At 43.0% G+C, this 72,089-nt stretch overlaps 1 protein-coding gene across 1 annotated transcript; it reads right to left on the bottom strand.

Annotated features, from left to right (window-relative positions):
- Positions 1-38,247: 38,247 nt before the first annotated feature.
- On the bottom strand, positions 38,248-64,622 carry GABRR3 (gamma-aminobutyric acid type A receptor subunit rho3; the record flags this gene model as incomplete). The annotated part of the gene is made up of 9 exons (XM_080613878.1): positions 38,248-38,550; positions 39,341-39,537; positions 41,930-42,082; positions 44,827-44,967; positions 45,853-45,935; positions 48,460-48,683; positions 50,158-50,225; positions 57,951-58,063; positions 64,495-64,622. The coding sequence occupies 9 exons, from the start codon at positions 64,620-64,622 to the stop codon at positions 38,248-38,250; spliced, it is 1,410 nt and encodes a 469-aa protein (XP_080470004.1).
- Between the last annotated feature and the right edge of the window lie 7,467 nt (positions 64,623-72,089).

The raw sequence follows: 72,089 nt of genomic DNA, 5'->3' as shown, positions 1-72,089 counted from the left end.
CTGGACACGGACCACCGAAGAATCCCTCTAGGTAGAGGCACTATACACGAGAAAGGCCGAGCACATGGCCATGTTGCTGATACAGAGGCACAGCTCAGTCTGTGCAGGTGATTCCGAGCACCAGCTTTCTGCCCTGCCACCTCCGCTGTTTCAAGAGGAGAGAAAGCATTTACTAGAATGCCCAGCAGCATATTTCTGCTCTGGCTCTTCCATGGGCCAAGGCGAAGCTCTATGTTGGCACTCGGAGAGCCTTGTGCCTACCGTTTTCTGTATTTAAGCTGGGATGCCATGAGGTGCTGTTGACACTGCTGCAGAGACCCCTGGCTGCTCCTCAAGACCAGCAACAGCTTTCTGCTGGGGCTGCACTGGAGAAGCAGAAGCTGTATTTTCGCACTTTGAGAGCCTTGCTCCTTCACGTTAAGGCAGGTAAGCTGGGGTGCCGTGACATGCTGGTGACACCGCCGCCAAGTTTCCTGGTTGCTTGTGGTGACCTGCATCAGCTTTCTGCTCGGTCTCTTCGGCACGTTCTTCTTTGGTTCGGAGTATGGAAGCGCTGCGCCTGGATCTGGAGGCGGAACATGGAAGAATCACGGCACTAAGAGGGGCTACACAAGGTAAAGGCAGTGCGCATTGCAGTGTTGCTGACACTGGAGCACAAGTCACTCTGTGCAGGTGATTCGCAGCACCAGCTTTCTGCCCTGCCAGCTCCGCCCTGGAAGGATGGGATGATGCCTGCCGTTGAATGCCTAGCAGCAGCTCTCTGCTGCGGATCCTAGACTCTATGTGCACTAGCTGGACGTTCGGAGTCTCTGAGCACGGCGCCTTTACCTGGAGCCAGAACATCAAGGACTCCCTTTAGGAAGATGGGCTCTACATGACAAAGGCAGAGCACATTGCCATCTTGCTGTCACTGGAGAAGAGCTAGCTCCGTGAAGGTTATTCCTAGCACCAGCTTTCTGCCCTGCAATCCCCACTGAGGGACGAGGGGATGAAGCCTTCAGTTGAAAGCTCACCAGCAGCTCTCTGCTTTGACTTCTCCCCGGGAGAAGCAGAAGACGTATGGTCGCACTTTGCGGCGCTTGCCTCTCCTTTCTACGGCAGGTAAGTTTGGGTGCGTGGCCACGCTGGTGACACTGCTGCAAAGCTGCCTGCTTGCTTCTGGTGGTCAGCATGAGATTTCTGCTGGGGCTGCTGGGCTCAGTATTCTTCAGCTGGACGTTCGGAGACTGAAAGCCCTGCGCCTGGTTCTGGAGACGAAACATCAAAGAATCACGGTGTTTAGATGCACTATAGACGTTAAAGGCAGTGCAAACTCCACGTTGCTGACAGCGCTCAGAGATGACACACGGTAGGTAAATCCCAGCACGAGCTGTCTGCCCTCTTCGATGCACTTCGGGAGGAGGGGACGGTGCCTTTAGTTGAATGCCCGGCAGCAGATTTCTCCTCCGGCTCTTCGGCTCGTTATTCTGTAGCTGGACGCTCGGAGTACCTAAGCACTGCGCCCGGAGCAGCAGAAGGAACATCGAAGAATCGCGGTAAGTGGATGGACTACGCATGAGAAAGGCAGTGCACATTGCCTTCTTGCTGACCCTGGAGCATAGCTCTGTGCACTTGATTCCCAGGACCAGCTTCATGCAATGCCCGCTCCACTGATGGGAGCAGGGAAAGGCGACTTCAGTTGAAGGCCCAGCACCAGCGTTCCGCTCTGGCTCCTCCACTGGAGAAGCAGGCGCTGTACAGCTTTGACCAAGGCACTTTGAGTGCCTTGTTCCTGCCGTTTACGGCAGTTAAGCTCGGCTGCCATGAGATGCTGCTGTCACTGCCGCAGAGAGCCCTGGCTTCTGATTCGGAAGATCACAACAGCCTTCTGCTCTGGCTCCACTGACGGAAGATGTGTGTTAGCACCACTTGGCGAGCCTTGCTTTGTAAGTTTTAGGCAGGTAAGCTGGGGTGCGGTGACATGCCGGTGACACTGCTGCTAAGCTCTCTGGTTGCTTCTGGTGATCAGCATGAACTTTCTGCTCGGGCTCCTCTGCTCCTTCTTCTTCAGAAGGGCGCTCAAAGTGGGCAAGGTTGCGCCTGGAGCTGCATTCGGAACATCAAAGAATCACGTTATTTAAGCGCACTCTTCATGTTAAAGGCAGTGCACGCTGCCACGTTGCTGACTGCGCTCGGAAATCATACCCTGTAGGTAATTCCCAGCAGAAGCTTTCTGCCCTCCCGGATGCACTGTGGGAGGAAGGGATGGTGCTTTTAGTTGAACGCCCAGCAGCAGCTTTCTCCTCCGGCTCCTCAGCTCCTTATTCTTTAGCTGGACGTTCGGAGTGGGTAAACACTGCGCCTGGATCTGGAGGAGGAATACCGAAGAATGTCTGTGTGAAGAGGGGCTATAGGTGACAAAAGCAGTGCGCCTTGCCATGCTGCTGACACCGGAGCACGTCTCACTTTGTGCAGGTGATGAACAGCACCACCTTACTGCAACGCCAGCTCCACTGTTGGGGGAAGGGGCTGGCGCCTTCCGTTGAACACCCAGCAGCAGCAGCTTTCTGCTCTGGCTCCGCCACTGAAGAAGCAGCGTCTGTATGTTCCCGCTTTGAGACTCCTGCTCCTTATGTTTGCAGCACATAAGCTGGCGTGCCGTGTAAATTGGTCACACGGCTTCAAAGCTTCCTGGTTGCTTCTCGTGATCAGCAGCAGCTTTGTACTCGGGCTCCTCGGCTCATTAATCTTCAGATGGACGTTCGGAGTGTGTAAGCACTGCGCCTGGGTCTTTAGACGGAACATCACGCTGTTAAGATTGGCTATACAAGTTGAAGGCAACGCACGCTGCTATGTTGCTGCCGCTGCTCCGAGATCACACTCTGTAGGAAATTCCCAGCACAAGCTTTCTTCCGTCCCAGAACCCCTGTGGGAGAAGGGGATGGTGCCTTTAGTTGAATGTCCAGCAGCAGCTTTCTCCTCCGGCTCCTCGCCTCTCTATTCAGTAGCTGGACTTGCGGAGTATGGAAGCACTGCGCCTGGCTTTGAAGACAGAACTTCCAAGAATCATGCTATTAAGACGGGCTACGCCAGTTAAAGGCAGTGCACGTCGGCTTCTTGCTGACACTGGAGAGCAGCTCGCTCTGTGAAGGTCATTCCTAGAAGAGGCTTCCTGCCCTGCCATCTCCAATGCGGGAACAGGGGATGAAGCCTTCAGTTGAATGCCCACCAGCAGCTTTCTGCTCCGACTTCTCCACGGGGGAAGCAGCAGGCGCATGATCGCACTTTGCGGCACGTGCTTCTCCTTTCTAAAGCTGGTAAGTTTGGGTGCGTGGCCACGCTGGGGACGCTGCTGCTCTAAGCTCCCTGGTTGCTTCTGGTGAAGAGAAGCAGCTTTGCCCTCGGCCTCTTCTGCTCATTATTCTTTAGTCGGACGTTCGCAGTAGGTAAGCTCTACGCCTGGTTCTGGACACGGACCACCGAAGAATCCCTCTAGGTAGAGGCACTATACACGAGAAAGGCCGAGCACATGGCCATGTTGCTGATACAGAGGCACAGCTCAGTCTGTGCAGGTGATTCCGAGCACCAGCTTTCTGCCCTGCCACCTCCGCTGTTTCAAGAGGAGAGAAAGCATTTACTAGAATGCCCAGCAGCATATTTCTGCTCTGGCTCTTCCATGGGCCAAGGCGAAGCTCTATGTTGGCACTCGGAGAGCCTTGTGCCTACCGTTTTCTGTATTTAAGCTGGGATGCCATGAGGTGCTGTTGACACTGCTGCAGAGACCCCTGGCTGCTCCTCAAGACCAGCAACAGCTTTCTGCTGGGGCTGCACTGGAGAAGCAGAAGCTGTATTTTCGCACTTTGAGAGCCTTGCTCCTTCACGTTAAGGCAGGTAAGCTGGGGTGCCGTGACATGCTGGTGACACCGCCGCCAAGTTTCCTGGTTGCTTGTGGTGACCTGCATCAGCTTTCTGCTCGGTCTCTTCGGCACGTTCTTCTTTGGTTCGGAGTATGGAAGCGCTGCGCCTGGATCTGGAGGCGGAACATGGAAGAATCACGGCACTAAGAGGGGCTACACAAGGTAAAGGCAGTGCGCATTGCAGTGTTGCTGACACTGGAGCACAAGTCACTCTGTGCAGGTGATTCGCAGCACCAGCTTTCTGCCCTGCCAGCTCCGCCCTGGAAGGATGGGATGATGCCTGCCGTTGAATGCCTAGCAGCAGCTCTCTGCTGCGGATCCTAGACTCTATGTGCACTAGCTGGACGTTCGGAGTCTCTGAGCACGGCGCCTTTACCTGGAGCCAGAACATCAAGGACTCCCTTTAGGAAGATGGGCTCTACATGACAAAGGCAGAGCACATTGCCATCTTGCTGTCACTGGAGAAGAGCTAGCTCCGTGAAGGTTATTCCTAGCACCAGCTTTCTGCCCTGCAATCCCCACTGAGGGACGAGGGGATGAAGCCTTCAGTTGAAAGCTCACCAGCAGCTCTCTGCTTTGACTTCTCCCCGGGAGAAGCAGAAGACGTATGGTCGCACTTTGCGGCGCTTGCCTCTCCTTTCTACAGCAGGTAAGTTTGGGTGCGTGGCCACGCTGGTGACACTGCTGCAAAGCTGCCTGCTTGCTTCTGGTGATCAGCATGAGATTTCTGCTGGGGCTGCTGGGCTCAGTATTCTTCAGCTGGACGTTCGGAGACTGAAAGCCCTGCGCCTGGTTCTGGAGACGAAACATCAAAGAATCACGGTGTTTAGATGCACTATAGACGTTAAAGGCAGTGCAAACTCCACGTTGCTGACAGCGCTCAGAGATGACACACGGTAGGTAAATCCCAGCACGAGCTGTCTGCCCTCTTCGATGCACTTCGGGAGGAGGGGACGGTGCCTTTAGTTGAATGCCCGGCAGCAGATTTCTCCTCCGGCTCTTCGGCTCGTTATTCTGTAGCTGGACGCTCGGAGTACCTAAGCACTGCGCCCGGAGCAGCAGAAGGAACATCGAAGAATCGCGGTAGGTGGATGGACTACGCATGAGAAAGGCAGTGCACATTGCCTTCTTGCTGACCCTGGAGCATAGCTCTGTGCACTTGATTCCCAGGACCAGCTTCATGCAATGCCCGCTCCACTGATGAGAGCAGGGAAAGGCGACTTCAGTTGAAGGCCCAGCACCAGCGTTCCGCTCTGGCTCCTCCACTGGAGAAGCAGGAGCTGTACAGCTTTGACCAAGGCACTTTGAGTGCCTTGTTCCTGCCGTTTACGGCAGTTAAGCTGGGCTGCCATGAGATGCTGCTGTCACTGCCGCAGAGAGCCCTGGCTTCTGATTCGGAAGATCACAACAGCCTTCTGCTCTGGCTCCACTGACAGAAGATGTGTGTTAGCACCACTTGGCGAGCCTTGCTTTGTAAGTTTTAGGCAGGTAAGCTGGGGTTCGTTGACATGCCGGTGACACTGCTGCTAAGCTCCCTGGTTGCTTCTGGTGATCAGCATGAACTTTCTGCTCGGGCTCCTCTGCTCGTTCTTCTTCAGAAGGGCGCTCAAAGTGGGCAAGGTTGCGCCTGGAGCTGCATTCGGAACATCAAAGAATCACGTTATTTAAGCGCACTCTTCATGTTAAAGGCAGTGCACGCTGCCACGTTGCTGACTGCGCTCGGAAATCACACCCTCTAGGTAATTCCCAGCAGAAGCTTTCTGCCCTCCCGGATGCACTGTGGGAGGAAGGGATGGTGCTTTTAGTTGAACGCCCAGCAGCAGCTTTCTCCTCCGGCTCCTCAGCTCCTTATTCTTTAGCTGGACGTTCGGAGTGGGTAAACACTGCGCCTGGATCTGGAGGAGGAATACCGAAGAATGTCTGTGTGAAGAGGGGCTATAGGTGACAAAAGCAGTGCGCCTTGCCATGCTGCTGACACCGGAGCACGTCTCACTTTGTGCAGGTGATGAACAGCACCACCTTACTGCAACGCCAGCTCCACTGTTGGGGGAAGGGGCTGGCGCCTTCCGTTGAACACCCAGCAGCAGCAGCTTTCTGCTCTGGCTCCGCCACTGAAGAAGCAGCGTCTGTATGTTCCCGCTTTGAGACTCCTGCTCCTTATGTTTGCAGCACATAAGCTGGCGTGCCGTGTAAATTGGTCACACGGCTTCAAAGCTTCCTGGTTGCTTCTCGTGATCAGCAGCAGCTTTGTACTCGGGCTCCTCGGCTCATTAATCTTCAGATGGACGTTCGGAGTGTGTAAGCACTGCGCCTGGGTCTTTAGACGGAACATCACGCTGTTAAGATTGGCTATACAAGTTGAAGGCAACGCACGCTGCTATGTTGCTGCCGCTGTTCCGAGATCACACTCTGTAGGAAATTCCCAGCACAAGCTTTCTTCCGTCCCAGAACCCCTGTGGGAGAAGGGGATGGTGCCTTTAGTTGAATGTCCAGCAGCAGCTTTCTCCTCCGGCTCCTCGCCTCTCTGTTCAGTAGCTGGACTTGCGGAGTATGGAAGCACTGCGCCTGGCTTTGAAGACAGAATTTCCAAGAATCATGCTATTAAGACGGGCTACGCCAGTTAAAGGCAGTGCACGTCGGCTTCTTGCTGACACTGGAGAGCAGCTCGCTCTGTGAAGGTCATTCCTAGAAGAGGCTTCCTGCCCTGCCATCTCCAATGCGGGAACAGGGGATGAAGCCTTCAGTTGAATGCCCACCAGCAGCTTTCTGCTCCGACTTCTCCACGGGGGAAGCAGCAGGCGCATGATCGCACTTTGCGGCACGTGCTTCTCCTTTCTAAAGCTGGTAAGTTTGGGTGCGTGGCCACGCTGGGGACGCTGCTGCTCTAAGCTCCCTGGTTGCTTCTGGTGAAGAGAAGCAGCTTTGCCCTCGGCCTCTTCTGCTCATTATTCTTTAGTCGGACGTTCGCAGTAGGTAAGCTCTGCGCCTGGTTCTGGACACGGACCACCGAAGAATCCCTCTAGGTAGAGGCACTATACACGAGAAAGGCCGTGCACATGGCCATGTTGCTGATACAGAGGCACAGCTCAGTCTGTGCAGGTGATTCCGAGCACCAGCTTTCTGCCCTGCCACCTCCGCTGTTTCAACAGGAGAGAAAGCATTTACTAGAATGCCCAGCAGCATATTTCTGCTCTGGCTCTTCCATGGGCCAAGGCGAAGCTCTATGTTGGCACTCGGAGAACCTTGTGCCTACCGTTTTCTGTATTTAAGCTGGGATGCCATGAGGTGCTGTTGACACTGCTGCAGAGACCCCTGGCTGCTCCTCAAGACCAGCAACAGCTTTCTGCTGGGGCTGCACTGGAGAAGCAGAAGCTGTATTTTCGCACTTTGAGAGCCTTGCTCCTTCACGTTAAGGCAGGTAAGCTGGGGTGCCGTGACATGCTGGTGACACCGCCGCCAAGTTTCCTGGTTGCTTGTGGTGACCTGCATCAGCTTTCTGCTCGGTCTCTTCGGCACGTTCTTCTTTGGTTCGGAGTATGGAAGCGCTGCGCCTGGATCTGGAGGCGGAACATGGAAGAATCACGGCACTAAGAGGGGCTACACAAGGTAAAGGCAGTGCGCATTGCAGTGTTGCTGACACTGGAGCACAAGTCACTCTGTGCAGGTGATTCGCAGCACCAGCTTTCTGCCCTGCCAGCTCCGCCCTGGAAGGATGGGATGATGCCTGCCGTTGAATGCCTAGCAGCAGCTCTCTGCTGCGGATCCTAGACTCTATGTGCACTAGCTGGACGTTCGGAGTCTCTGAGCACGGCGCCTTTACCTGGAGCCAGAACATCAAGGACTCCCTTTAGGAAGATGGGCTCTACATGACAAAGGCAGAGCACATTGCCATCTTGCTGACACTGGAGTGTGGGTAGCCAGGGTCTGACGGTCGGAAGATATCGCGCTGTACGGAAAGATAGGGCCCCTCTCCTAATAGCCAATAACACTTAGTTTATGATGTAAGCAGACGTATGTGACGTTGTAAACCAAAGCTATATAACGCCGTGCCATTAAGCAATAAAACGCCATTTGCCGTCCACCACATTGGTGTCAGTGAGCTGATGGTCCGAGCGGCACGGGATTGGTCGCCGTGACGTTCCTGAACCAGGTCGCTACGCCTACGCGAAGGCAACAAGTGGTGCCGAAACCCGGGAAATCGCCTGTACGGGTGAACGTCGGCCGGAGCAGCGAGAGCAGCCCGGCGGGGAGGACGCTCCCGGACCCACAAGGAGGATGGAATCCATTGTGAAGGTCGTATCCGAAATATATAGACAATGGGGTATTGATTGTAAGCCCAAAGATTTTACTCTCGCAGTAGCGAGGCTTTTACAACTCGGGGTCGTCGAGCAGCCGGTGGATATTCTCCACCCGGAGGTGTGGGATAAATGCACCAAAGCCTTAGCCAAGGAGACTATATCCTCGGGCTCTGGCAAGAGCCTTAAATCGTGGGGGAAATTTATGCAAGCCCTGCGGAAAGCCATACACGAGCAGGAAACCTGGCAGGCTGCGAAATCCTGCCTCCAAGACACCCCAAAACTGGGGATCAGGGCAGCCACGCAGACTCCACACCCCCCAACATTCCCGGCTCTCCTGAGCCTGTTGTATCTCGGGAGGGCGACACGCTCCCCCAACTCTCGAACCCCGACACATTTTCTAACCAACGGACAACTGCAGAATCTTTTTGGGGTGGGCTGGCCGAGGAAGCAAGAAATGCTGCAAGGAATGCTGAGGCCACAGCAGGCTGGGTCGAGCTATCGCCCTATGCGCCCCAAGATGGCGCCGAGCACAAAGGCGGGGGGCGGGGCGAGGACACCCTTGGCGGGAATGGGGAGGAAAAGCCAGCTTTAACAAGGACGCAGGAACGGGAGGGGGAGGAGAACGCGAACGAGCACAAAGGCGAAGGGCGGAGGGCGAGCAAAGGGCAGGCAGCCAATCAGAGCGGCCGCCTGCAAAAATACCCTGGTAGGGCCGGTACCCCCCCGATTGGTGAGCGGGACGAACTAAGAGGGAGGAGCGGACCAGGAAGGAGGGGCGGGCACAAGGGGAAGGAACGGCCCGCCCGCAAGGGGAAGGCACAGCCCGCCCGCAAGGGGAAGGACCAGCCCGCCCACAAGGGAAGCGGGCGCGGCCAGAGCCCGACAAAAAGATACCGGACACCAGATACAACCAGTCAATCGAGTTCCGATTCTGAATCAGGCACCAACTGGGGATCAGACAATAGTCGGGAGGAGCGGCTCTCGACAGGTTCAACTTTAGAGTGGCCAAACCCAGAAATAAACAGAATTAAGGGCTCAAATATCCCTGTCCAAATTAAAAAGGAATCGCGGGGGGAAGAGGACCCTCTCACAGACTGGAGGAAAATAATGATTGAGTGTGCCGACTGGACCCCATCGATCCCATTGGCGTTTCCGGTCCGAGTAACGGATGGGGGACAGAGGGTCCACTCGCCAATAAACCCTAAGGATATACAAACAATTGTTAAAGCAATTGCAGATAAAGGCCTTAATTCTGCCATGGTTTCTACCCTTATAGATGGTATCTTTGGGGCAGACGATATGCTCCCATTCGATATAAAACAAACTTGTAGATTGATTTTTGATGGAGCGGGGATGATTGTTTTTAAACAGGAATGGGAGGAAAACTGTGCGAGACAGTTAGCTCAAGCAGTCGGGGCAGATCATCCGCTGCACGGCTCCAGTCTGCAGCCGCTGATGGGCACAGACCCAACAATGATTACCCCCCAGGCACAGGCCCAGGGCCTGTAATGTACAATGTACATTGTACATTACATGTAATGACAACCACTCGCGCAGCTAGAGAAGCCATTCGCACAGCTTCTAGAGTTGTTGCTAAGCCATCGCCATGAGCCACAATAAAACAAAATGAAAGTGAAAGCTTTACACAGTTTGTGGATCGTCTCCAGGCCGCGGTCGACTCTTCGAACCTGCCTGTGGAAGCGAAGGGCCCGGTCGTGGCAGAATGTTTACGCCAGCAGTGTAATTCGATAACCAAAGAGATTCTGCGATCACTCCCGGTGGGGTCGAGCATCGCAGACATGATCAAGCACATCGCAAAGGAAGAGCATTTAACACCAATCCAAGCGGCCGTTCGCACCGCAGTCACCAACATGATGGTATGTTTTAAATGCGGCCAGACAGGCCACGTTGTAACTACTTGCCCATGGCCCCCTCCACGCCAGAACAGGCCCAGGAGACTGTGTTGGGCCTGTGGAAAGAAAGGACATTTTGCTAAAGACTGTAGATCTAAACAGGGAAACAGGAAGGGGAGGGGGCACTCGGGCCGCACACAGCCCTCTCCCACTTCGAACGTGAGGCGGCCCCATCATGCCAACTTCAGGTTGGGCGAAGTACTCCCGAACCCGTTACCCCCTCAAGACGTAACCAACTTTACAGTTCAATCGACAGCCCTGCCGAACCCGCCCCTATTTCAGGGACAACAAGGACCACCCTCTGGGAGCGGGACCCCAGGGTGGCCCTAGCACTAAAGTGCGGTAATCCACCAGTGATATGGGGGATCTGCTCCCTCCTCAATGCCAACGACAATACCACTATTAGTGTCCCCTTTTTGATCGATACTGGAGCGGATGTTACAGTCATTCCTGAGACGAACTGGCCCCCGCATTGGATACTGGAAAACGCCCCCGTGGTGTGTGGAGTTGGAGGACTATCTCAAGCTGGAAGGAGCACTCAATTAATAGCAATCACACTCCATACCGAAAAAGGGCCGGAAAAAACTATCACCCTCTCTCCATATGTTATGTCAGGAGTCCCACCCCTACTGGGAAGAGACGCCCTAACCCTATTGAATGCCAGGGTGACAAATTTACCGTAAGGGCCACTGCCATGCACCCGCTTCCACCAATTAAATTAACCTGGAAGTCATCTGATCCAGTATGGGTCGAGCAGTGGCCCTTGTCAAAGCCTCGAATGGATGCTCTCCTCCAATTACTTGACCGTGAACTACAACGAGGACATATAGAGCCATCTACTAGCCCATGGAACACACCAGTTTGTGTCATACCTAAACGAAAGGGCGAGGGATTTCGCCTCCTCCATGACCTGCGTGAGGTAAATAAGACAATCCAGCCAATGGGCCCCGTTCAAACGCTGTTACCCATGAACTCTATGATACCAAAAGGACAACCTTGTGCCGTTCTTGATATTAAGGACTGTTTTTTCTCAATACCCCTACATGAAGAGGACAAAGAACGGTTTGTTTTTTCTGTCGTATTCCCAAACAGCCAACGCCCTAATTTACGTTTCCAGTGGAAAGTACTGCCTCAAGGGATGGTCAATTCACCCACCATCTGCCAGATTACAGTGGACCGAGCCTTGGCACCAATCCGGCACAGCGACCCAACTGCGACCATCATTCAATATATGGACAATATTTTAATCTCCGCGCCATCAGGAAGGCAGGTGGACCAGTTAATATCACTAATTTCAGAAACTTTAAAAACAAATGGGTTGGAAATCGCGAGTGCGAAAATTAAAAGGGGACCATGCGTGAGCTTCTTGGGAGTAGAAATCACAAGTTCCTGTATAACTCCAGCCCAAGTAAAAATTCACCGACACATCAAAACACTCCATGATATGCAACAGTTAGTGGGGTCCCTACTATGGCTCCGCAACATTGTCTTGATCCCTCCAAATATCATGGCCCCGCTGTATGACCTTCTGAAAGGAAAACACCCATGGGAACAGAAAGCACTAACACCAGAAGCAATGGACGCTCTTAACTTTATCGAAAAACAGCCGTCATCAAGCACACTCGCCAGGTGGGACCCAGATGTGTCGCTTGACCTGTATGCACATTTCACTAAGGGAGGGGGCGTGGGAGCACTGGCCCAGGGACCCCCTGACAAAGCACACCCAATACAGTGGGTAGTCCTCGGAAAACCGTCACGTGCATTTTCCCCCGGAGTCGAGTGTCTTGGTAACCTTATCATGAAAGGTAGAAAACTAGCCCTAAGACACCTAGGCATCGAACCTGCCAGGATATTCCTACCCTTCCGTAAACAGCTCCCAACGCAATCGGTGGCGATGTCAGAGCATCTAGCTATAGCCCTCGTCGGATTCGGCGGCGAAGTCTGATATGCTGCAAAGCCCCCCTGGACTCAAATGCTGGCGATCATCGACATCGACCTTCCACAAAAAATCCTGGATCGGCCTCAACAGGGACCTACGGTTTTTACAGATGCATCCTCAGCAACTTCAACCGCAGCGGCGGTATGGCAATCAAAAGAAAAATGACCGACCACACACTTTCGGTTCAACAGTTAGAAGCGGCGGCCGTAGTGCTGGCGTGCGGACTGTTCCCAACGGAACATCTCAACATAGTCACTGATTCAATGTTTGTAGCCAAACTCTGCCTAGCCATGTCGGGGCCCGGTGTGTCAACATCTTCAACAGCTCTTATGCTGGAAGAAGCGCTTGCCTCCCGAAAAGTCACCATATCGGTTGTTCACGTCACTAGTCATGACCCAGTTAAGGGATTTTTCCAACTCGGCAATGACAAAGCAGATGCTGCCGCGAAAGGCCTGTGGACACTAAGAGAAGCCCGTCAGTTACGTGAATCCCTCCATAACGGAGCCAAAGCGTTGGCAAAGAAATGCGGACTTTCAGTCACCGACGCAAAATACATAGTGGCGACGTGCCCTCATTGTCAAAAAGCGCCACTGTGGCCCTGCGGAGTCAACCCCAGAGGCCTTAAGGCCTCCGAAATATGGCAAACAGATTTTACACTTTGCCAGTTACTGAAACATCGAGCTTGGCTAGCAGTGACCTTGGACACATATAGCGGAGTAATTGCCGCCACCCAACATCTTAAAACCAGCTCTAAAGCAACTATTCAACACTGGCTGACGGTCATGGCATGGCTTGGCATTCCAAAACAAATCAAAACAGACAATGGCCCGAATTTTATCTCTAAATCAGTTCAGGCATTTGCTTTAAAATGGGGCATCGCTCTAACACACGGCATTCCATATAACAGCACAGGACAGGCCATAGCTGAGCGAGCAAACCAAACCTTGAAATCCAAATTAGAGGTATTAGCAAAGACAGAAGGGTTTACCAATACCATCCCCACAGGAGACCAAGCCCGCCTACTAGCAACCGCTCTCTTAGCATTGAAGCAATTCCCCAGGGGTGAGGAAGCAAATAGCCCTGCCCAAAAACATTGGTCCACTCGAGCATTGGATGATGGCCCATTGGTCATAGTCAGAAATGAATTGGGAGAATGGGAACATGGGTGGAGATTAGTCCTAACAGGACGAGGGTATGCTGCAGTCAAAAAAGATGACCGAATTAAATGGTGCCCGATTAAGTCAATCAAACCAGACCTGAAGGACAAAACTGATTAAAATTGTGAGTTTTTGTTTACAGGACCGGTTCATTGGGCACCCTCGTGACCGGTACTTCCTACTACCAGAAGGGGACGATGAGCCAGCCAAATCCTTACCCACCCCAAAGAGCCCTACAGCAACTGGATACCCCGCGTCGTCAGAACACCAGCATCGTCAAAAGGCCCCTCGCAGGGGGGGGCTACGGTACCTTTGTGCGATCATGTTTTTGGGGCTTCTCACTGTGGGGAGGGCAGAATCAAATTCTCATCATCCCCACCAACCTTTCAACTTTACATTGTATCAATTTGACTCTGACACGGTTATACAAACCATAACAATGTCGGGGGCTCCTAGTTTTATGACCACCCTGTGCCAGCTGATACCTACAATGTCCTGCTTAGAACGAGGGGCATACTATTTTTGCCCTAGCTCCAATCCAGGAAAGGGTTATTGCAACTACCCCGGGCACTATTATTGCGCATATTGTGGCTGTGAGACGATTGCAAATGCGTGGATTCCAGAGCCAGGGAAAGACCCCTTCTTACAGGTATCCTGGGCCCCTTATGGGTGCAAACCCCCACCAATAAACAGAGGTGAAGAACTCACACTACCCCCCCCCCCAAATCGACATCTTATGATATAGAATTTTGTAAGCACCTCTATTTGAATGTGAGTAATCCCCAGCATCCGAGTTGGCTCTTGGGAAAGATGTGGGGAGTTCGATATTATCAGAGAGGAAAAGATAGAGGCGGCCACATTCGTATTCAAAAAACATTGATTCCGGCTGATCCGTTGCCAGTACGCCCTAAACTAGTATTTGCTAGTAAAACACTCCTACCAACCCCCGGTCAAAATCATATAACCAGAAAACTAACGGAACCTGATATACTAATAGCAAAGTATACAACCGCACCCACAATGATACGTACCACAGTGAGGACACACACCAATAGAATCTCTTATGAAGATCCTCTCTGGGGAATAATGCAGGCCAGCTTTCGAGTATTAAAGAAGACCCATCCGAACTTTACAGAGCATTGCTGGCTATGCTATGGAATAAGACCACCTTTTTATGAGGCCGTAGGAGTAAGTGACATACCTATTCTGGCAAATGGTACAAATCCGCGCCAATGTACATGGGACATGGAAAAACAAAGCATAACACTAGCACACGTGGTAGGAAGCGGTGTATGTCTGGGTGCTGTCCCAAACAACAAACAACAGTTATGCGTCAGTAAGATACAGGATAATATCTCAGCAAAATGGTTAATACCAGTGAACAATGCTAAATGGATCTGTTCTATTATTGGGGTCACACCTTGTTTATCCTTGGACAACTTTAACAAATCGGCGGAATACTGTGTCCAGGTGTCTCTAATACCCAAGATAATTTACCATCCTGAAGAGTTTGTTTATCGCTCACATCTTACCCCAGAGCACCATCTGTCAAAGCGAGAACCCCTTACAACTATAACGATAGCCACCCTACTATTAGTGGGAAGTACAGGACTAGGTACAGGCGTAGCATCCTTAGTGCAACAGAGTACAGAATTTAACACCTTAAGAATTGCCGTCGATGAAGATTTAGCCAGAATCGAACAATCGATAACTGCATTGGAGCAATCAGTTAGATCATTATCCGAGGTAGTGCTACAGAACCGTAGAGGTCCGGATTTGATGTTTCTACAACAGGGAGGAGTGTGTAAGCACTGCGCCTGGGTCTTTAGACGGAACATCACGCTGTTAAGATTGGCTATACAAGTTGAAGGCAATGCACGCTGCCATGTTGCTGCCGCTGCTCCGAGATCACACTCTGTAGGAAATTCCCAGCACAAGCTTTCTTCCGCCCCAGAACCCCTGCGGGAGAAGGGGATGGTGCCTTTAGTTGAATGTCCAGCAGCAGCTTTCTCCTCCGGCTCCTCGCCTCTCTGTTCAGTAGCTGGACTTGCGGAGTATGGAAGCACTGCGCCTGGCTTTGAAGACAGAACTTCCAAGAATCATGCTATTAAGACGGGCTACGCCAGTTAAAGGCAGTGCACGTCGGCTTCTTGCTGACACTGGAGAGCAGCTCGCTCTGTGAAGGTCATTCCTAGAAGAGGCTTCCTGCCCTGCCATCTCCAATGCGGGAACAGGGGATGAAGCCTTCAGTTGAATGCCCACCAGCAGCTTTCTGCTCCGACTTCTCCACGGGGGAAGCAGCAGGCACATGATCGCACTTTGCGGCACGTGCTTCTCCTTTCTAAAGCTGGTAAGTTTGGGTGCGTGGCCACGCTGGGGACGCTGCTGCTCTAAGCTCCCTGGTTGCTTCTGGTGAAGAGAAGCAGCTTTGCCCTCGGCCTCTTCTGCTCATTATTCTTTAGCCGGACGTTCGCAGTAGGTAAGCTCTGCGCCTGGTTCTGGACACGGACCACCGAAGAATCCCTCTAGGTAGAGGCACTATACACGAGAAAGGCCGTGCACATGGCCATGTTGCTGATACAGAGGCACAGCTCAGTCTGTGCAGGTGATTCCGAGCACCAGCTTTCTGCCCTGCCACCTCTGCTGTTTCAAGAGGAGAGAAAGCATTTACTAGAATGCCCAGCAGCATATTTCTGCTCTGGCTCTTCCATGGGCCAAGGCGAAGCTCTATGTTGGCACTCGGAGAGCCTTGTGCCTACCGTTTTCTGTATTTAAGCTGGGATGCCATGAGGTGCTGTTGACACTGCTGCAGAGACCCCTGGCTGCTCCTCAAGACCAGCAACAGCTTTCTGCTGGGGCTGCACTGGAGAAGCAGAAGCTGTATTTTCACACTTTGAGAGCCTTGCTCCTTCACGTTAAGGCAGGTAAGCTGGGGTGCCGTGACATGCTGGTGACACCGCCGCCAAGTTTCCTGGTTGCTTGTGGTGACCTGCATCAGCTTTCTGCTCGGTCTCTTCGGCACGTTCTTCCTTAGTTCGGAGTATATAAGCACTGCGCCTGGATCTGGAGGCGGAACATGGAAGAATCACGGCACTAAGACGGGCCCAGCACCAGCTTTCTCCTCCGTATCCTCGGCTCATTTTTCTTTAGGTGGACTTTCGGAGTATGTAAACACTGTGCTCGGATCTGGATTCGGAATATCGAAGAATCACATTATTTAAATTCACTGTACATGCGCTTGGATCTGCTAAATTTTCCATGGAAACAGTGAGTTCTGAATTGAAAAGATAAGTTCTGCAACGAAAACGTAAATCGTCCTTTGAAAATCAAAGAATTAAATTCAAATGCTAAATTCTTCGTGGAATCTCTAAATTCTATATGGAAATGCTAAGTTCTCGTTTGTAAAACGAAGATATATTTTGAACCTGTATGTTCACCATTGAAACGCTAAGTTCTCCACTGAAACGCTAAGTTGTCCATGGATACGCTATGTTCTCAGTTGAAAAACAAAGATCTCTACTGAAACGTAAAGTTTTCCATTGAAACACTAAGTTCTCAATTGAAACGCTATGTTCTCCTTTGAAACACTAAGTTCTCCACGGAAATGCTGAGTTCTCCATTGAAATTCTATGTTCTCTAATGAAAAACAAAGATCTAAATGCAAGCACTATTGAAACACCATTGAAATGCTTTCTCCATTGTAAAGATCTCAATTGAAACGCTAAGGTCTCCATGGAAACAATAATTTCTCATTTGGAAGACAAGGATAATTTGAATCACTAATTTCTCCATTGAAACACAAAGAATTCCATTTATCCACTGAAACGGTATGTTCTCCATTCAGAGACCAAGTTCTACATGTAAATGCTATGTTCACCATGGAAACGCTAAGTTCTCCATGGAAACTCGAAGTTCTCGATGGAAAGGCTAAGTTCTCCATGGAAACGCTAAGTTCTCCTTTGAAACGCCAAGTTTTCGATTGAAAAACGAAGATCTAAAATGAAGCACTAGGTTCTCCAGTGCAATCTTAAATTCTCTGCTGAAAAGCTAAGTTCTCCATTGAGAGGCTAAGTTCTCAATTGAATCGCTAAGCTCTTCATCAAACCGCTAAGTTATCCACTGAAACACTTTTTCCATTGAAAGCTAATTTCTCCATTGAAATGCTAAGTTCTACATTGAAACACTAAGTTCTCCAGTGAAATAGTGTTAGCGTCAGGACAAACACATAACCATCGGAATGGTTATATGAGGTGCTTTATTAAGGCACCGAGAACCAGGGGTACCCACCCAAATCTGGTTCTAACCCCTTCACTTCGCATTCACAATTTATACGTTAGAAGTTTTGCAATAGGTATCAGGGATTGATTCATCAGTCCTTTACAACATCAGCCTCTTCTGCGCTTGTGCAGCCCTCTCTGGTGGTCGTCTGGTGATCGTCCTGATGAAGTAAGGAGTCTTCCTCACTCTGTCCTTTCTTCACCTTTTTGTTCTTTGGACAAATCCCAACCATTATGTGGATACACCATTCTCTTATCTTCACTTAGTTGCCCTTGGTATGCGGTTCTGGCTTACTTAATTTTTGGTTCTGCTAATTGGAGTTTCACAGTACATTCTTTTCTACTTTCACTTTACTATACAAGGTTATATTTGTTTCTATTCCTAAAGTCACCATTGTAGCGTTTACTTATAAAGTAGCTAAGATACAAAGCAACACAATTGCAGCATTCAGTGTATGAAGCTTCTCTATTGATTTATGATTTCTAAACACAATCACCTACTGGAACAGTATCTAAAATTCAGAACAGCAAAGTTACAAAATTTTAACATATGTACAAAGGCTTTCTGTTGGTTTGCAAACTTTTCAAATATAATCACTGCTAGAATGGTTCCAGAAAATTTCACCCTCCTCTAACACGCTAAGTTCTCCATTGAAACGCTAAGTTCTCTGCTGAAACACTATGTTCTCCATTGAGATGCTATGTTCTCATTTGAATTGCTAAGCTCTCCATTAAAAAGCTAAGTTATCCACTGAAACACTGTTTTCCATTGAAAGCTAAGTTCTCCATTGAAACGCTAAATTCTCCATTGAAATGCTAAGTTCTAAATTGAAAAGAAAGGTCTAAATTGAAACGCTAAATTCTCCATGGAAACGCTATGTTCTCCATTGAAATGCTGAGTTCTCCATTGAAACGCTAAGTTCTACATTGAAAAGCTAAATACTCCACTGAATCGCTAATTTCTACAATGAAACGCTAAGTTCTCCATTCAAAAACAAAGATCTAAATTGAAATACTGCGTTCTCCATTGAAACACTATGTTTTTAATTAAAAAAAAAATCTAAATTAAAAAGCTAAGCTGTAAACTGAAGCGCTAAGTTTTCCATGGAAACGCTAAGATCTCCATTGAAAAAAAAAGATCAAAATGGAAACATTAAGTTCTCCATTTAAACACTACGTTTTCCTTTGAAACGCTGGTTTCTCCTTTGAAAAACAAAGATCCAAATTGATACACTGAATTTACCATTGCAACACTAAGTTCACCACTGAAATGCTATGTTCTCCATTCAGAGACTAAGTTCTCCATGGAAAGGCTAAGTTCTCCACTGAAATGCTATTTTCTCCATTCAGAGACTAAATTCTACATTGAAACGTTAAGTTCCTCACTGAAATGCTATGTTCTCCATTCAGAGAATAAGTTTTCCTTGGAAACGCTAAGTTCTCCATGAAAACGGTAAGTTCTCCACTGAACCGCTAATTTCTCCAATGAAACACTAAGTTCTCCATTGAAAAACAAAGATCTAAATTGAAACACTGAGTTCTCCATTGAAACGCTAAGTTCTCTATTGAAAAAACAAAGATTTAAATTGAAACGTTAAGTTCTCCATGGAAATGATAAGTATAGGAAAAAAAAAAAGATATCTAAATGGAAACATTAATTTCTCCATTTAAACACTACGTTTTCCATTGAAACGCTGGTTTCTCCACTGCTAACTTCTTCATGGAAACTCTAATTTCACCATGGAAATGCTAAGTTCTCCACGGAAACGCTAAGTTCGCCATGGAAACGTTAAGTTCTCCATGGAAACGCAAAGTTCTCCATGGAAACACAAGTTCTCCATGGAAAAGTGAAGTCCTCCATTGAAAAGATAAGTTCTCAATTCAAACGCTATGTTCTCCTTGGAAATGTTAAGTTCTCCATGGAAACACTAACTTTTCCATTCAAAAGCTAAATTCTCCATTGAAACACTAAGTTCACCATTGAAAAACAAAGATCTAAATTGAAACACTAAGTTCTCCATTGAAATGCTAAGTTCTCTGTTGAAAAACAAAGATCTAAATTGAAATGCGAAGTTCTCAATTGAAATGGTAAGTTCTCCATGGATACGCTAAGTTCTCGATTGAAAAAATAAAATCTAAATTGAAACACTAAGTTCTCCACTGAAATGCTATGTTGTCCATTCAGAGACTAACTTCTCCATTGAAAAGCTAAGTTCTCCATGGAAACACTAAGTTCTCCATGGAAACACTAAGTTGTCCATTCAAACGCTAAGTTCTCGATTGAAAATCAAAGATCAAAATTGAAACGCTAAGTTCTCCATTGAAATGGCATGTTCCCCATAGAAACACTTAGTTCTCCACTGAAATGAGAAATTTTCCACTAAAACACTAATTTCTCCATTGAAATGCTAAGTTCCCCATTCATAGACTAAGTTCTCCACAGATGCACAATGTACTCCATAGAAACGCTAAGTTCTCCATCAAAAGGTTAAGTACTCCATTGAAATTCTAAGATCTCCTTTGAAAAACTAAGATCGAAATTGAAACGAAAAGTTCTAAATTGAAACGCTAAATTCTCCATTGAAACGCTGAGTACTCCATTGAGACGCTAAGTTCTCTAAGTTCTCCATTGAAAAGTTAAATTCTCCTTTGAAACGCTAAGTTTTCCATTGAAACACTAGGTTCTCCATTATAAAACAAAGATCTAAATGGAAACACCAAAATCTTCATTTAAAAGGTAAGTTTTTCATTGAAAAGCTAAGTTCTCCATTGAAAAACAAAGATCTAAATTGAAACGCTAAGTTCACCATAGAAGAGCTAAGTTCTCCATTGAAAAGCTAATTTCTCCATTAAAACGCTAAGTTCTCCATTGAGTCACTTATTTCTCCATTGGTACGCTAATTTCTGCATTGAAAAACAAACATCTAAATTGAAACGTTAAGTTATCCATTGAAACGCTAAGTTTTCCACTGAAATGCTATGTTCTCCATTCAGAGACTAACTACTTCACTGAAACTCTAAGTTCTCCATTGAAACGCTAATTTCTCCATGGAAACAATTAGTTCTCCACTGGAACGCTAATTTATCCACTGAAATGATAAGTTCTCCATTGAAACAATAAGTTCTCCATTGAAACGCTAAGTTCTCCTTTGCAACTTTAAGTTCTCCATGAAAATGCTAAGTTTTTCATTGAAATGCTAAGTTCTCCATTAAAAAAAAAAGATCTAAAATTAAACTCTAAGTTCCTCATGGAAACACTAAGTTCTCCATTGCAACGCTACATTCTACATTGAAACTCTAAGTTCAAAATTGAAAATCAAAGATCTAAATTAAAACGCCAAGTTCTCCATTGAAACACTAACTTCTCCATGGAAATGCTAAGATCTTCATTGAGAAACAAAGATGTTAATTGAAAGACTAAGTTCTCCACTGAAATGCTAATTTCTCCATTGAAACACTAAGTTCAGCAATTAAACGCTAAGTTCACCAATGAAAAACAAAGACCAAAATTGAAACGCTAAGTTCTCCACAGAAACGCTATATTCTCCATGGAAACGCTAAGTTTTCCACAGAAATGCTGTTTTCCACGGAAAGGCTAAGTTCTCCAAGGAAATGCTAAGTTCTCCATGGAAATGCTAAGTTCGCCATGGAAATGCTAAGTTCGCCATTGAAACGCTAAGTTCTCCATTGAAATGCTAAATTCTCCATTGAAACGCAAAATTCTCTACTGAAATGCTAAGTTCTCCTTTGCATAACAAAGATATAAATTGAAACGCTAAGTTCTCCATGGGAACGATAAGTTCTCCATTGAAACGCTATGTTCTCCTGCAAAATGCTATGTTCTCCATTAAAAAACAAAGATCTAAATTGAAAAGCTAAGTTTCTCATGGAAACAATAAGTTCTCCTTTGAAACACTAAGTTCTCCATTGAAACGCAAAGTTCTCTATTGAAACACTAAGATCTCCATGGAAACACGAAGTTCTGCATTGAAACCCTATGTTCTCTATTGAAAAATGAAGATCTAAATAGAAAACCTAAATTCTCCATAGAAATGCTAAGTTCTCCATTGAAACGCTATGTTCTCCATTGAATCAGTAATTTCTCCAATGAAACCCTAAGTTCTCCATTGAAAAACCAACATCTAAATTGAAACGCTAAGTTCTCCATTGCAAGGTTAAGTTCTCCATGGAAATGCTAATTTCTCCAATGAAACGCTAAGTTCCCCATTTAAAAACAAAGATCTAAATTGAAACCCTAAGTTCTTCATGGAAACGCTAAGTTCTCCATTGAAATGCAAAGTTCTCCCTTAAAATTCTAAGTTCTCCATTGGAACGCTAATTTCTCCATGAAAACACTAAGTTCTCCATTGAAACGCAAAGTTCTCTATTGAAACGTTAATTTCTCCATGAAAACACCAAGTTCTCCATTGAAACGCAAAGTTCTCTATTGAAACGCTAAGATCTCCATGGAAACACTAAGTTCTCCATTGAAACACTATGTTCTCTTTTGAAAAACAAAGATCTAAATCGAAAACCTAAATTCTCCATGAAAACACTAAGTTCTCCACTGAAATGCTATGTTGCCCATTCAGAGACTAACTTCTCTATTGAAACACTAAGTTCTCCATGGAAACGATGAGTTCTCCACTGGAACGCTAATTTATCCACTGAAACTATAAGTTCTCCATTGAAACACTATGTTCTCCATTGAAACGCTAAGTTCTCCATTGAAATGCTAAGTTCTCCTGCGAAACGCTAAGTTCTCCATTGAAAAACAAACATCTAAATTAAAACACTAAGTTCTTCATGAAAACACTAAGTCTCCATTGCAATGCTAAGTTCTTCATTGAAACCCTAAGTTCACAATTGAAAAACAAAGATTTAAATTGATACACTAAGTTCTCCATTGGGAGAAAGAAAGCTCCAGCTTTCCGCTCTGGAAAGGGTTTTGTGTTAGGGTTAGGGTTAGAGTTAGGGGGCTAGTGTTAGGGTTAGTGTTTAGTTTTAGGGTTAGGGTTTAGTTTTAGGTTTAGGGTTAGTGTTCAGGTTTACGGTTATGGTTAGCGTTAGGGTTAGGGTGAGGGTTACGGCTTAGGGTTATGGTTATGGTTTAGGGTTTGTGTAATGCTTGAGGGTTAGGGTTAGTGTTAGGGCTAGTTTTAGGGCGTAGGGTTAGGGTTTAGGTTTGTGCCTTGGTTTAGTGCGTAGGGTTAGGGTTAGTGTTAGTGTTAGGTGGTTAGAGTTAGGTTTAGATTTAGGGTTAGGGAGTAGGATTACAGTTAGGGTTAAGGTTAGGGTTAGGGGTTAGGGGTTGGGTTAGGTTTAGGGTTCGGTTTAGGGTTTAAGATTATGTTTAGAGTAAGAGTTACTGTTAGGGGGTTAGGATTAGGGTTATTGTTAGGGTTTGTGTTATATGGTAGTGTTAGGGTTAGGGTTAATGTTTAGGGTTAGGGTTAGTGTTGTGGGGTTATGGTTAGACTTATAGAAGTGATAATTTTAGGTCACGAAGCTGAGGTGCCTTGACATGCTGGTAACATTGCTGCAGACGTCCCAGCTTGCTTATGATTATGAGTTGTACCTTTCTGCTCTGGCTCTTCCTGAGGAGAAGCAGAAGGTATATTTTCTCACTTTGAGAGCCTTGCTTCTAGCGTTTAAGGCAAGAAGTTTAAGGCAAGAAGCTGAGGTACATTGACATTCTTGTGACACAGCTGCAGAGCTCCCTGTTTTCTGCTGAGACCCAATAGCTGCTTTCTCCTCTGACTCCTTGGCTCTATCTGCATTAGATGGATCTTCACACTCTGTGCGTACTGCGTCTGGATCTGGCAAGGGAACACTGAAGAAGTACTGTAGGAAGATGTACTTGGTACTATAAATGTAGTGCACATTGCTGTGGCATTTCACGACACATACTCAAGTTGATGCAGAAACTGAAATCCTCATTTATTACCATCAAGCCCTTTTGTCTCCTTTTTCTTTAGGTTCTAAACAATGTTCAATCTCCTTGGCCCCTGTGAAACCCTCCACGTAAATAGACCAATTACAATGTTGCAGACCCTCTCACAACCCCCAGCTTCTCTGGCCTCCAAATGAGATTCTCTGCCACAAATACATCCTGGCCCATCACCTCAGGTTTTGCTCTTTGACCTTCCCTGTCTTTCAACACCCCAACTCATCGCCCCAGGGATTGTCAAGCACCAAGACCTCAGAGTTCGTTCCCAAACTGTTCTCATTCACTCCCTACATCTCCCCCTTCACTCCCTCCACAATTTTGTGTCCTGGGAAATGATTACTAATTTACCCTGTAAAATCTGCTAGAGCACACTGAAAAGCAAAAGACTGGTGAGTTAAAAAGGTGAGCTGTTTTGTATCAAGAGGCAGATAGATAGATATCAACACCATCTAAAGTCAATAACCTCTCTCTTCCTTTCTGAATGACCATAGCTATCATTTCAATGGCTGTTGTAACTGTTTTTCCAAAATTATGTGTGTTCGACAGTGTCCCACCTGACATCCTTGTCTCTAAATTGGAGAGACATCAATTTGATGGGTGGACCACTTGATGGATAAAGAACTGGCTGGATGGCCGCACGCAAAGAGTTGTGGTCAATGGCTCAATGTCCAGCTGGAGACCGGTAACGCGTGGTGTCCCTCAGGGATCAGTATTGGGACCGGTCTTGTTCAACATCTTTGTCGGTGACATGGACAGTGGGATTGAGTGCGCCCTCAGCAAGTTTGCCGATGACACCAAGCTGTGTGGTTCGGTTGATATGCTAGAGGGAAGGAATGCCATCCAGAGGGACCTTGACACGCTTGTGAGGTGGGATGATGCCAACCTGATGAAATTTAACCATGCAAAGTGCAAGGTCCTACACCTGGGTCGGAGCAATCCCAGGCATGGCTACAGGTTGGGCAGAGAAGAGATTCAGAGCAGCCCTGCAGAGAAGGACTTGAGGGTGTTGGTCAATGAGAAAATGAACATGAGCCGGCAGTGTGCACTCGCAGCCCAGAAAGCCAACCGTATCCTGGGCTGCATCAGAAGGAGCATGACCAGCAGGTCGAAGGAGGTGATCCTGCCCCTCTACTCTGCTCTCGTGAGACCTCACTTGGAGTATTGTGTGCAGTTCTGGTGTCCTCAACATAAAAGGACATGGAACTGTAGGAACAACTCCAGAGGAGGGCCACGAGGATGATCAGGGGATTGGAGCACCTCCCCTATGAAGAAAGGCTGAGAAAGTTGTGTCTGTTCAGCCTGGAGAAGAGAAGGCTGCCTGGAGACCTCATAGCAGGCTTCCAGTATCTGAAGGGGGCCTACAGGGATGGTGGGGATGGACTATTCCTCAGGGACTGTAGTGACAGGACAAGGGGTAATGGGTTAAAACTCAAACAGGGGAAGTTAAATTGGATATAAAGAAGAAATTCTTTCCTGAGAGGGTGGTGAGGCACTGGAATGGGTTGCCCAGGGAGGTTGTGAATGCTCCATCCTTGGCGGTGTTCAAGGCCAGGCTGGATGAGGCCTTGGGTGGCATGGTTTAGTGTGGGGTGTCCCTGCCCATGGCGGGGGGGTTGGAACTAGATGATCTTAAGGTCCTTTCCAACCCTAACTATTCTATGATTCTATGATTCTATAAATATCCATTCCAAAATAGTCAATGGATCTACGTCTTGAGGAACCCACTGTGCTAAGAAGCCATAAGGTTGAAAAGATGAATAAAAAATGAAAAGGCTAATAGGGTGCTCCATTTTTCGCTTATGAGCTACTTGACTGGTTAATTTCACAACTACTTTATCAAGGGCGGTTTGCGCAGAGGGGGTGAGTGCTTGAGGAGGTGTCAAACATGGATCCCCCTCCAATAAATTGAAGAGGGGATGGAGTTCTTCCCTAGATATTCCCAAGAGAGGATGGATCCAATTTATGGCTCCTAAGAGTTTTTTAAACCATTTAGCATCTTTATTCCTGTCCTCAGGGTGATATTCTGAGGTTGAATGTTTTGTTCGGATATTTTCCATCCTAAATATGTCCAGGGTGGAGCTTCTTGAATTTTTTCTTCTGCAATTTGGAATCCTGCTGTTGAGGCTGCTTCGAACACTTGCCATTTCACTTTTGGGGCTGTTTGTTCCAATTCTACAGCAATTAAAATGTCATCCATATAATGATAAATTAAGACATTCTCAAAGCACTCTCATATAGGGCTCAAAACTGCCGCTACGAATTGCTGACATAGTGTAGGACTGGTTTTCATGCCTTGTGGCAACACTTTCCAATGATATCTTTTATGCAGCTCTGCAGCATTGATCAAAGGCACAGAAAAGGCAAGTCGCGATGCATCTTGTGGAGCAAGAGGTATCATGAAAAAAGAGTCTTTTAAATCAATGGGTATGAGAGTCCACGTTTGTGGTAACATTGTTGGCGAGGGGAGCTGAAGTTGCAAAGCTCCCATATCCTTAATGACCTCATTTATCTTTCTTAGGCCATGTAAAAGCCTCCAAGCATTATTTTTCTTCTGAATCATGTTCCATGGGCTGGTTGTGGGGACTATGTGACCAGCTTTCAGCTGTTCATCCACCAATTTGTGTAACTGCAGCAGTTTTTCTTTTGGGAGGTGACACTGATCTACCCACACTGGCTCATCTGATTTCCAGGTTCAAGGTGGGACCTGCTGCAAAATAGCGGCCCCTAGGAAAAATCTATACTTAAAGGTACTCTCCATTGGCTTAAATAGTCTCTACCCCATAGGGTAGGAGATCCAGATAACACAAAAGGCCTAATCGAGGCAGCACTCCCTTCTGGCCCCAAAATAACAAGCTGTCTGCTCTGCTTTGGAAAGGCACAACCTCCAATTCTCACTAATGAGGCATAAGCGTCCTTTACAAGCCAATGATTGGGCCATTGTGATGCAGAAATGACTGTAACATCTGCTCCACTATCAACAATTCCTTGCAAAGTAATGTTTATCCTCCGTGATTTTAAAGTACAGGACAACTGGGGTTGGTCCAAAGTTAATTGTTGAGTCCCAAAAATTTCAGGTATCCCTTTAGCTGCCTTTGATAATCACCTACATCTAGGGAGCCCTGCTGTAGTGTCAGCAACATGGCAATGTGCACTACTTTTCAATGTAAAGTCCATCTTCAAATAGTGCCTCTTTGATTTTAACGTTCTAGATCCAGCAGGAATGATCACAGACTGCAAAAGTCCAGCTAACACATATACAGCGGATGAGCCACAGCGGGAGCCCTGCTGTAGTGTCAGCAACATGGCAATGTGCACTACTTTTCAATGTAAAGTCCATCTTCAAATAGTGCCTCTTTGATTTTAACGTTCTAGATCCAGCAGGAATGATCACAGACTGCAAAAGTCCAGCTAACACATATACAGCGGATGAGCCACAGCGAAAGCTGCGCTTGAGCATCACCAACAACCAGTGAGGTCTGCAACGGTGTCACCAACATGTCACTCCACTCTAGCTTTCCTGACTAAAGATTTAGAAGCAACGCTCTCAGAGTGATCATACAGCTGCAGCTTATACTGGGGAGAATCCAGATAAGAAAGCTGCTGATGGTCACTCAGCTTACATGGTGAGCTCTGCCAAACTACCACCAACAGGCCAGCCCACCTTCGCTTTTTTAAATAAAATGCTGTTTTGCATACTGTCTTTCTGGGACCCTCTCTAAGGCATCAGTTCACAATGTGAGGGCTCTATCCCCTGCTCACAGAGTGGAGGTGCCAGGACAGGAAGTTGATGCTGGCAATCACCTACATCCAAAGGAGCTCTGCTGTAGTGTCAGCAACATGGCAATGAGCACTACCATTGCAAAGTAAAGTCCATCTTCCTTCAGTGCCTCTTTGATGTTCCCTTGCCAGATCCAGGATCAATGCTCAGAGACTGCAAACATCCAGCTAATGCATATAGAAGCGAGGAGCCAGAGCAGAAAGCTGGTTCTGGGCATCACCAACAACCAGTCAGCTCTGAAACAGTGTCACCAACATGTCATTCCACTCTAGCTTTCCTGCCTAAAGGTTTAGAAGCAAGAATCTCAGACTGAACATACAGCTACTGCTTATACTGTGGAGGAGCAGATCAGAAAGCTGTTGCTTTGCATTCGGCTTTACCCTGTGAGCTCTGCCAGGGTCCCACCAACCGGCCAGCCCATCTTAGCTTTTTTAAATAAAATGCTGTTTGCATACTTTCTTGCTGGGACCCCCTCTAAGGCCTCGGTTCATGAAGTGAGGGCTCCATCCCCTGCTCCCACAGTGGAGTTACCAGGTCAGAAAGTTGCTGCTGGTAATAACCTAGAAACAGGGAGATCTACAGTAGTGCCAGCAGCATGGCAATGTGCACTACCTTTGCAATGTAATGTCCATCTTCCTACAATGCTTCTTTGGTGTTCCCTAGAGGTCCAGCAGCAATGTTCACAGGCTGCGAATGTCCAGCAAATGCGTATACAGCTGAGGAGGCAGAGCGTTCTCTAAATCGTGAAACCGATCTTCTCAAATTGTTTTACTTCCTTACCGTTTTTAATGACACTTCATTGAGCTTTTGTCCTGGGTTCAGCAGTAGCAATCATTTTTTCTCCTTCTTAGTAGCTGGTGCAGCGCTGTGTTTTTGACTTTCAGCCTGGGAACAGTGCTGATAGCACCAATGTTTTTAGTTACTGCTCAAATGGTTAGTCTGACCAAGGATTTTCTGAATCTCATGCTCTGCCAGGGAAGAGAGGAAGCTGGGAGGAAGCAGAGACAGGACACCTGACCCAAACTGACCAAAGAGGTATTCCATACTACACAGCATGTGATGCCCAGGATGTAAACTGAGTTACCCAGAAGGGCTAGTGCACTGCTCATTCAGGCTGGGAATCGGTGGGTGGTGAGCAGTTGTATTCTCTTCCCTTGTTATTTGCCTCGTCATTATTATTATTGGTGGTAGCAGTAGTGGTTTTGTGTTATACCTTAGTTACTGGACTGTTCTTATCTCAATCCGTGGGAGTTACATTCTTTCGATTCTCATCCCTGTCCCTCCGGGAGCAGGGGGTGAGGAAGGGGGGGAGTGAGCGAGTGGGCTGCATGGGTCTGAGTTGCTGACTGCACTTAAACCACGACAGTTCTTTTTGGTGACCATCGTGGGGCTGAATGTTTGAGATAACGACAGTAATAAATAAGCAGCCTTATTCAACAGTAGAAATTCCATAATCTTTCTCCAATTAGGTTTCCTTTCCAGCTAGCTTTAACTCAGGATTGGAGTGCTCTGCAAAGTCTGCTTTTGCAGTTTATTTCAAGAGTGTATTACATTCATTATTAGCAAATGTAAATAATCTGAAATATTAAAACCTCACTAAATGTTTAATGGCGCATAACTACAACTATAAGGAGAGGGAATGCACATCAAAGACCTTGCTGAATTAGCAGCAGTGCACCTCTGCTGAGGCCCGTCATCCATCGTCTGTCAAGAAGAATATACTTCTGAACTTACATGTGCCCCTACACAATGTCTGTCTATCCTTTGTAAAAAATCTGTTCTTCTAAATGAAGATCTATTGATTGTGTTAATCCACACCTCTTAATTGCATTGTTCAATAGCTTTATCATAGTTTCATCATAGCTTCAAGTAGAACAGAGAAATCACTTCTGGTAAAACTTCAGGTGACTGATGAGACAAAAGCCATGTCCACATTGGCAAATAATACAGCAGAAAAAGAGTGAATCCATAAGCAAAGAGGCTGGTACCACAGACCCAGTGTCTATTCTGTGCAGATTTCAAGAGTTCTTACTCCAGACAGTAAGAGCAGAACTAGTCCATGTGAACCACATACCCAGGAATTTCTGGAGCACAAGATGTGGGTGTCTGGCGGATGCCTTCTGAACCAGCGTCCTTTGAAAGGAGCTCAACCCACATGCTTTAAGACCATAACATGAAGAGTACTGAAGTCAGCTAAGTAAGAAGTTCTTTACTGTGAGGGTGGTGAGGCACTGTGTCCTCGGTTCAGCAGCAGCAGTCAGTTTTTCTCCTTCTTAGCAGGTGGTGCAGCACTGTGGTTTTGACTTTCAGCCTGGGAATAATACTGATAAAGCCAATATTTTCAGTTGCTGGTCAAAATATTTACCCTGACGAAGGACCTTGTGAGTCTCATGCTCTGCCAGGGAGGAGGAGAAGCCGGGAGGAAGCAGGGACAGGACACCTGACCCAAACTAGCCAAAGAGGTATTCCATACCACAGCACGTCATGCCTGGGGATGTAACTGGGAGTTCCCCGGAAGGGCACGTCCTCTTCTCTGCCGGGCTCATTTCCGGCGGGTGGTATCGTGTTCTCTTCCCTTGTTGTTTCTCTTATCATTATTATTATTGGTGGTAGCAGTAGTGATTTGTGTTATACCTTAGTTACTGGACTGTTTTTATCTCAACCCGTGGGAGTTACATTCTTTCGATTCTTCTCCCCATCCCTCTTGGGGATGGGGACTGGGGACGGGAGTAGAAACTGCGTGGCTGACTTGCCGACTGGCTTAAACCACGACAACCCAGATTAAAGACTTTTCAGTCTCATGCTCTGTCAGTGAGGAGGGAAAGCTGGGAGGAAGCAGAGACAGAACACCTGAATCAAACTAGCCGAAGGGGTACTCCATACCACAGCATGTCATGCCCAATATAGAAAATGGGGGAATTCACCTGGAAGCCCCACATCACAGCTCAGGTCAGGCTGGGTATTGGTCAGCAGGTGGTGAGCAGTTGTATTCTCTTCCCTTGTTATTTCCCTTATCATTATTATTACTGTTGGTAGCAGCAGTGGTTTGCGTTATACCTTAGTTACTGGACTGTTCTTATCTCAACCCGTGGGAGCTACATTCTTGCGATTCTCCTCCCCATCCCTCTGGGAGTTGGGGAGGAATGAGCAAGCGGCTGCGTAGTTCTGAGTTACCAGCTGGGCTTAAACCATGACAGTGTTTTTTGGTGCCCAGCGTGAGGCACAAAGAGTTGAGATAATGGCATATCTGAGCAGAGTGTGTCTAATGATATTTGTGATAAGGATTCATTGTTTTGGATTAAGTCACTCGTCAGAATGTTTATTTATTTGCTCTCAGAGTTGTTGCACTTGATCTCAGAATTTCAGCATGTCATACCTTACTTACAGCCAGTATTTGCTGGTTTAGTGTTTATCAGCTGGGGAACGTGGGCTAAAGTTGTTGTTTCACTGTACTTCATGGTAATGACTTGTAATACAACAGAATCATTGATCATGAAACTGGTCTGGCTTGTATTCTCATCATGGTCATCACCTCTATACTCTGGGATGTATATAATGGTATTTTTTAGCCATTACACATCTTTTTTTTTTTTCTCTTCGGGAGGTCAACCTATGAAGGAGACATTCCTTCACTCCCCCCACTTCCCCACCAGGCTATTTACAGAAGCATTTGAGAATTCTGGAAGATCTGGGTGGCCTTGAAACCTGTCTGCTGCTTTTGCTGGGTATCAGCATGTTGCTACAAATACAGCGTGTGTTTTACTCACAGCCATACCACCCTGAGAACGCCCTATTATGTCTGATCTTGAAAGTTATTTAGGATCATGCTTGGGTTTTGCATAGGGTTAAACGACGATATAGGATTTTTCTCGAGGCTGGACAGTCATGAGAGTCAGAGTGTGGGGAACAGTATGGGCAAGTACCTAGGCCAGTAGGCCCCTACAGTGCTTTGGAACTACACCACTGTACAAGTGCAAAATCCTGAAAAACTAGTAAAACACTTGTTTACAAGGTATGCTATGGTCCTGGCAATACCAGAGAGGGACAAATCATGGCAATGTGCTGGGGCTTCCTACACCTACAGAGCGCCTTTGGAAAAAGATGTCTCTGGACCTGTCAGCAAAGCAACAGATAACACAGCTACTCAACCCCCAAGCACAGAAGACACAACAGACACTGCAGCCACTCCAGCCCTGGCGACAGACACTGCAGCCACTCCAACCCCGACAACAGACACTGCAGCCACTCCAGCCCCAGTGACAGACACTGTGGCCACTCCAACCACAGTGACAGACACTGCAGCCACTGCAGCTAAACTAAGGAAACAATTTGTACCGATATTAGTTGCCCCAGAAGGAAGGGAAAAGCAGACGAGAACCACAAAGAGCAACTCGTGCAGTGAAGACAGATGACGACTGAATGCATGCACTAGAGGGGAAACCATCTAAACAACAGTTATTACTACAGGAATCAGAGGAAGAGGAAGAACAAGAGGTAACTTCTCAATCCCGGTGACAACACATCATTGGTGTGTTATCAGCACTGTTCTCAGCCTAAAGTCAAAAACACAGCACTGCACCAGCTACTAAGGAGAAAAATAACTGCTACTGCTAAACCCAGGACAACCAGGCAGCAGTAAGAGCCTGCCTGCCTGAGAAGCTGAGTTAAGTATCCTGACACTGAGCCAGCACCAGCTCTCCAGCACAGCAGCTTGCCTGCTAGATCTGGGCTGGCCAACTCCAACTGAGTCTGGGCATGTCCGAGCTAGTTTTAGTTTGTGAAGCCAACACATGAGGAGTTACAGCATGCTGATGCCTTCATTTTGAAGTAAAAACCTCAGCTTTACTCCCAAAAGTAAATGATCTCATTTATTAAGATGCTTTTACTTACACAGATCCCTTATCAGGAAATTTATACTTCAGTTGTAGTATTTACATGCAGTACTAATTTTCTCCTATGCAGCAGTATGCAGGTCACGCTTGCTGATCCACTAACTCCTGAGCACTGTTTTATCAGTAGTTCCTGTGACACGCTGTACCTCACCAGTAATTTGCAGTCTCCCTAGTCCTGCAGGAGGGAATCCACATCACCACTTCACCAAAAGGATGGACATTCCTGGCAAGCTACAGTTCTCCATGAAGACAGAAAATGTTAAAAAAAAAACCAAAAAAACCAAAAAACAAAAGAGAGACTGAAAATGGGTCCCCAGTTGCTAGCAACATCTGAAGATGCTGCCAACACCAAGACCTACAACTGATATCCCCAAATGCCAGCAACACAAATGCAACCAACCCTGAATTACCAGTTTCGATTCCAGACCTAAAGCCTTCCTATATGTCATCCTCTCAATTCACATTGTATTTAACAAAGTCAAATTCAGATATGTACTATTTACAGAATGCAACTTCACTTACACAGTGTGCTCTTCTGTCGCGTTTTGTTGTTTGTAATAACTGTAGAACCACAGAATGGTTTGGGTTAGAAGAGATCATCCAGTTCCAACCCCCCTGCCACCGGCAGGGACACCTTCCACTAAATCAGGTTGCTCAAAGCCCTGTCCAACCTGGCCTTGAATATTTCCAGCGATGGGACAGCCACAACTTCTCTGGCCAACCTGTACCAGTGTCTCACCACTCTAATCAAAAAACCAAACCAAACCAAACCAAAACTTATTCTAATCTAAATCTAACTTCTTTCAGTTTAAAACCATTGTCCCCTGTCTTGCCACTGTCTGCCCTGGTAAAAGTTCCCTCTCCAGATTTCTTCTAACTTTTCAAGGGCTGAGATAAGGTCTCCCCAGAACCTTCTCCAGGCTGAACAAGTCCAACTCTCTCAGCCTGTCTTCATAGCAGAGGTGCTGCAGCCCCCAATCATCTTTATGACCCTTCTCTGGACTTGCTCAAGCACGTTGATGTCCCTCTTGGACCCCAGAGCTGAATGCAGTACTCCAGGTGAGATTTCACCAGAGCAGAGTAGAGAGGGACAATCACCTCCCTCAACTTACTGGTCAAGGTCCTTTCGATTCAAACCCAGCTTTGGTTGGCTTTCCTGGCTATAAATGCACATTGGGGTTCATGGCCAATTTTTCATCTACCAAGTCCTTCTCTGCAGGGCCAGAGAAAAAAATACCTCAACAGAATGGACCTGCTCCTGCTCCACATGGGAGTTATTTCACATCAGTGCTTTTCAACCCGCACACCAGATGTACCCATTCATGAGGTCAGGCTTCTGAACTGGTCAGCAGCTGCAGGGGATCTCGGTTTCCTCTGAAGTGATGGGGAAGAAGGATGGCCGCATGGCCTCCAAGGCCATGCTGCATCCCCTGCACGTCCACACCTCACTATTATCAAACTTCTCAAAAAGGGCAAACTGCATTAAAACATGCTCCTGCTCCCACATCTGGGAGCAGAGCACTCCTTGCCCCCAGCCAGCCTCACGGCCACTCTGCTGTCAGATACACACAGCCAGCGGCACTGGCCATGCTCCACAGATGCCAGGACAGGGTTCCTAGAGCTGCTGTAAACCCTTCAAAGCCCCGGCATGTCAGCCATGTAGCTGGCAGACCCACCGCTGCCACAGTGTGCATGTACTCATGGACACTTCTTCCCTCGTCCCAGAGGACCACGGGCCTGGCAGGGTGGCTCGTTCCTCCCGTCACCATCAACCCCCCTTTCCCACAGCCCCCACTCCCCCTGGCATGCACGCACCTGGGGGAGGCAGCCGGAGGAAATGGCGGCAGACACAGGGTGGAAGCACTGGTATCATAGGAGGTGGTATTTCTGGGTGACAGCGGGAGCACCAGGGTGTGGTGGCGGAGGGGCTGTGGCTCACCCCGAGAGAGCTGAGGGTAAGTCTCCTTGATCTCCTCCTTCTGAGTGCCCTCAGTTTTCCCTGGCTCAGTGGCAGCTTCCACTGTGGAAGAGGTGCCATGTCACTGCCCATGGCACACAGCTGCAGCGGGGGAAAAGCGTTGGCACGTCTTGTGGAGGATGTGGGAAGTGGTGGCTCAGAGGATGTAGAACAGGAAGGTGTTCGCCAATATTGGGCAGTAACAGAGTCCCATGTTTCATGCCATTTAACCTCACGTAGTGGTGAGATTATGATGTTATCACTCCCAACCTGTAAAGTTTTAAAGCAATCGCCAGTTGAAAACAATCTGTGCAAGAAATCTTTCTTCTTTGTCTACCCAAGTTATTTGGCCACTATGTCCGTATTTTGGAGTATTTTTTTCCAATAGGAATTTACATAACAGTATCTCCACTAAAGTTGGCGATAACACAGATTAGATAGGAGATACAACACAAAACCTTGTGGTTATTTGCATAAAATTTTACTTCATGCACACAAAAGCTCCCGTTTATCAGCTGCATTATTGTTTCCTGGACCAAAATCTTTTTCCAGAGCTTGACTGAGCCTCCTTCAAAGAAATCTTTAGAATCCTCACTGAGCACATGAAAACTTCTGGAAATGTTTTTAGTTTCCTTTATTAAAGATGTATATTGATTGTTATATTTACATGGGCTGAAAGACATCAGGAATATTGGTAGGCTTTGATAAAGTTTTGATCTTGTGTACTGACAACTTGAAGCATACAAAGCAGAAATACAGCATACAAAATGAACCAGGGAAAGGTGCATTTTGGAAAACTCAGCAGCCTTACATTGCATGGCTAGTGTAAGTAGAAAGTTAGATGGGGCATAAGTTAGTTACTAGATGGACCTTCTGATTACAGATAAAAGAGGGGACCACGTGTTCTGTCAGCCCCTTATGGAGCGAAATAATGGAGCTTTTCACATACAAAATACCCGTTCAAATTCCTCCCTTTATAGGAAACAGGTTTGCAGTTTGTGTACAAATTGGATCGTAAATTTTCTCAAAGCATTTTTCTTTCATTGGGCTGTGTCTTCCAAAGAAGACATTCCCTACTTTATAATTCTGACACAGTTCATCATAATGTCATTCAACATTTAGGAGACTTTGCAAAGTTTATTAAATTGGGACTATTTTAGTGTAACGACTTTGCAATATCTGGGATATTCAAAGTATACCTTTTAGCAGCTCTCTGAAAAACAGGTTGCTGGCACGAAATTCTGCTTACTTCTTCCATGAGACTTCTAAAGCTTTGAAGAATAAAGCAGTTCTCTGTACTTAAAAGTTTGCACCACCTATATCAAGACTTACAGGATGTTTCCATACTACAGAAGGTTGTAGCAGCAGATGCTAAAAATAGGGAGGCCACAGCCTGCACCTCAGCTGGTCATAGAAACCATTACAAGCTATTATTTCTGTTCCAAAAATCCACAAAAGCGTAACTGCTTGAATACCATTCATCCTGGTGGTAAAGTACATGAATTTACGTAATGGTCATGATGTTTTAATTGTTAGTAAACGCTGTGGGATGTAAAACCTGTACTTTTGACTGGCTGCAAAACCAGCCACAATTACAGGAATGGGAAACACAAAATTCCATGCTGGCCTGTGTAGACAAATCGACTAAAAGTATTTATTGCCACCCTTTTCTAGAAGATAGCTAGACAAGGCTCAGACAAGGGTCATATGAATTTTAGTCAGCACTCTTGCACCCTCTAAACAAGAAATAATGTATTTAAATACTGTTTGCTATTTTTTATGATTTATACAAGCAATAGATTTTTGAAGTATAATTGATCCTGATATCATCCCTGTGACTGCATTAAGAAGATAAAAATCATAAGCTTTGCTGTATAAGTACGCAGGTAAGTTTCATCATCATGACATGAAATCTCATAGTAAGACTTGCTATATAGTACTATCTGTTTTGCCAATGGTTACATTCTCAGTTGAAAGTAACTGATAGTTTCCTCCGTCAAAGCAAGCTGTGCAGCTTTCAGGCACCTGTATGGATGTGCCTGGAAGATAAATGCAGGCATGAATCTCTTCTCCTGCACACTTCCCTGTGTGTCTTGTTTGCTGGACAGCTTACATGGGACTTAGGCATGCTGCCTGCAGGGCTTCTGCTGCTGCAGATCCTGTAAGAAATTTAGAAGAGGGAACTGGTTTGGGTCAAAGAAACACATGAGGATTTCGGTTTCTTTGGAGGCTGAGGATTCACTGTTGGCTACCCAACAAATACTTCTTCCTGTAAGGCAGATAACAAAAACTATGTGAAATCAATGTTATATTAGTTCATGAGAAAAGTTCAGGACACACATTACACATCTGGAGCAATTAGATGGGATCTTCTCAGGCAATGTGAAACATTTGTGCAGGATGCCTCCCTAAGGGAAGTGCAGTAACAAGGATGTCATGGTAATTTTTTTAATACATCTGTATTACACATTTGCTCAGCTTGAGGTCTAGTGTGCTGTTGCCAAAGCCTGCATGTCCTTTGGCTTTACTTTCAAAGCACTGTCATACCTGAATACAGTTCTGCTTTCCATGACAGGATTTCCTGGAAGAGTATCAAAGCAGTCTTAGGTCTAATCATTTGTTTAGCAGCAAACTGTCTGTGAAATTACTCATTCCATCAGATTTCAGTCACCTAGCATGTAGTGTGTCACCAGCTTCTCCAGCTCTGTCACTCCAGCTTGGTAAATGCAGCTTTTTGAAACAGTAAGAGACATCACCATGTGATGAGCAAAACAATATGGGAGGAGGAAAAACAAATAAAGCAGAGAGTGGTTCAGGCTTCCAAATTTATTCCCATTTCCTAATCTTGACCAAGCAGTGACCAAGCATTGACCTTGTGACATTTTTTGCTACCACAAATTACCGTTTTGACCTGGCTTTGTAAATATAAATTCACCCCATTAAATGACAGATGAGCCCAAGGAACGTAAGTGGAAAATGCTTCTTATTTGGGAAAGTTGCAAAAATAATCTTGATTCTTTTCTGGAGCTGTGAACACTTTCTGTGTGTGTTCCTGAACATTCTTAACTCAACCTCTTTAGCCTGAACCTAAGGATATTTCCATGCAGGACTCATCTGGGATCAACATAGGGTTCTGTTTTGGCACAGTTGCTTCCTTTTATTTCTCCTGTGTCTCAGTGTGGTATCTTGAACTGTGCTGGGGATCACTGCTGCAAGCAGGCGCATGTAGCTTCTCTTCACTGTAACATCCCATCTCAAAAGCCAAAGAGAGAGGCAGTGGGGTAAAACTCCAAGCTCACACATGCAACATATATCAGAAGAACCAGATTCTGTTGAATATGTGGTTGGTTGGTTTTCTTGACCAAGTTTTCTAAAATCTCTGCCTCAAAGCCTATGTTTCTGAAACAAACAGTTGTGCTGGTGATTACAGCACGTCTACATGAGGCACAGGTGTGTGGGTGCCACATGAGGGGCACAGCTCAGTAGGTAATTTACAGTAGGTAATGCATCTACCTGAGAGGTGGCTGTAAGACACTGAGTGCATTGGGTCTGGGACTTTGTTCCCATGCTGCCTCAGGGACTAGTTAGCAAGATTTCTCCAAAATAGAGTCTCTGCTTTCTGCCGGTCCCTAGTCCATTGCAAAGCCGCAATTGCTTTCCCCCTCATTAGCATCCATACAAGGACAAAGGCTGCTGAGGTGCATACATGTTGCCTAGCAAAATCAAAATGCAGCAAATGAAATGAGGATAGGAGCTATTTGAAGGAGTTTGGTGCTGATTGTCTACTAAAATGGATGACGAGTGGAGAACAAACAGAAAGGCTGACTAAAGAGGAATGGTTAGAGGAATGGTTAGAGGACAGAGACTGGATAATACCTCAAGTGGGAGACGCAGTCTATTTAGGTGTATGACAAAGAGCTCCCTTGGTAAGCAAACTGCTTCTACACTACTGCAGTAGTAACATATGCATTGGATTGCTCCAATTGAGCATTGCAACAGTCCAGTTGAAAAAGAAACCAGACTCCTGAGAGTTTTTCATTAACAGCCCTGCTGCTAACTAAACCAGCCTTGGTATGATGCAGAAGACAGTTTTGGAAACTTAACCCTTTCCTCTACTTCTGTCACGTTGGTTTTAAAGCATGATGCTACCCTCGTATACAAACTAATGTCTAGCTTATAATTGTTTTTGTTCATATGTACAAACCCCAGTAAAAAAAGTTAAACACAATATACACACTGGGAAATATAATCCTGGAATATTTGTCAATAACATGATTGTTCTGTAAAATAATCCTGCCCACTCTTCCCTTCAGAGATCTCTTCCTCTTTATGCGAGCTGTGTCCACATTGGAGACACTGGCTGCACGTGCCCGAGTCTCATTCTCTTCACAGTGGTCTGAAAAAGCAGTCAGGTCCATGTCCACATCCATGTCATGAAAGCAGCCATCAAAAGCCATTGCTTGCACTGCATCAATACTATACATTCCTGAAGCCTGGCAACAAAAAATAGTTATTCTGTATCTATCAGGAGCTATGTTAGTAAATCATACATAAATAAACCAGAAAATAAAGCAAGTTTTCTCTTCAGTGTTGTTCCTTCTGTGGAGAGCATATGGAGAACAGGGCTACCCCACAGTATTGCTACTTGTAGAGCCTGCCCCACAGGCAACAAAAATTCTGTGCTTTTTCCTCCTGTGAAATTTCAACAAAGGAGTTTACATATAGGGATATTCTTGAAGCAAAGGTTTTAAGTGAGTGTTTCGTAGAAAGCAAATTTTTAACTTGTGCACATTTCTGCTTCAGGCATACTTTTCTAAAAATGACCTTGTCATTCATCGGATCTTGGGACAAAAAGGCATCGTTAAACTCATCTCCACAATTAAAAATGGCAAAGCAGGAGAAGGAAAAATACACAATGCTTCACAAGAAATGGGAAGGAAAATCACGTGACTGCATTCCGTGGTATATCTCAGAGAGAAGAAAAACACTTTGATCAATATGTATTTGAGAAGAGAATGAAAACTAACTTCCTCTGGGGAGAGGGGAGTCAGGAGGTGAACTCCCTAACCTTTGCCACAAGAAAAGGAAGAGAGAGAAAGCATAGCTTTCTCAAGATCTCAGAGGGGACCATAAATTTACTCCCTTCAGCTAAGTAAAATAAAGTGAGATTCAGAATGGAGTCACAGACATGGTTACTGCATTGTTCTCACAGTGGTCTATCAGGATTACTCTGTGGTTTCTGTGATGCTTTCTAAAGGCAACAAAACACAGAGAGGACCCTACCTTGCCCCGTTTTTTTAGTTGCTTTCTCTCTTCAGTTGTGGTGAGATAGTTCACTGCTGCATATTCGATGACAGACAGGAAGACAAAAAGGAAGCTGGTCCACAAATACACATCCACAGCCTTTATGTAAGACACTTGAGGCATTGAGGCACTTACTCCTGTCATGATGGTTGACATCGTCAGCACTGTAGTTATACCTGCCAAAGAAAAAGGTGAGGTTGTCATAATACTGGCCAGCTGGTTCTGTTTAGATCATCAACTTTGCTTGGACAGAACAGCTCTGTGAGGGCACATCATTGACACTGCCTGTATCACCATTGCACAGGCTCTGAAAAGTGGAGTGAACTATGAAGGCCTATCACATACAATACTGAAACAAGTAAACCATCTCTTTGCTCAGTGCATGCAGTTAGAGTTGTGGCACACCAGGTTTGAACAGTGAGAACACAAGAGTGGTGATTCAGCAGCATAATTCTGTGAAATTAAAGAAATTGATTAATTAAATAAAATTAAAGCACACATTTGTGTGACAGCTTTAAGCACTGCTGTAGAGAAGTGAAAGCAGATTTGTGAGCTTCCCTCACTTCCCAGAGCCAGGGTCTCCACTTTCTTATCCCTGAGAATCATGAAAGAATCACCAATTTCCCTCCCAACCCTTCTCAAACTGTACTTCTTGAGAACAGCTTGTATGTCTTTGTCATTTCTCCATGTCTTTCTAAAAACACTCTAGCATAAAAATGCTCTATCCATTGAAACTAAGAAACAGGTTTTGTTTACTTCAGCGTGTCTAGAATTTCACCCTCATCCCCTCAATCTCTTCTTACATGCAGCTATTCATTTCATTTTGCTTTGCTCTGTCTCAGAAAAAAAAAACAAGACGAACAACCAAATGAGGCCCTCCTTTTAAAGAGATGAATGTAACACTGGAAGTGAAGAAATCCTAATAATACCTGTGAGACAGCACTGGCTGATGGCATGGCCTTTCATGCTGGATCTCACTGTAGACTTTCTCCAGCTTTATGCTAGGTCAAGTCCACTGGAACATACAGGAGTTTTCCCTCTCCCTCTCTGCAAGTTCCTCTAGGTTGAAGGATGGTGTTTGAAATATATCACATAAGAGGAAATGAATTTATTTGAAATACGTACACTCTATGCCAGGGACCTAAGCTTTTTAAACTTTGCTGTTAACATTGCCTATAAATTATGTATGCTTATGCTAATGAAATGTACATTATCCATAGAACTCCTGATGCACAACCATCTGCAGAAATCCTTACGTAAATTGAAAAACATGATCAGCAAAACCATCTTGACAACGTTACAAATGACCTACTGAGAATTAAAACTTTATTTTTAAAGATGAAGTTAAAACTTCTTATAAACAAAAGGAGTTGCTAGATGTATTAATAAAAGGAGGTAGGAGGTATTATAATTTGTTTTTCAACTAACAAATAGATTTGTAACTCATGTATTAGTAATTTTAGACTACGTCAACAGAAAGGGATCTGAGGTAGCTGCAGTCCTATTTTTTTCTAGGTTGATATAGCTGTAGATAAAAGTTGAGGGCTCTCTCAGTACATGCAAGTTTGTTTCTTGAACAAAGATCCTCAAATTTTTACTTGTCTAAGAAATATAGCAACATGCATTTGGCTTCTGGGACTAGCATCAGTAAGAAGAAAGAACAGGAACTTCTTTACTAATTCTTAAGCCAACAGTTGCACAACACAGATGCATTATGGTTACATTAGAAATTTTCATCAGATCTTCACAGGGATGTTAATCTGAAAAAAAAAAAAAAAAAAAAAAAAGTACTCATTCCACTGCCATCAGCATTAAATTCCCAACAAAGATAGTCTTGAAGGGGTATCAACTGAAAACCAATAATGTTATTAAAAAACCCCACTGTAATTAGTCATCTTCTCCTGAGCTGTGGTGTTCAGAACTAAAACTGTGAGAGCCAGAAAGGTGCCCACCTTACTCTTTGGCTTCCTCAGAAGCCTTTATGCCTTGTGCAGTTAAGGCACTAAAGGAAACGTTTTCGAGGTGCCTAACAAAGAAAGGCTTTGCTAAATAGGACAAATCAGGAAACTGGTTCCAAGTCAGGAGAAGATATCAAGTGTTTCTAGGGAGAAAGCAGAGCTGTAAATCTTTTTGATAGATTGCATTATGCCTATTAAGTATCTGTTACGAACCATAGGTTGGGGAGGGACTTGACTACCAATAACTCCCTGTTACTTTGCTGGGAAGAGGGGAGGAAAATCCCAGTCTGCGCAGGAGGAAAAAGGAAAAAAAGTAAATCAGTAAAATTCTACATAAGGAGACCAGCAGAATCATCCCTTTTCCTTCTGTGTTGTGTGAGCTGTTCTCTAATATAGCAAAGCAAGTCTGAACAAACATCCCATTTCCCATTTTAGTAGAGGCTGACTCCTTTAGGAGTTTGTGGTATTGACAACAGCAGCAATAATAGTTGTTCAGGCAATTACCTGATATAGTTGCTCATGTCCTGTGTAAATAAGAAGCTAAGGTAATGTCAAAACTTCTCCCCTGTCCATTCTGTACTTCCCAGAAAAACATATGTTAAAGGTTTACCTAGTGATACCCTGGCAGGAACAGCTCTTCTGTCAATCCAAAATGAAACCCAAGACAACATCACCATCAGCATGGCAGGGAAGTAGGATTGTAGCACAAAAAAGAAAATATGTCTCCGAAGGGCAAAGTTTATAAAAAGTCGATTGTACCAACCTATTGAAAAAAGAGAGGAACAGGTTGGGGGAGAAGAGAGCTGTGTTATTTGTGAGCTCTGTTCACTGGCCTTCTTCTTTCAACTGGAATGGTGTATTCTCATCAGTAATAGCAAACACCTAAGAAATATTACCACTACCTTGGTTTTATATAGTGCTTTATTAACTGTCCTTCATCCCTCATTAAAATACTGCTGCCTTAGGAGCAAAGCAACATGACTGCATAAATAATATACTGTATTATAGCTGAGGTTATGAAATTGAGGAGGAAAAAGAAAAAAAGGTAAATAGACTTCAAGTGAAACTGCCGGGAGAATACAGACAGAATGTAATTGTCCAGTCCAGCTAGGACGGTAAAGCCAACACCCTTCCTTCCCTAAAAAGTAGCCTGCCTTCTCTCATGCTACTAATACCCAGCAGTAAGCAGCACTCTTCCTACCGTCATACAGGTTTGCCTGCCCAACGTTGACTTTAGAGGAAAGGGTGCCACCTAGTGAATTTTGGTGGCACAGTCTGTCTGTGCAGCAAAGCATGCGTGCTGTACCTCCCGTGATGGGAGGGAAATCAGTGTATAGTGAGGTGAAGACAAAAGTGGCTGGCTGCGCAGCATCTGCCTGACCAGTACAAACAGAGACATTAGCAAGACTGTGTTGGAGCAGCCATGCCATCACAAAGAGGGGCTTTATAAGAAATAATATATCAACAAAAACCCCATCTAATATTAAACATGCTTCATGTGTTTTCACTTGTGGAGAAGGTTTTGGGGCTTAAAAATTATTGTCTCAAAAATGGATTGAAATTGTTGCTCCTATGGAGGCCAGTGAACTCCAAAAGCCTAAATGCTACACATGTAGTTCTTGGAGGTGCACAAGAAATGATATGCAGAACCTAAACTGTGGGAGGCTGCTCCATGAGCAGCATTTTTGTTCGTTTTTTGCCCAGGACTCTTCAGGGGAAGATGGCTTCCATTAGAGTTGTGCTGATTGTTCCCCACTATTACTTACTTTAGGGGAAGGGTTTGTGTGTAATCATTTTCATCCAATAAGAAGCAAAATAAAAGAACAAGAGAAAGTGGAGCCTCCTGTAAGAAAGAAAACCTCAAAGTAAAAGAAAAGTATGTGCTTACAAAGGGCAGTGTTCTAACTAAAATATGGTACACACTTTGTTCAAATAATTCCCAGGGTCTCTGTGACTTAAAAAAAAAGCCTTTCCTTTCACCTTTATCCTGCTGAGTAAGCTCATCATCAAAACATCTGCATGTAAGTGTTGAGCAGTTACACTGTAAAAAGTCAAAGGTGCTGTGAAGGTGCTGCAAAAGCATGAGTACTGGGGTGGTGTGGGGTTGCATTATTGTGCACAAGGCCATATTTGCTTGCATAAGTGTTTTTTGATGAGAGTAGCAAGGCAGAAAGAGTTCCCGGAACTCATTTTCAACACTCAGTGATAGCAGTTTGGTGGAAAACATTCCAGTCTCCTTCTTGCAACAAAAACAAAGTTGATGTAGCTCTCAGCTATGTTATGATAGTAAGGTATCACTTGCCCTCTTCTCACATGACAATGGCTCTGGAGCTCTGTTCTTAGCTTGTACACGAGCAAGAGAAGAATCTGATCAAGCTGTGAATTCCTTAGTACTTTAGCTGCATCATAATTTAACCAGTATTACTGCATTCAATATCAGCCACTGTAAACTTGAGAGGATCTTTTTAAAACACAAGAAAAAGCTGTCCTATAAATAAAATAAAGTAAACAAAACTATTTTCAGCTTTCCTGTAGGTCTTCAAGGATTTTTCCCAAAGTGTTATGCATTTTATCATATTACATGAAATAATTTCTATTTACTTAATCTGCCTTGATATCAAGGGTAATATCCACACTGAAATGAACTGCCCCAAACTGGTGAGTGCAGTAGCAAACATGCTATTTTATCTGGTTAAAAACATATGGTTAGACTACTTATATAGAGAAGTATTTAAAAATTTATAATTGCATGTGCAAATACAAAGAAAATAAAACCCACCTTGCATGAAATCAAGGCTATAATAAAATCTTAAAGCCTTGTGCAGTTTGCCAGAAAGTATTGTTCAAGTTCTATAGGGAGAAATAAAAACCTGTCTGAGGCAGATACCTGTAGTTAAACAATGTAGCAATGACATAAAGGGATTTTTTTTTTTCTGCAACTTCATGTGCATACATGGAAATTAAGAAAACCATGAATTAGACCTCAATAGGTTATAAATGCTCTCATGTGGAAATCTTCTATTTAGTAGACTTTTAGCACCATATTACAGCTCCAAAAATTAGGAGATTTTAGACAATAAAACACACTGGGGTTCCTCATGTTTTCTCTCTAGTATTTGACCCTTTAGGATTTGCATTTTCAAGTTCTTGTATATAACTAGAACCCAAAGATTCCTGCAAAACCAGTACTCCAGGGGCTTTAAGAGAAGCACCGCAATTTTGCAAGAGCTCACACCAGCATATATTTGGTTGTTGTGCATTTTTTCAGATTCTTATTGTCAGACATTAAGTTACAGGTATTATGGCCTCTTCTAATATCAAGAAAGTGTTACACTGGTAATGTAAGGAAAACAAGAACCTGGGCCAACAGACCAGTGTAATTGAGAGACCTCATTTTAAGTGAGATCTTTAAGCAGTAACAGTCATTTATTAGCAATGAATTTGAAAAGCAATTCTGCATGATTGTGTCCTGTGCTTTTCTCTTCTAATGACAGGGGCTTACTGTACCAGTACTGCTGTAAAAAGCTAGTCCACTGGAAGCACTGAATTCTTCAATGAAAAACTGGGAGAGGGAGATGTGCTCATCTGTGCTCAGAGACTTGTTTCCATGTTTCCAGTATAACATCAGATCGTCTTCATTGTACGCATCTATGAGAAAGTAAAAACTAAATCACCTCTTCTGCTGGTATAATGCTTTTGTTTTATTTTCTTAGGGATAGGAGACCACTCAAACTATTTGGGAAAACCCCAACGAAACAATTTTTTCACATCAATTTGCCACTTAGTTGACATGGAAAATTTTCAAAGACCACATTCCATCTTGTTCTAAGTGGACCCCAGTCCTATGGCCTGTCACCAGCTCACCTGACAGATGAGGGAACATAGGCGTGCTCAGGGTCACAGGGCATTTAGGATCAGAACTCTGGAACTGCAACACTAAGCAGACTGCCTGAACACCAGGGATCTGTTCTCTTTTCCAAAACTAAACAACAAACCAGCATTCCAGTTTTACTCATAAACCAAATAAAAATAAATTTTGACATAGCAAAAGGCTTAGCAAAACAGAATTACTGTTTGTTGCCCAGCTTTACAACCACTTAACACTACAGACAACTGAGTCAGGGATGAGAAAACAGATACTTCACAGTAACACAAGCACAAGTTTTCATTTTTTCATGAGGTTAAATATTGACATTTTACTTCTAACCTGCATTTTTTTTCAGAAAAAAAAAAAAAAGAGAAAAAAAAAACCTGAAAAAAAACCCATGATTTTTGACAGAGAAAACATTTTCAGGCCTTGGAATACCAACCCAGTCAAAACAAAGCAGGGTTTTTTTTTTGCATCATGTTTTTTTTATCTTCCCAAAGCTCACTAAGTTCTGGAAAGATCCCAAACTGGTCACAATTTAACCTGTACAGACTGAAGGGTTCAGGTCACATGTCAAAATAAGTTGAAAAGGTATTATTAACAAGATGGAGAATGGAGTGCTGGTAAGAATGCACGTGTGAAGAACAGGTATGAATTAAACTTACAGCTTTCCAGTTCTAAAGAGCAATTCTGGGTGTCCAGAGGAAACCTACTGAAATCCATGAAACACATAGCAGAAACTGTTATTCTGCAGAAAGGAAGACAAAAACAGAAATTAAATGAAAAATTTCACACTTTCTTAGAGCTGGGCAGACAGCTTAGTGAGTCCCCCAACCAATCTGCTGCTTAGAATCCTAATGATTGAGTTTTTCAAGTATTTTTAGATGCTTCTAAAATTGCTTCAAGATAGTGAGATAAAACTAGATCAGTGAGAACATATTTTTTAAACATAATTAGTCTTTCTTACTGAGTACATTAACTTTTTTAAACCTTTTACTGGCCTGATCCTTCATTAGCCTTTCATACATTTTACTTCGAAGGGTTACACTTAGGAAGATTAATAAGGGGAGTTCACATTTCTTGACTGAATTTCTCATAGATTGAAGTAGATATTACAGATTACAGCAAATATTATTCCAAATGTTATTTTCCCAGCTAGAACGCTTACAATATTTAATTGCATAAAAAGATAAGCTGCAATTTCTGGAAGCTTACTCTCCTTTTCCACACCCTTTAAATGCCTTATACTCTTAAAAAGCTTAAGGAAGTCTAGGAAAAGACATTATTTTGCATTCTACCTGCTTTTTCAGCAGTGTTTAAAAGATGTATATCCCTTGATATTTTAAACAATAAACAGGCTAGAGGCAGCAATTTAAATACAGTAAATAATACCAAATTTCCCTTTCTTGTCATTTGATGTTTTAGTTTGACTTTTCAGTTTTTCCCAAACTGAATCCTAGAGTTTAAGTACGACCTATACTGGTTATATAAGCAATCTTTGAAAACTGCTTGTTGGTAAACACAAACTTTACAAGTGTAAGATTTTACTAGCTAGGAATATGATTGTAAGTGTGGCACATCTTTAAAATCGTGCATAATACTTCTAACTACAGATGTTGTTTCCATCTTTCAGCTATTGAATAAAGGATCAGGGGAAAAACAAGAAAAAGTTTACTGAAAATAAAAGACTGTTTTAGCAACAAATCTGGATTTTTGTTCCACTTTGCTTCAATAGAATCCTGGATACTATGCTGTAAAGAAAAACTGCAGAATATGCAGATTTCTTGCATGTAATTGTTTGGAATATAATCTACCCACTGCATGTAAAACTGACAATACAAAAAGGGGGTTTTAATGAACATCTGATTCTCTGGGAACATACACATTAACACCACTAAGCTAGAAAAATAATATTTCACCTTTGTAATTCCAAAACTTTAGTTCACCAACCTTTAGGTCACCCCTTTCCCTGCCTCTGTTTGGTAAGAGCTGATAGAGAAGGAAAAGGATAGGACACCTGCACTTTGTGCATATGTCCAGGAAGAAATCCAGAGGTTTGGCAGCAACTTTGGGGCTTTGCTATTCACTGGCACAGGAAGGTGAAGCTGGCTGCAAGCTCACCTGGCAAAGCAAGGAGGAGTCATCCAGTATACACCATCTGGTAATGCTGAGTTAGCAAAAGGTAACCGTGGGAGCAGAGAGGACAAGGGCAAGGAAGAAAAGTAGACCACAATCTTGCAAATGTGATGTAGGACACAGGACAAGGGCTCCCATCAGAAGGGATTCCAAGCAATCAGCAAACTGATTCACACTATGTCTGTCCCTCAGATCTGCTTTCCCCTTTTGCTGTTTCCTTTCTCTCCATTTCTGTCCTGCACATCACATGCTATTTTTGGTTTGTAACTACTTGTGCACAATTTCTTGCTGTTTATCTTGATGACACTTTTACCTTTCCAGGAAGCTGACAGAATGTGTTCTCCCATCTTAAGTCTCTTCATCACTCTTTCTTCCACCAGCTGGATGCATGTCATACCCCTCATGTGGAGTGCCACTGCAGTAAGCCTTAGTGTTCCCAATCTCTCTCTCATGAAGCATGGAAATTAATACAGCAATAAAATGCACACTTCACCTCATTATTTCTTACTGATCAGTGTGATTCTTGAGCATACACTATTTTAAAGTGATGTGCAGCTGTTGTTGTGATGGTTTCTGCATGTCTTCATTACTTGTTACAACAATCATTAAATAGCCAAAATCTAAAGTGCTTGCATAAATCTTCAATCTATCCAGATTAGATGAAGTACAAACTCTGTGCACAGGCCTAATCAGTAATAACCTGGAGAACTGTGATTTCTGCAATGCACAGGCCTTGGGGTCTGTACCCTAAGGGAAAAATTCCTCCAGAAAACTATTTCTGCCACATCATCCAAATCTACTTCATAAAGAAAAGCAATAACATGTAGATAAAACGACTGCCAAGGAATTAACACAGGATAAATTTCACTGCTATCTACAACAGATGAAAAAATGCAATTGCTCTGTGACAGGAAACAATATGTGAATGATAGAAAATATGCTATTTATAATTTATATGTTATTTATTTTCACACTGGTACACTTGTCACCAGATCCCATTATCCAATGTCAGGGCATTACTGCCAGTTCAGTTTCAGAATCTTAACTACAAGTATTTACAGCAATTTCTCACTATACAGACTACTGGTCTGTAATTGCAGCCATGTATTTTTCTCATAAAGGGGTATTGCTCTTACCGTAGACTGAAGAGTACATTGCCATCAGGGTATACTCGGAGCATGACATTTTCCACAGTTGTATCATGGATGAAAGATCTTTTGGAGTGTACAAAAAATATATCAGGTACCCAGATCTTTTTTATCAGTCTTCCATCAAAAGTCATACTTTTGTTTTTGTTACTATGAAATGAAAGCCTCTCATCCTTCCAGTAATGTCTGAGATATAAAGTCATTGTGAAGTCCTTTGTTTAATTAAAAATAAAAGAAGACAATTATTCACATACAATAGAAAACAGTACAAAGTAATCAAATCAGTAAAGGATCAGTGTCTCCTCAGTGATAAGAATTAAATCCTACTCAATGAGTTTAAATACAGATGAGAACTACCTCTGAGATACTGGCTGTTCACCTTGTAACTTGTGTCTGAGTCTGAGGTACATACTTCATTTATACTGAGATAAAACTTTTACAGATTTCAGTGCTCTGCTGTATCGGGCCATCAGTAAAGTGATACAGGAACTTTTAAACTGACCAAAGGAAAATGGAAAAAGGTTTCCTCTGGAAATCTTCACAAGCTTTTCCCAGAATGGACTATGGTTCCTTTACAAAGGGATTAACTTGAGTTCTTCAGGAGCATTAGGTCAATTTATAAATTTCATTAATCTGTACATTTTGTACAAATACTGAACGGGGGACTGATGAATGAAATGCATCATAAAGAAATACTATGAAGAATTTCATAAGAGTAAAAACTTAAATTTTACAAGAATTACAATTTTTTTTAATATGAAATACTGTTTAAAATATTTTATCATCCTATGTAGAGAAATAGCATGACTGCAAACATACATGTGGAAAGAGATGGAGAGGATGCTCCAAGCCCAGTCTGAGCTTCTCCACAGCCTGACTGCTTTGTGCTCACCTATATAACTTCTGCTTTACTAGGCAGACATCACTGATCTCAATAGAACAGTTACTTCTTATAAGAAGTAATTATAAGAATACTGGGAAGATACTTAGGTCTTCCCCTGTAATATGATTTGGGTAGATTTGCAAAGGAATGCAGGGGTGCATACTGACTGATAGATCCCATTGCAAACTCAACACCTACAACTAGACCTACACTCACTGTGAAAAGATACTTTAAATGAGATTTCTTTGCAAAGCTAATGTGCCCTGCTGTTCTAGGATTTGGCACTAATGGGTGGCATTATCAGTGACAATTTCAGCTGAGGAATGAACAGCCTGCATTCCAGTGCTACAGGTCCTTGATTGCAGTGTGGGCATCTACTTCCAAGGGCCATTCATGGAACTGATTTTTCTACTTCCATTTGTCACATCTACCGCTCCACCCATGCCAGAAATGATGGGAATATTCAGATACGAATAAGCGAAGGAAATAAAGGATATGGAGCCTCTTCAAATAATATGCTGAGTACTAAGGGCTCACGCAGAAGCCCGTGGGGCTTACTGAATGGTTAGTGTTTTCAGATTGGAGCACTATCCACTCTGATCTGTTCCTCTTGCCCAAGGAGAAATTTGACATGTGCTCTTATATAACACTTACTAGTTTAAATAAGAATGACTTGCATGCTTCAAGGCAAGGTTGTTCTCTTTCAGGGTTTGCTTTCTTTAACTGCATTATTCTGTATCATCCAGGTGGGTGTTTCTGAAACCCGAATTTTGGCTGAACTTCTTTATTCCAGTTCCACTTACCATGTCAACTTCAGATATGCTGTCAATGCTTTCTACTTGCACATCAATGCCCACAGGTATTGGCGACCCTTCAATGCAACAGAATGAGAGAGTGATGAGCAGCATAAATCCATATTAAATGGAAGACTGTCTATTAGCAGCATACAGAAAGTACTCGTCCCAGTATTTACTATGGTCTGTCCACTTCAGTACGCTAAATGAGAAAGACCGTAGCAACAAAATAAAACATGATGTTAAACATTTGTAGAAATAAGAAAGAAGCCTTCAGTGATCATTTTGCAGCCAGACTTACTGGCATTGCAGTTTGGACAGCAGGGACAGCTTCTTTGTTCAACTGCTAATGAACTGCTTGGAGTGCTATTTGGAACTGTCATAGGGAAAAGCTGAGTAAATATATCAAATGCATCAAAGATTGCAAAGTTTTCTTACCAGTTCCAATGCTTACTCCCACACTTACAAACAAAATAATCATTACACCTCCTAATTATCTTTAGTTACTTAACTATTTAAGTTTGGCATAGGTATCCATGAAAAAGGATTGCTTCCTCTCTACCTCATAAGGGAAAAGGTGTCATGGTTTAAGCCCAGGCAGTAACTCAGAACCACCCAGTCACTCACTCACTCACCCTCTTCTTTGCCGCCCCACTCCAAGAGGGATGGGGAGGAGAATCGAAAGAATGTAACTCCCATGGGCTGAGATAACAGTCCAGTAACTAAGGTATAACACAAACCACCAATTGCTACCACCAATAATAATAATGATAATGGAAATAAAAAGGGGAGAATAAAAAGGCTCACCACCCGCTGACCGATACCCAGCCTGACCTGAGCAGTGATCTGGGACATCTGCCCTAGAGGTTGACACACAAGAGTATCAATGTATGTATTCAGCCAGGTATCTTCACAATAAATATTTTTATACCTCTCCTAAACCAGTTTTGACCACTTCTTGTCTTTGTTTTGATGACACCACACAAATAGTCTACTTATGCTAAAAATCAATCTGGACTAAGTGCTAGTACAAAAATGCCTGGTTGTAATCTGAGTGGAGTCACCTTCTTAAAATTCCACTGAAATCTAAACTATCTTGTAAACTAAAGACGAGTTTAGCCTAAGTAGAAGCCATTGTGGGATTTCTACATGATGTGAACATCATTCACAAATGGCTTTCACACATCATGTAAATGCAAACACTGCAGGAAGATGAGGTGTTGTCTATCAAGATGCTTACTTGCATGATGGAACAGGACAAGCCTACATTGTAGAGCTGACACTTGAGCTAGCTGTACACGAGGCAGGGTGGCTGAGGGACCAGGCTAGCTGTAGAGGTATAGCTCTCCAACCTAGAAGCATAATCAGCATGGAAGCTGACTAATACGCAAACAGCATTGAAGACAGAAATCTGGCCTCAGCCTTTGGCTCCCTTTCAAGTCCATGCAGTGTAACAGGCACATTCAAGATAGGGGTGAGGTGGCTTGTGACTTGGAAATGCCTGTTGGTTACCAGGGTTGCTCTGAGTGACTGCAAACAGGCAGATGAACTATATATTATCTAACCTTACTCATGACAAAGTTTCAAATTCTTTATATTGTAGATGTGTCCAAACTCTTACCCTGGGACCATGGCAGAGGCACAAGGTCTGATATACTGTAAGTCCTCATATCTGGGTATACATTTGATCTTCACTGCTATTGCTAAAACTTCGGGAGATTATTTACTTGAACACCAGGTTAAAAACAGTGGGCTTAGTCTGATTCATAGAGTGATTCATAGATGTGAGTGGAAGGCGAGGAGAAGGGAGCAGCTGTCTACATAAAAAACCAGCTTTACTAGTTTCTGAGTCAAGGACAGATCTAAAGCAAATGAAGTTAAATATCTACCATCAACATTCTTCACAGAGGCAAGGAGCTACACACAAATAATATTACACAATAGGATAACTGGCTTTCTGAGCCAGTTATCATGCATAGTGATGAAAAGGCTTTTGTTAGTGACAGCTGCTCAAAGTGTGATGATGACAAAACTAATATTTTCTTGCGATTTGCAAAAATTAAAGACAATTTCCTACCCCAACAAGCACTATTCCAGGGTGGGCACAGTTTCATTCAATAATTCACCTCATCTGGCAAATGTAAAGGAACTGATCACAGAATTAGAAATTCATGGCAGCTTATTTTTATGTTGGTTACATGCACACAAACTGAAGTGCCAGTACATAGATACACACAGAGGCACTTGATTCCTTGAAAAGACAGCTTGTTCGGAACTATTATAAAACTATATATAAAAAGTCACTGGGAACACTGAATATCATAAAAAAGATCAAAAGCTATGGCCAGGAGAAATACAGTAGATGGCTCTAAAGTGAATTAAATAAAAAGGGATCTGTTACGATGAAATTTGTTCCTGATTAGGTAGAAACATGAGAACTGTGGAACAGACTCCTTAAAAAGAGATTCCTGTTCTTTGTCTAGGGAAAGGCCAAAGACCATACTCATGCTGCTTAATGAGAAAATACCATTCAGTCTAGCATTCACCACAGACAATTATTAAACCACATACCCTAACCCCAGCCCTGACCTATTATTATAGCAGCTGTGAATATTTCCTTCATATCCTGACTCTACTTTTGCAACAAATCTAAGTAGACAATAAAGACATTAAACACTGTACATATATGCAACCCTGGTCACTCCACTGTGCTGTTCACTTTTCTAATCTGAAGCATTTTTATATTGTTGTCACTAATACCACCACCCCTACAAGATACATATTGGCCTTACTCTGGCCAAGGCCTTCTGAGCTCTGAAGTTTTCTGTGATTAAAAATCAGCTCCACCAGGAACAGGAATAATTAACTATTGGGAGCAAGTTACTGAGAACTGTAATTTCTTCATCACTTGGTCTTGGTTTACTACAATTAGAAGCTTTTAAAAAAGAGCATTTCAATAAGCATTGAAAAGGATCCTAAACCAGCCAGAACAGTGAAGCAATTTGTCTATTTCTGTGTCTGCACCACAGCTTTCTATCTAGCACATTGAGAATTTCCATCTCTGGCTGACCATCAGGCAACATGAAATTTACTTTGAAAACAAAGTAACCATAGCAAAGCTGTGTTTTTTATTTCTCAGTCTGACACAACTGGGGATGGCAGAGAGGATTTTGTTATTAAATTGAACAGCTTCGGTTGCTTCTGCAGCATTGCTAAAAAACATTATTTTACAAGGATTAGTGATTCTCACAATGGAGGCTACATACATTTTCAAGATAATTACTCCCCAGCAGAAAAAAAGGGAATTGTTTTCAGATGGGTTAATCTTCACACAAGCCATTTCCAGTCTTTTGTTTTAAAGGTTTAAGCATAGCAAAAGAATTCCTTGATGAGCATGGAATTTTTTTAATAGGTAGTATGGTAGGCAAATTCTGTAATACCCTTCTTAGAAAGAATATTACATAAAAAGGATGTTCTTTTATCACTATAGGATTGAATTCTAAAATAGCAATGACTGGATTGGTGAATTCTATAGTATTTTTGTAATAGTCCGATCTCTGAACACACAGTGGACTGCACCTGAAATTCCTGAAGTTAAATGTTGAATTTAGAAAAAACAGCCACTGTGATCTCCCAGTTGGCTTTGTAATAGTGTATGATGGAAAAAAGCTAGGTCTGCAGGAAATTCCCACTAGGAAACAGAGACTAGGGAAGGATTAAGGTCTACAGGAGTACCTTCTTCTAAAAATGGCCTGTAGAAGAAAACTAAATATGTAAACAAGCTTCAGTGAAGCGAAGCTATGTGTGTCTTTACTTTCCTCTGGCAATGACTGAAACAGCAGAATTACTGGCAATGGTATTTTTTTCTTGTTACTGTTTTGTTTCTTTCTTATTTGTGTGAAGGTGGGCTGGAATGGAAGAATTAGCAGTGAAAGAGGAAAAAAGATCAGGAGAAGCAGTCTGCTAAGGTTTTACAAATTACCAAAGTATTTCCCTCCTGTTCTGGACCACAGCTATTCCTTCTAGTAACACATGAGAAAAAGCCATCCCACTTTCATCAGAGTGAGTCTTCTCCACCCCAGTGACATATTTCTGACCTTTCAGGGAGGTATGTGGTGCAGAAGAGAAAACAGATTGGTGGCAAAGAGCTATTAGAATTGCAGCATTGTTTGAACATTCATTGTGCCCTATTTCCTTTCCTTTTTCTACCCTTTTACCTTCAGATGAATCTAAATGTCACTAATTTAGCTTGAGGAAGGAGGACATATAAAGGCGACAGAGCTAATGGAATTTCTGATCCTCTGAGAATCCGGAATTAAGATTGTGCTTAATTGCAGATCAGAATGCAAACTGTCTAGGACTGCTACCTCTTGACAGGCTAAAGTCCACTAAATTATTTTCCATCATGTTTGATACTGTCTAATGCTATTATCCACTAGACTGCTTGACAAAGTAGAGAGAACAAATTTTAGAACTTCTTTAACAAACACATTGTTAGCATAGGAAATGACAGGTCCTTAAGACACAATGTAAAAGAAAAATAAAGTTGTCATATATATATATATATACACACATACACATGGGGAGAATTTCCATGTACACAATGACAATGATCATGAGGGTCCATAGTCTTTAGATTGCAAATAGTTAAAGAGAGTGCTTGGAAGGTTGTATTGTCAGAAAACCAAGGCACAGAGAAGAAAATAAGAAATTAATTACTTCCTCTGTATGCTAGTCTATAATTTTATTTTTTTTTGAATGGTGAATGTTAATTTTTAGTAGTTGTAGAAAGAACTCATGAAACCAAAAACTCACCCCAAGGACTTCTGCCGGTATTTTGGAATAAGATAGTTCAGAAAATAATAGGCTATAGATAAATAGATGCATAGTAGAAAATAAAGTAACTTGAAAGCATTTCTAAGAATTCACTTTAACACTTTATCCTCCTAAACCAAACTTAGCAGTTTTGGCTGCTAAGCAGCCCTCAGATCCGAGTTGCTAGAAGTCTCTGTTCACTGTCTGATACTGGCCTGTGCTCACCCTTTCTCACTGAGGTAAAATATGGGGATGACCATTCAAAGAAGTGTTAGCAATATAATTTAATTTCTTACATTTTCTCCAGACCAAACTTGAGCTATCTTCTCACGGATTATCTGTTTATGGGGGTACTGAAAAATCAGTTGAAGTACTTTAGGCCATAGTATTAAAGATACATGTCATGAAAAGATCTGAGTCTACTGACAGTTTTCTGTTTCCTTTGGTAGGACCTAAGCCTACAGACAGCCTTACCAGAACTGGCAATCATTATTATAGCATTGCAGGACATCTCACATACCCACCTCCTGGCCTTTACGAGTACTTCTAGAAGCAGCAAGGACAAAACATAATTCCTACAATGTTCACTAATGTAGATGGTAAAGCTTGTTTGAGCAAGGGAAACATCAGTACTCCTAGTTCAATGTCTAGTGGAATTACTCAAATCACTTTGCTGGGCCACATCTGTTTGCATCAGTGGGGGTCCATCTATTGGAAACTTCCAAACAGAAGAGGACCATGACATTATATAGAAGGCAACAACAATACAAAACAATCAAGGAAATGAAAAAACCCTGACCCCTAATCCCCTCAAACAACAACCCAAGAGCCTGTCTTAGGGAGTAAGTGCAGTGTAACAATGTAAGTTTAGTTTTTTAGAGAACATTTGGGTGTACTGAATTACTTCAGACTATAGTAATGAACTATAATGAACTGCAGACAAGCAACATTTCTTTAGCAAAAATGTAGGAACAGCTTGCTAGCAGCTTGCTGACTTTGCTTCATCTTGACACAGTATACTTCTCAGCCTTTTCTCTAATGTGTGAATAAATAGACAATGTCAGGACTAAATTTTACAATCACTAGTCAGATCCTGATTGTGCAGCTGGCATGGCATTGCAATCAACAGAATAATGACAAAATATAGTCACATAAATGGCAGTTTATGCGTCCATTATTATGTGTCCATCTCTCCATGACAGAGTTGTGTCCATTTGGTAAAAAACAAAAAAGGATCTCTTACCTCCATGGACCAATGATATACTTTCATAGGAAAGCAATCAGTCATGTGAGAAAAGCCACATTTCCAGGAACACTGCTGCTGGTCAGTATTCAAGAGTTCTACATTCATTTCCCCGTTTTTTCCTGGGCATGTTTGCTTAGTTTACTAATCAAATGCAGCCTATGCTCTCTCTGTTTTTCCTTTGTTACTCAATTATAAATACTAAAAACTCTGTGTCCTGTAGTCTGCCTCATTTACTTTGCATGTGTGGGGCTAAATAAAGTCAAACAAGCCAAATTTAGAGTTCCCCAAATTGAGGGATCTCCAGGAGGTTCAAAACCATGCACTGTAAAAATGTTGATGGATCTATATTTTAGTCTTAGAGACATTCACTCATAAGCATTCCACATATTAAGAGAGTTCTGGAAATTTTGAAGTGTGTGAATTATTGGATGTGACTGAAAAAAGTGCCTCACATACCACTATGGAGGCATGTGGATTGATAAAAGGGGAGCAAAGCTGACGCACTCTTCGCTGAAAGCTATTTCTGAAAGACAGGAGTACAGCTGAAATCATACCCATGGCAGTGTGATTACAGAGATGCCTGTGCAATGAAGTCAGTGGAAAAACTACAGCTGACTTCAGTAGGAACTGAATTGGTTCTATAACCAGTCATCTGAAAATAAAAGGACAAAGGTAAAAAGCCTGGTACATACTTGCTGCATGTAAAAAAGTCCTCATTGCCTGTGGAAAACTAAAGCTGCCAGATCACTAGGTATAATCTGAAAGTTGCTTTTATGTACATCGTAAGTATTGCTTCTGGGATGATCCAAAGATGAAGCACAACCCAAAGTGTTGCTTGGTTTAATGTAAATGCTACTTCCTTTCTGAAATGATACCCTGAGAAATTTAAATTCCTTGTGTGGCCAAGCAGGTGGTAACAAGATGTCCACACTAACAGATACTAGACTAAATAGATTTTAGGCAAGTGGTAATTTTAAATTTTTCTGTCAAGAAACAGCCATATCTGAACTGTTGTTCAAAGTCAGGAGAGATTTTTGCTCTCTGACAAGACAGAATAGCAAGAAACCAGGGTAGCAAGAAATCCATTCATATTCTCACAATGCATCCAGAGAGGCTCTTTTTACTCCAGGTCTCCCTCCTGGCATGCCTGCCAGGCCCTAGGTTCCAGCAGCTGATTTCAGCAAGAACAGCCCTGTAGATTTGTTAGCCTCACAGATTTATGTTTGTTTACACAGCTGATTATTGGTCTTCATATATTTTGTCTTCATAACCCAGAGCAGTTCAATCTATTTTCATGAATCATGAACACAGAACTGGTGACACAAAGGCTCAGACAAAGCTTATTAGTGGTTCAGCTTTCTCATTTTACCTTTCATGAAGGAAAGTCAAAATTGAACCCAAACTGTGGACATCCCATTGAATACTCCCTTTATCCACATGCAATTTAGTTAAATGAAGAAATAATAACCATAATGCCCGACAACACAGAATCGACATGGTAATAAATTGAACGCCTGTGGGCAACTTTTTTATTCTCTACTTAGCAAACAGATTTAGGAATTTCTGGTTCATTTCAATCTCTTAAAATAAATGTGATGACTAAGTAATTTGCAAATTGCTACTAGACTATGCAGTTTACAGGGATACCTTATTCACTGCTCCCAGAGAGCCTTACCCTAATAATATTTTTTTTCATAAGTTCTGAAAAGGAACCAGCACAGTGCAGGTGTGTGTTGCTTACCTCCAAATCCAGGTCTGAGTGCAAAGTCATGATCCTCTATGCGAAGCAGCTGCTCAGATTTAAGTGGCCGTACTTTTGTGCTGTCAATTTTCCTCATTTTAATTTCTCGTTTGCTATGTTTAAAAAAAAAACAAGCTGTAAGAAACTTGATTTTTTTTTTCTCTGCCTGACATTCAGAATGCCAGTTAAATGAAGCAGAGACCCAATAATAGTGGACAGTTGAATCTGGTATGATAAGGGAAACAAGAGTTAGAGAAAGATATATTAGAAAAGGTAGGGGAATGTGCCTAGGTCCATGGGAACACTAATTATAGATAAAAAGCCCCAAGAAGAACATCTAGCTCTTCTTATGTTCCTCTCAGAAATTGTACCTATCATTATGTAAGACATTATAGCTGTTTGAAAAAATGTTAGCATTCACATAACCACTTGCAACTCAGACTGGAAATAACACCAGTTCCTTTCAACACTAGTGGTTTATACCACTTCATGCATTATCCATATTACAGAGACAATTTTACTTTATATCTTTGCTTTTTTTTTTTCCTAGGAGCTCAAATGAGTCCGTAATTTTTAGGAAGGACCAAGAAACTGATGGCCCCAGATCCAGAGGCTTGTTTTTTGAGATCTTCTTAAACATCATTCAGATTTGGCCAAGTTACTCATTAGCTCTTATTTGCTTATTTCTTAGCTTTTAGTAGCTTATCTGCTGGTCAGACATGCAGCATTTCTTTGCATCAAGAGTCCTTACTCTGCATTTTTCCCCATGTCACACATAACTAAGCCTCTGCAACAAGACCCAAGGCAACACAGGTGAACCTGTGCTCTAAGCAGGACGTCATGAATTCTGTGCTTCTTTCTGATGACTGTTCCTAACTTTCTTCCCTTCACAGAAGGTACTGATCAACATCCTAAACTTCACTGGGAAATTCACATGCCTAAGAATGGACTCCAGATCTCCAGACAGGAATCTCTTGTATTAGGCCTGCATTTAAAATGAACAGCAGATGCCCATCACAATGCAGGCACCTTTTCTGGTTTTCCTATAAACAGAAATGACACCAGGGATAACAGAGGGGTTTGGTACATGCTCATACCACAAAAGTATTGGGTTAAAACACAGACAAGATCTACAGTCAGATCTGGCAGCTGAGGACACAGGCTTTAGAAAGAATCTGCTACATTATTTTGTTCTGCTATAAGGAAAATGCTATGGTGTCTCCTTAAGTTTCCACTCCTTGTTGCATGTCTTGCTTCAAGTGATCAGCCCCAAGTAATTACAGAAGTAGTCATACCTTAGCTGCAGAATTATGCCTTGCTCTGGGCCCCCATTTCAGAAAAGGCATGGGAAGATTGTAAGAATCTGTGTAGCTTAATTTAGAGGAAGAAGATTGAGGGAAGGACAGTCTTCAGAGTACATCATGAGCTCAGACAGGGCTGTTTGCTTCATGTCCACTCCCCAGTAGGATAAGAAGTAGCAACAAGGGAGAGATGTATGTTACACATTAGGAACGCCTTTCTCATGATAAGAAGAGTGAAACATGGGAACATATTTCTTGTGCGGGTTTTGAGACTCCTTTCAGCAGAGCTATTTATGAATAGGTTAGACATGTATCTGTAGGAATTACTTAAACACAGCTGCTTTGCCACAGGCAAGGGACTCTCCCTAGACATAATTTCTTTGATGCCTTCTGTGATTCTCTGGGATTTTGCTGTCAGCAGCTCAAATTATTACTTTAGACTGAATGATAAAAATCTGTTCTGAAGATCTGTAGTCAAACACTGCTTAAGACAAGGTATGGAATACTTTAGGATAAGGTTTGTGCCTGTATTTACTCCTTCCTTTTCTCCTTTCCTCTCTTTTTTCTTAGTAATGAAGCCCAAGAAATTACTTATAAAAATGCTGTAACAGGAATGCTGAGGTGGCTGCTGGACTATTCAGAACCATTGAACAAATTAATTTACCTTAGCATTCTTGAATGCCTCTGGCAGTGTTGTCTGAACCAAATTATCAAGGGCACTCAGAACACCCATCAGGCATTTCAAATGCAGACTTTAGCTTTCTAAGTATGAAAATTATGTGGATGCTAAAATAAAACTCTATACTTTTGAGAATTAAAATCACCACAGACAAAGGCTGTATGAGAGTAGTATGGGCATTAGATCTGAACACCTGTAATTCTCTACAATAGGTACACAAGAAAATCTGCTGATGGGAACCACTGTAAGAAAAAATGATGGATTATGTTCAATATGCCGTGGCACAGCCAATGCAGTTTGGAAGCATTAGGTCATTTGTCATCAGATGCCGGAAAACACCTGTTTGATGCTCCAACAATTTCACTGGAAGAAGCAGGATAAAATTATGATACATCTATTACAACTTCTTACTAAAAGCAAGCATGTGACTGAGGAAGACATCCTCTAGTCATAAGAGGCAAAACATAAGCTACTAGGGCAGGATTTTTTTTTCTCAATGAGCCACTGAGATGTTACATGATTTTGCTATTTCTTCTGTTTTCCCAGATGAGGACAAAATAAACACTAATGCTGCTTATATGTAAAGCATCTTTTTTGCCCACTTACTTGAACAGCCTTTTCAAGCTGATCACAGAATCACAGAATCACACAGAATATTAGGAATTGGAAGGGACCTCAAAAGATCATCTAGTCCAATCCCCCTGCTGGAGCAGGAACACCTGGATGAGGTTACACAGGAAGGCGTCCAGGCAGGCTTTGAATGTCTCCAGAGAAGGAGATTCCACAACCTCCCTGGGCAGCCTGTTCCAGTGTTCCGTTACCCTCACTGAGAAGAAGTTTCTTCTCAAATTTAAGTGGAACCTCTTGTGTTCCAGTTTGAGCCCAGTACCCCTCATATACTACTGATGCCTCATATGCAAATGTGGGGTGTCTATAATTACGTCTAGCTGCTATCAGAAGTGGCTGCAACATCTTGCAGGGGTCAAAATAGCACTTTCATTACAAACATGCGACATCTTTTTTTCAATACCTTCCTTCGGCAGAATAATTTTTTTCAATTGTAAAGGAAAATGGGCTTTCCTTTACACCAAAGACATATATGCTCATGGTACTTGGAATTAATTTCATAGACATGGGTAACACTGCATATGTAAAGGTACCAAAAAATAATACACTTCTGCTTCACATTTTTTCTCCCTGTCTGCTTCCTCCACCCAAGACTAAGAAGTGCTCTCCAGCAGGTATTCCTTTAACATCATCATCTGGGCTCCAGATGTTGCACCTTGGCTAAAAGTTATATTATTAAATTGACCTCACTGCAGTATTACAGTTATTTAACTGATGATTCAAAGGGAGTCACATGTGTGTGTTTGTTTACTCCTAAGAAATCCTAGACCCATACCTAACTATTGATCAGCATTACAGCATTGTAAAATCATCAGCAGATGTTTTCTTGAGTATTCCTCCCATGGCACAAATTCCATTAATTCCATTAATTTTAATTCTATTAAAAAGCAGAAGAGAGAGATCTAACTAGCCTGGCTCTCAGAAAAGCTTCTTGACGTAACTCAAGATATACTTTTCATTTCCACGGAGACATTGCAAAAACACAGATTGTATTTTGGTGGCCTGGCACCCTGGTCTCTCTATCATGCAGCTTTGGCCAGCACACCACAATCTAAGAGTATAAATGCAGTCACTGATTCTGTAAATCATTGTATGGCAGGTGTCAGGCTATGGCATTTGAGAGGAAAAGCCCACACATAATCACAAAATCACAGAATTGTTTAGGTTGAAAAAGACCTTCAATGTCATTGAGTCCAATAGTAATCCTAGCACTGCCAAGTCCACCACTAAGCCATGTCCCTAAGCACTACATCTACACATTTTAAATACCTCCAGGAACAGTGACTCAACCACTTCCCTGGCCAGCCTTCAACACAAGCAGTTCCAATGCTTGACAGCACTTCTGGTGAAGAATATCTTGTGAAATCATCAGCAGATGCATGTATCAGCAGACACATGCACCTAAGGAAAGTAAATCTCTCTTTACCTCTTTACCAAATCAAAGATATCCAAAAGGTAGAAGTTACATAAATCTTATTCCCAGGAGAGTCTGTAGAGTTATACAGCAGTGTGATCTCTTAAACTTTTTAACACATTCATCAAATCTTGAAGCCCAGATAAATGTAATAATCAGAATTGTACAGCTCTCTCTCACACAAATAAAAATGCATTTCTAAGTGTTTAGTAACATCAGCAACATGTACTGTCAAAAAGCCTAATTTTTTTGACAGTCAAATGCTTTGTTCTTTGCTGTAGGAAATGGACCATGAGAATAATCGCTTTCTCATGTACTTTTGGTTAATGCTTTAAAATCTTCTTTACAAGAGAATGCAGACAAATAGCTTTGGAGAGAGAATTGGGTTACACTATTAAAACAGTGGAACTTGTAGGTTAAGTAACATTTTCACTTGGGATTCTTTTTAAAAGGCCACCCATTTAACCAAGGCCATCTGTCAGCTGTGTCCTTAATATCTTTAGCGCTGGCTGAAAGGTTTTTCCCCAGAAAGAAAAAGAGGCTGGTGAAAAGTCACAATGTACTGGAAGATAATGCTGCATTTTGAACAAAACCAGAGAATCAAACAAAGAGAAATTAAACGTATTTGGATCTTTTCCATGGAAAAACTGATTTGCACCTGTTAAGCTTTTAGATCTCCTGTGGCACTGATTTCTTCCTAGTTCCAAATCACTAAGACCTAGAAAATGAAGCACTGCTTGTGTAATGAAAACTGCCATATCAGTCAGCATCAGCTGGCATTTCTCCTGTTCCTATTCTTTCTTTCTGTTAACACACTTCTGGCTGTCCCACAACACTGTCATATGGATCCATTTGTATGTATTAGTAAAGATCTGTGAAGACAGAGAGGACACTGTGCTGATATTGTTACTGCTGTCCAGCGGCAAGAGATCAGTAAAGGATGTGCAGCAAAGGATACCACAAAATATGCTGTCTCCTACCAGGCTTCTCTCCTGCTTTGTGATTGTTTCATAAGCCACTCCTCTCAGCTACTGCAGAACAGGAAAAATGCAAACAACAATAGCATACACTTCCCTTTTACCACTTATAAAAGTGTATCAACTGAGCTTAAAATAGACCTTCCTTACCACTATAGCAATAAGAAGGTATTTCGTTTTGTTTCCATTAGATTCTTAACTGCTTCCTGAGACTAGCAAAGCACTAGATAAGACCTTAGGTTAATATTAGGATTAGTTCTGTTTATTTTGTTTTGTTATTACAAATAAACATTCACCAGCACTCACTCCAAAATTGTCAATGAGTCTGCTGAATAGTCATTCTTTTCAGGAGCTTTTGGATTAGATCAAACTTGAACCTATGATCTTGAACTGAAATCTGGAAGTACTGAGAGGCATATCTTCTCCAGGCACCTCCGTTTTGTCACTGGGATATGTTCTGTTGCCTTGCATTGCTTAAGTGTGATTTTTATCAAGACATCTAGGGATTCAGAGATATGTCACTGCTGGATTATCAGGTAAGAAGTGATACAGTAGGTAAACAGCTGAACACCTGCTACAAAGCATGTAACCTGAGAAAAAGAGCTTAAACACATCAAAGGAGTACACTTATTTTACTTCTCCGTATTTGGTATTGTACAAATAAAATATCAGCTCCCCTGCTCATTTTAATAGGGGATTAAGCACACAGACAAATGTAATAGTTGCATGCCTTCTCTTTCCTTAAATGGAGCTACTTATTACAATTTCTCCTGTCTCCCAAATAATAGAGAATTTGCTTGGATTATCACTGTCAATCATTGGTGTGTTCACATACTATTAGATTAATCTGGAAACACATCTGGAGACCTCACATGGCAGATGTGAAATTGCATTTGTTGAAATACACACTAACACTTTGCACAGAAATTTAAATGTAAAAACCTTTGTATCATTCTTCATTTTAAAGCAGCTACTTGACTGGAAAAACTAAGAACAGAGACAATCTTCAACATCTAAAAGCGTAAGTATATTCCATAAAGGGAACACACTATGTCATCACTACAAATAAAGTATAATTTACCTCATGTAGTGCCGTAAAAATGTCTTCTATATCTTGATAGTGTAGCTACTTTGCTGCTTTGGTAACGGAAGTAACTTTATAACATCGGCCTAGAACTTCAGAAGGCATTTTTGCTTCTTGCAATAGGAGTGAAAGGGCAAGTATTTTTAGCACATCACAATAGTAGTCTGGTATCACCAATAGTAGCCTGGTATCACACAAGTTAAATGACCTGTGTGTGGGTGTGAGTGTTTACATAACTATGTATGTGAAGCCTTCATGAAATCCAACATGAAAATATATCTGGTTATGCAAAATTAATTAATAGTTCACTGTTTCCATTTTGGGAACATGCTATCAATACCAAACATACTATAAATCCAGAAACTATCAAAACAGGACAGTGAACAGAAAGGGTGCATTGAAAGGTTGCTGACAGCATGAAGTTTATCAGATGAACATAGTTGGAGAGAGTATATTGCTTACCTGTTATGCTTTCTTAAGAATGAGAACTGTTGCCGATGACGAAGATGGTGATGCTGACTTTGAGAACTGTGTAGCACTGCTGTTGGCCAGAGGCAGGTGAGGAGCAGAAGTTTCATGACCAGGACCATTTCTTCCAAAAGAGAAATGCACCTGATCAGTCAGTTTACCTTGCTTCTTACTTTTAGTGCTTTTATTGTTTAAAAACAGCAAAAACAGCATAGCAGAAAAAGGATGCACATGAAGCAAGGCATCACTTAAGACAGAAGACAGAAGCATCCCAGTTCTGATGTCCTTGACAAGTTCCCCTCATATCTTGGCAAATCACAAATATTTCTTCAGCTCTGCATCCCTGCAGATCTGCTGCCAAACCAGAAGCACTTCACTTTTAGAAATACAGTAGGTAGAGAAATTTGTTTGGCCAGGCTGTAGTCTGATCCATTGCTTCCACTCTTTCAGCATAGGCACATATTTGAATTCTCCATCACCCACTCAGTAACCTCTTCAACATCGTCTCTGCAGGCAAAGTGATGTCAAACATTTAATCCCCCTTAAATCCCACACAAAACCATATAAAAATCTGCTTTAATGACAAAGGTCTCTAAATTAATCTTGCTTTCTATGTATGTGTCTATCTGCTCCACATAATTTTGTGGACAAATAAAGCTCTTTCATTAACTGGCTACACTGTATCATCTTTCTGATCATTAACATAATTTCTGTTTCCGTGATTTGCAGTAGCAAGTGTTTCATCAGTAGATACAAAACTACTTTTGGACAGCACAATATCATGGAACAAGTCCAAACTAAAAATAAAGTCTTGTTTCAATATTCCCCAGTAATATTTGAAAATAACATTTTTCTTTTTTCTTTCACTAGGCTCTGCAGCTATTTGACTTACCCTAAATTTACAAGGTGTGTGCATATCTGAGATCCAGTATCCTCCCATCACTCCTAATTTTATCTTTATGTCATTTAGCCTGCCCTGCCTGTTCAGTAGCAGATTGAATTGCAAAACATTTTATTCACAAAATGTTGCTTAAGCAATAACTTGAGCATGCATGCCTGCTTCTCTTACAAAGAGTGATAAGACTTCTTGTGGACTTAAAACTGAGCAACATTGACATACCTTCATATCTGACACAGTCAAATTTTACTCCTTCAAGCCATCAGCAAGTTCAGTAGTTACCAAAATTGACAGAACATGTTTATTTTTATCTAGAAAATCAGAGATACGAGATTGAAAGTTAGAGAAATAGAAATACTCAACTCCTGTCTAACAGATGTACAAGTAATTCAGGTCTCTCAGCAGCAGGCTTCATCCTAAGTAAAACAGACAAACAGAGGAATGAAAACAAATCTAACACTGGGTCTGCTGACACAGTTAACACCCAAGCATATTGAGATAATAATACTGTGATGTGGGCATCTGCCTCTTAGAAGTCCCATGAAATTCCCAACTAACTTTATTTGGGCTAAGAAGTAATTCACAGATGCAAATGTCTTCCAGGAGAGAGTTAGCAAAGGACAGCAAATGCCTACTGTTTTTGCTGTTTCGGTGTTGAACAGATATTTGCCTGTGACTTAAAAAGGTTTAAAAAAAAAAAAAAAATCCCTTTCCAACCATGCATAAAATTTTAACAGTGTTAGATTGAATTTTGGTGCCCTAGATCAAAGGCTTTCAACCCTGTAACCCATCTCATTCTACACTGTTCATAGTTTAATCCTTTCCTGATCAGCAGAGGTATGGAAGATCACCCATTGCCTAACCCAGGGGTTGTTGTATTGCTTCCAGCAGGTCTGGTGATTTCCAGGGTCGAGTTTCTGGTGAAGGTAAACACAGGCTATAGTTAATAAGGCATTTAATACGTTCCATTAATTTGCACTATCATTTGGGTGGAAAAGAGAAAACAAACAATCACTCTAATGAGAATTTATTCCAGATGGAGATAATGCTTGTTCCTGAGCCACTCTAGGCTTTATCTTTTCTTACACAGGATCATAGAATCATGCAAGAAAAGATTCAAGAGCCTTTGGATCCTCCTCTTTTCCCCACCCAAGCACAAGGCCCAACAGTAGCAGTAACAGTAGCAAATCAGATAAAAAGATAACTACACTGGAGACTGCATGGTAAATGTGTTACCACATTTCTGCATGTTCAGCTGTCTGCACATTCATCAGCATTAACTCATTTCCAACCATTTTCTTCAGCTACAAAGGAATAACAACATGTATTCTATGATTCTATGTGTATATACTGTCTTCTCTGCTAATAGTAATCATCCACATTATTTTCAGGGACTTAAGAGAACACCACATTTTAGATGTCAATGTTATCCTTAGCTGAAACTTCAACACATTACTCTCGCTAAGCAGGAGATACAAGATGGGGAAGGAGGAGGAGAAGATGTTCTGGGCACTGAGGTTATCTACCAAGAGCTCTGATGGGGACCTGAGGTTAGATCATGTCATGCTAATGCATAAATATGTTGACCTTGTGTACTGACCTCAAGGAACTCACAAGCCTTCATTAAAAAAAAATAAGTAAAATTTGCTTTGTGTATTTGTTTCCCAGCTGGGAAAGGGAGTGCTTAGAATCCCTGCTCCAGGGGTATGCCAAATGCAAACAAGTTGGCTTTGCAGAATGACTGGCGTGCCCCAGACCAAGCTGCTTACGGATGTTTGTCCTCCAGAAGGCACATCAGCCAAGAGGGGAGTCTTTAACATAAAAACTTGTCATCCCTTTCAAGCCATCAGCAAGTTCAGTAGTTAACCAAAATAGATGTTGTTTTCATTCAGCTACCAACACCCTGCTGCTTTATTATTCCTGGCTGTAGCAAGAACTTTACCACTAAGCTGTGGTGATGAAAAGACTGCCTCATGGAGGCTTTCCAAAACACGCTTGTTTCTTTGAGTGGCCCCCACTAAGATCAATTTTAGTCTAAAAACACAAAAAGGCTGCATGCACTGACATATTCCATCACCTTCACGACACTGATGTCATAACACTAAATACTACCTTGAGGGGCCTTGCCTAAGCACACTGAAAATCTAAGCACTATCCCTCTGTCCTTAGCTATGGCATATTTCCAGAAACTAGTTGTCTCGCTCCCACACACAAAGTCTTCAGGAGGGACTCCTGCAGAGAGAAATAGTGAAGGCTTCTATTAACGGCTGTGTAATATCAGTGAGGGCAACTAGATGTCACCTGCATAGGCTTTTTCATACTAGAGCTGTTTTCATTTCCTCTGGGTAAGAGAGCATTACACAGAGCAGATTATATTATCATTATAAATTACCATTAGGAAAACAGGTTAATCTCCTATGCATTTGTCAGTAATACTAAAAAAATCTATCTCTGCAGAAGAATAAAGACAAGACAATACACTTCGCCTGTAGTGGTCCTTGTGCTTAAACACAGACGACTGTCTATTTGCTATCATTAAAATGTTTCTTTAAAATTATCCCTTCTCTGTAGCCAACAAAAATTTGTAATGCCTATCTTTCCAGGACAAAACGCAGTGCATGGAAACAGTGCATAAGAATAGTTTGCAAACAACAAAGGAAGCAAAAGAAACAAAGATAAATACACCACCTAGCACCAAAAAATGAGAAGCTTTCTTTTAGTGAGCAAAATAAAACATAATTTCAGTTAATTAAATTCTGGAACTCCAGATGCCTCTCTACCACAGATCACAAAGCAAAGCAATTGACAACACTTACAAAAACAAGAACAAAAAAATGCCACGAATTAAGAGATGTTTCAGAGGCTGGAATTTTGCAGAAATTTGAGCACATCTAAAGGCCATTTTAAGCACACGGAGCTGAAATACCATAGCACACTAGCACTTCAGCACTTACGCACTGCCTCTCTTTTCACTGCACCTAAATTAGCTGCAGTGAAAAGAGAGGCAATGTGGAACAGGGAGCATAGGTTTACCTGGCATGTACTTTTCATTCTCCTAATCAGAGGATGAAACACAAGGTAAAAAACGTTCTTCTGAGTCTCCTAAGAGATACTCATTTGTGATAAACAACCAGCAAAGCAGAAAGCAGATTAACCAGAGCAATGACTATGAGAGTGTGAATGCAATAGTGCGGCACACAAGTAGGCAGCATTTTGCTTTTCTATGGTAACAGAGTAGTGCATAGCACATTTATATTGTGGTGACTTGCAAAAATTAGAATTAAGGACACTTTGTTCTGCTTACATTAACACAAATGATGAACCAAGCTCTCAGAATAAGGCATCCATTTACATTTCCTAACCAGACTAAGTGAGAAGAAAGCAAAGACTAAGCATTATGATTCCAGTTTGCAGACCTTAGTGTGGCATTTCACAACACGGGCTCAAGTTGATGCAGAGACTCAAATCCTCGTTTATTACCACCAAGCCCTTTTTATCCCCTTGTTCAGTACTTTCCCAACATGCACATACATACAACGTTCAATCTCATTGGCCCCTGTAAAACTCTCCAGGTAAATAGTCCAATCACAATGCTACAGACCCTCTCACAACTCCCACATCCTCTGGCCTTCAATGCCCCAGCTTATCGCCCCAGGGATTGCCAAAGCACCAAGGCCTCGGAGCTCATTCCCAAGCTGTTCACCTTCACTCCCCACACCTCCCCCTTTGTTTTGTGTATTCACTATCAACACCTGCTTAAGGGTTCGACTAATAAGAAACTGTATAAGCTAATAAAAACTAACAAAACAAGCATTCTTAATACAATTTTGTCACTCGTGCTCCTAGCCTAGCAAATAAACAGTTAAAGAACAGTTAACATTCTGCACTAACAATTGGTTTCGAACTATATAATGAAAATAGAGATACATATCAATTTCTACAGATCTTAACAAATCAATTTCTTGTGGCTGTGATGTTATACCCCACAGCCATCCCATGTGCCCACAGGATTTGAGGCTGCCATTGCTTCCAACAGCAGTCTAAAAGGACTCGTAGGTGTGGCAACCGACAGGCACAGGATGTCTTGTCCTGTCACACTGGCTAAAGATGCTCTCTTTTGGCTGGGTGGGAAACCATGGTAGGGTCAGTCCTCTTGTGATGAAGAGACAAAAGACAAAGCAGGATGAACTCATCATGCAAGGACCCAACAAGGTCCTTCATCTGTGGAAACACAAGCATACCTTCGTCCCCAGGTCGCTGTATAGGAGGTCCATCCTCCGTCTAGTGATTTAAAAAATTCAGAACATAACAAATTTTTGCTATACGTTCTTGTGGGGTTAACCCTGAACTCCCCCTTTTTTTTTTCTGCAACATAGTTTTAAGGGTGCTATGTGTGCGCTCAATAATTGCTTGGCCTGCGGGAGAATGTGGAATACCTGTGACACGTTGAATTCCCCACTGTTGAAAAAATGCTTGTGTTTTGTGTGCTGTATAACCTGGGCCATTATCTGGTTTCACGGTTTTTCAAACTCCCAGGGTATAATATTTATTGGAATAGTCCATAATTTAAAAACATGGACTACAGCAGAGAGTTCTACTACCTGAGGTGATCGTGTGACAATGTGTATATAATTTTTCCAGTGTCCTTCAGCATCTTTCCAAACTATTGCTGCTCGGCCTGTCTTGCCAGACCCATCAGTGAATACTGTGAGGGCTTCAATTATTGGCATAATAGTTAATTGTGAAGCAGGCAAAAGAGGAAGAGAATGTATTGATTGCACAATTTTGTGTCCTGGGAAATGAATACTAATTTGCCCTGTAAAATCTGCTAGAGCACACTGAAAAGCAAAAGACTGGTGAGTTAAAAAGGTGAGCTGTTTTGTATCAAGAGGCAGATAGATAATATTAGGTTCAACACAATCTAAAGTCAATAACCTCTCTCTTCCTTTCTGAATGACCACAGCTGTCATTTCAATGGCTGTTGTAACTGTTTTTCCAAAATTATGTGATTCTATAAATATCCATTCCAAAATAATCAATGGATCTACATCTTGAGGAACCCACTGTGCTAAGAGCCCATACGGTTGAAAAGCTGAATAAAAAATGAAAAGGTTAATAGGGTGGTCCATTTTTCGCCTATGAGCAACTTGACTGGTTAATTTCACAACTACTTTATCAAGGGCGGTTTGCGCAGAGGGGGAGGTGTCAAACATGGATCCCCCTCCAATAAATTGAAGAGGGGATGGAGTTCTTCCCTAGATATTCCCAAGAGAGGATGGATCCAATTTATGGCTCCTAAGAGTTTTTTAAACCATTTAGCATCTTTATTCCTGTCCTCAGGGTGATATTCTGAGGTTGAATGTTTTGTTCGGATATTTTCCATCCTAAATATGTCCAGGGTGGAGCTTCTTGAATTTTTTCTTCTGCAATTTGGAATCCTGCTGTTGAGGCTGCTTCGAACACTTGCCATTTCACTTTTGGGGCTGTTTGTTCCAATTCTACAGCAATTAAAATGTCATCCATATAATGATAAATTAAGACATTCTCAAAGCACTCTCATATAGGGCTCAAAACTGCCGCTACGAATTGCTGACATAGTGTAGGACTGGTTTTCATGCCTTGTGGCAACACTTTCCAATGATATCTTTTATGCGGCTCTGCAGCATTGATCAAAGGCACAGAATAGGCAAGTCGCGATGCATCTTGTGGAGCAAGAGGTATCATGAAAAAAGAGTCTTTTAAATCAAGGGGTATGAGAGTCCACGTTTGTGGTAACATTGTTGGCGAGGGGAGCTGAAGTTGCAAAGCTCCCATATCCTTAATGACCTCATTTACCTTTCTTAGGCCATGTAAAAGCCTCCAAGCATTATTTTTCTTCTGAATCACAAAGACAGGTGTGTTCCATGGGCTGGTTGTGGGGACTATGTGACCAGCTTTCAGCTGTTCATCCACCAATTTGTGTAACTGCAGCAGTTTTTCTTTTGGGAGGTGACACTGATCTACCCATACTGGCTCATCTGATTTCCAGGTTCAAGGTGGGACCTGCTGCAAAATAGCGGCCCCTAGGAAAAATCTATACTTAAAGGTACTCTCCGTTGGCTTAAATAGTCTCTACCCCATAGGGTAGGAGATCCAGATAACACAAAAGGCCTAATCAAGGCAGCACTCCCTTCTGGCCCCAAAATTACAACAAGTTAATTGTTGAGTCCAAAAAATTTCAGGTATCCCTGTAGAGTTAAAACATCCTGAGCCCTGCACAGTGTGGACAGCATCTGGTAACTGGGGTGAAAAATACATTAATTGTGCTATTCAGCTTCCTGCTGGTGTCATTGGAGTCCACGCCATTATTTTAATTTCTCCTTCAAAGTCAGCATCTATGACCCCTGGCAGAACAAAACGACCCCTTATCGCTGTAGAGGATTGTAATACTGCCTTTCCATGCCTGAATGGGCCGTATATGCCTGTTGGAATAAGCACAACTAATGTGTCTTGAATTATTGTCTCTCCCACGGTGGCCAGGTCCACTCCGGCATCACCGCTTGTGCTGGTACGCACACTGCGGCAGCTCCCCAAGGGAGCAGTTCGGAGGGGTGATTTGTTGTCATGGCATGGCCCCTCACTGCACTCTGCTTGGGTTTTCCCGGTAAAGTTAAAGGCTGGCCATCCCGGTCAAATTTCAATTGGCATTGAC

Source organism: Psittacula echo, assembly GCF_963264785.1.
Source record: "Psittacula echo genome assembly, chromosome: 3".
In the NCBI taxonomy this organism is placed as follows: Eukaryota; Metazoa; Chordata; class Aves; order Psittaciformes; family Psittacidae; genus Psittacula; species Psittacula echo.
Note: the sequence above shows the minus strand (reverse complement) of the source record. Positions and strands in the feature narration are given on the sequence as shown.